The sequence below is a fragment of the Salvelinus namaycush genome, unplaced genomic scaffold (genome assembly GCF_016432855.1).
Source record: "Salvelinus namaycush isolate Seneca unplaced genomic scaffold, SaNama_1.0 Scaffold1069, whole genome shotgun sequence".
Lineage (NCBI taxonomy): Eukaryota > Metazoa > Chordata > Actinopteri > Salmoniformes > Salmonidae > Salvelinus > Salvelinus namaycush.
In genome coordinates this window covers 1164-73252 of record NW_024057752.1, presented here as the reverse complement: position 1 = coordinate 73252, position 72089 = coordinate 1164, and the positions used below count along the sequence as shown (strand labels likewise).

The window sequence follows — 72089 nt, the reverse complement described above, 5'->3', positions numbered from 1 at the left end:
GAATATCAGCATCGATCACGCATCCCTGTTGCTAGGCAGAATATCAGCATCGATCACGCGTCCCTGTTGCTAGGCAGAATATCAGCATCGATCACGCGTCCCTGTTGCCAGGCAGAATATCAGCATCGATCACACGTCCCTGTTGCCAGGCAGAATATCAGCATCGATCACACGTCCCTGTTGCCAGGCAGAATATCAGCATCGATCACACGTCCCTGTTGCCAGGCAGAATATCAGCATCGATCACACGTCCCTGTTGCCAGGCAGAATATCAGCATCGATCACACGTCCCTGTTGCCAGGCAGAATATCAGCATCGATCACACGTCCCTGTTGCCAGGCAGAATATCAGCATCGATCACGCGTCCCTGTTGCCAGGCAGAATATCAGCATCGATCACGCGTCCCTGTTGCCAGGCAGAATATCAGCATCGATCACGCGTCCCTGTTGCCAGGCAGAATATCAGCATCGATCACGCGTCCCTGTTGCCAGGCAGAATATCAGCATCGATCACGCGTCCCTGTTGCCAGGCAGAATATCAGCATCGATCACGCGTCCCTGTTGCCAGGCAGAATATCAGCATCGATCACGCGTCCCTGTTGCCAGGCAGAATATCAGCATCGATCACGCGTCCCTGTTGCCAGGCAGAATATCAGCATCGATCACGCGTCCCTGTTGCCAGGCAGAATATCAGCATCGATCACGCGTCCCTGTTGCTAGGCAGAATATCAGCATCGATCACGCGTCCCTGTTGCTAGGCAGAATATCAGCATCGATCACGCGTCCCTGTTGCTAGGCAGAATATCAGCATCGATCACGCGTCCCTGTTGCTAGGCAGAATATCAGCAGGGAGTAAGGCAAAGGAGATCAGAAGGAAACATTGTTTCCATATGTGAACCATGTGTTTATTGCAAACCATGTGAAGGGATGGCGTGAGTATTGGGGAACCAATCACTTGTCTCCACAGTGTCTGTGCGTCAGTCACCTCCTCCTAGAGGGAGATTTGTATTTGGGGCCCAAGGTCTGGCACAGGATGTGTGGGGTTGGTGTTTGGAACCATTTTACGTCGTCTCTGAGGTTGCACCTATCCTGAGATAGTATATAACCCAGAAGCAAGCCTCCTTGTTAAAACAAGTCTTTTAATAAAAGTAAAACCTTGATTGATTATTCATTTTGCCTCTCCTCATTATTGATTATGGGTAGAATTTCCACCACAGCACGTAGGGCGAACCGATTGGTATCACCTCGTTAGTCAGAATGTGTTACACCTGTGCTGGCTTGTCCATCTCGTTAGGGTTGGATGTTGCATCCAATTAATATTTTAGTCAATGACATTTCCTTAGAATGTTCATTAGTCTTTCAGTTGTTATTCTTCTGTTTTTCATCCTCTTATGTTTGTTGTGTAGTAAATATTTCTGTTTAGTTTCATTGTTTTTTTATAATTTTTTGCCTGTGAAGCCATTGTGTTGCATCCATGTCTGAAATGTGCTGTATAAATAAAGCTTGATTTGATTTGAACATATTGCAAAATAAATTAACCCAAATGACTGACCAATCAACAGACTCTTGCTAAACCAATGAACAAATATGTGCAAAAGCAACACATATTTTAGTCCATCTTAGTATGAAAAACAGTATAAATTCAGTATATCTTCCACTATGACAAAATAGTGCATGGTATGTACGTTAAGTATCATACCAACCCAGTTCATTTGTTGAAAATGAAAAATGTTGAAATCAACAATACGTCAAAGGATTCACCTACTGAAAACTGAAACAAACAATTGGATCAAACAGATCAATCCCACTGGACATTGGGTTTGATTCAGACCCTGCCAGCATGGCCAGAGATGTAACTTATAACCACAGAACCACCACAGACCTTTCATGAATGACTAAAAGCACCTAAGTATTAGATTTACTGCCCTGGTCTGTCACCACCTCAGACACCATTCACAATGCTGGCTGAGGTACGAGTAAAACATGAAATATGAATTCCTAATTGTCAAAAAATCTCCACTCCTTAATCAACTAGTCTCTCACTGTTTAACCAGAATAACATGAGTTGTGTCCTTCAAAACTGTTAGACTGTTATTCCAAAAGAATATTCAGATACTTAGATGTCATGTATTGTAATGTTATGCTCACTATAAGAAATCCTGAATGTATTAAAATGCCTGGAGGGGATGTGTTAGTTCATAACCCATCATTTATACCTGTTAGTTCATAACCCATCATTTATACCTGTTAGTTCATAACCCATCATTTATACCTGTTAGTTCATAACCCATCGTTTATACCTGTTAGTTCATAACCCATCATTTATACCTGTTAGTTCATAACCCATCATTTATACCTGTTAGTTCATAACCCATCATTTATACCTGTTAGTTCATAACCCATCATTTATACCTGTTAGTTCATAACCCATCATTTATACCTGTTAATTCATAACCCATCACTTATACCTGTTAGTTCATAACCCATCATTTATACCTGTTAGTTCATAACCCATCATTTATACCTGTTAATTCATAACCCATCACTTATACCTGTTAGTTCATAACCCATAATTTATACCTGTTAGTTCATAACCCATCCTTTATACCTGTTAGTTCATAACCCATCCTTTATACCTGTTAGTTCATAACCCATCATTTATACCTGTTAGTTCATAACCCATCCTTTATAACTGTTAGTTCATAACCCATCATTTATACCTGTTAATTCATAACCCATCACTTATACCTGTTAGTTCATAACCCATCATTTATACCTGTTAGTTCATAACCCATCATTTATACCTGTTAATTAATAACCCATCACTTATAACTGTTAGTTCATAACCCATCATTTATACCTGTTAGTTCATAAGCCATCCTTTATACCTGTTAGTTCAAGTTATGGATTGTATGAATAATGACCTAAATAATGTATACATTTAACGTAGAGCTATAACTAAAACTACCCTGTCATTGTATGATTGTATGAAATGTATTAGAATCATACCTCTATAAATCTGATGTGTGTAGTTTTAGTCAGAATTAGGACAAGGACTTTCTGTTCCTTTTTAGTATGTAAGCAGGGTGCAAGTGTGAGACAATGTATGAGATAAGAGAAGCTATCGACAGACAAGCTCTACTACTGTGTTCCTTACAGGACATTCTGTCCCCACCCAGGGAGGGGAGAGAGGAGCTATCGACAGACAAGCTCTACTACTGTGTTCCTTACAGGACATTCTGTCCCCACCCAGGGAGGGGGGGAGAGAGGAGCTATCGACAGACAAGCTCTACTACTGTGTTCCTTACAGGACATTCTGTCCCCACCCAGGGAGGGGGGGAGAGAGGAGCTATCGACAGACAAGCTCTACTACTGTGTTCCTTACAGGACATTCTGTCCCCACCCAGGGAGGGGAGAGAGGAGCTATCGACAGACAAGCTCTACTACTGTGTTCCTTACAGGACATTCTGTCCTCACCCAGGGAGGGGAGAGACATTGGGCTTGTAGTAGATTGTATAACAGGTGGCAGACAATGTATGACAGGAAGACTTGTGAACTATATTGTCATTGTTTCTGAGAGGAGGGACATTTATGACGGAATGTGAGGTATATAGACCAATGTACAGGAAATGATAGGCAGAAAGTTCCCGTAAATAAACATTTGACTTTTGTAGACTGGGCCTCTGTCTGTTTCTATCAGTATCCTACAAATCCTGATATAGCAGACTGAGTAATTTAATTTAATTGGTTAAAGAATATGAGAACTTAATTCTCTTAACAGTTCATAACCCATCATTTATACCTGTTAGTTCATAACCCATCATTTATACCTGTTAATTCATAACCCATCATTTATACCTGTTAATTAATAATCCATTATTTATACCTGTTAATTCAGGGGCGGATCAGGCAGTCTGGCACGCTCCCTGACCTTACTTGGCAGGAACTAATGGAGATCCATAATAAACCACAGGAAGAGTAGCTGCTGCCTTGACAGGAACTAATGGGGATCCATAATAAACCCCAGGAAAAGTAGCTGCTGCCTTGACAGGAACTAATGGGGATCCATAATAAATACAAATACTTTATCAATATATTTGTGTCTCTTTACTCTCGGATTCTAAAATGCTAATTAACATCAAAGTTGACGACATGCAAGACTACAAATCCCTGCAAGCTCCTGCATGTCATCTCTAGCCGACACTTTTCACAGAACAGTTCACTGAATTGTCTATTGAAATCAATTTTGACAATTTAATCATTGCTACATTAAGGCCTGATTGGTGGAGTGCTGCAGAGATAGTTGTCCTTCTGGAAGGTTCTCCCATCTTCACAGAGGAAATCTGGAGCTCTGTCAGAGTGAACATCGGGTTCTTGCTCACCTCCCTGACCAAGGCCCATTTCCCCCGATTTCTCAGTTTGGCCGGGCGGCCAGCTCTAGGAAGAGTCTTGGTGGTTCCAAACTTATTCCTTTTAAGAATGATGGAGGCCACTGTGTTCTTGGGGACCTTCAATGCTGAAGACCTTTTTTGGTACCATTCCCCAGATCTGTGCCTTGACACAATCCTGTCTCAGAGCTCTACAGACAATTCCTTTGACCTCATGGCTTGGTTTTTGCTCTGACATACACTGTGAACTGTGGGACCTTATATAGACAGGTGTGTGCCTTTCCAAATAATGTCTAATCAATTGAATTTACCACAGGTGGACTCCAATCAAGTTATAGAAACATCTCAAGGATGATCAATGGAATCAGGATGCATCTGAGCTCAATTTCGAGTTTCAAAGCAAAGGGTCTGAATACTTTTTAAGTAAATATATTTGCAAAAATTTCTAAAAAACTCTTTTTGGTTAGTCATTATGGGGTATTGTGTGTAGATTGATGAGGGGAAACAATTATTCAATTTTCGAATAAGGCTGTAACGTAACCAAACTAAGAAAAGGTGAAGGGGTCTGAATACTTTATGAATACACTGTATACCGCTGGCAGAGTATTCTACCGCTGGCCGAGGTTTCTACCGCTGGCAGTTTTGTACACATGATTCGTGGTGTAGAAAAATCCAATCTTAGGAGAGTACATGGGAGGCACTATACTGTGTGTCTGCAGGTATCTATCTGGTCAAAACCACTGATACAGGTGCACCTCCCCTCTCTGGTGGGATGTCTACAGAGAAACCTAGATTCAAATACTTAGATTTGTGTGTACTGGGTACATGTGAAGAAATTGTTAGATATTACTTGTTAGATATTGCTGCACTGTCGGAGCTAGAACCACAAGCATTTTAAAATTTTAAAATGTGATTTGATTTTGATTTAAAATAAACGTCCTATTAATCAAAGGTGCTTTTGGTTGGGGTCAACATGAATCCAAAGGATTTGAATTTGTTAAAAGTCCATTTTGATACAGAAACACTAAACCATGATTTAGATTTATTAAGAACCAGTTGATTGACAGAGTCATTAAAAATTTGAAGAATTGAATAAACCACATTTTGGCTATGATAAAATACACTGCTCAAAAAAATAAAGGGAACACTTAAACAACACAATGTAACTCCAAGTCAATCACACTTCTGTGAAATCAAACTGTCCACTTAGGAAGCAACACTGATTGACAATAAATTTCACATGCTGTTGTGCAAATGGAATAGACAAAAGGTGGAAATTATAGGCAATTAGCAAGACACCCCCAAAAAAGGAGTGATTCTGCAGGTGGTGACCACAGACCACTTCTCAGTTCCTTGCTTCCTGGCTGATGTTTTGGTCACTTTTGAATGCTGGCGGTGCTCTCACTCTAGTGGTAGCATGAGACGGAGTCTACAACCCACACAAGTGGCTCAGGTAGTGCAGTTCATCCAAGATGGCACATCAATGCGAGCTGTGGCAAAAAGGTTTGCTGTGTCTGTCAGCGTAGTGTCCAGAGCATGGAGGCGCTACCAGGAGACAGGCCAGTACATCAGGAGACGTGGAGGAGGCCGTAGGAGGGCAACAACCCAGCAGCAGGACCGCTACCTCCGCCTTTGTGCAAGGAGGTGCACTACCAGAGCCCTGCAAAATGACCTCCAGCAGGCCACAAATGTGCATGTGTCGGCATATGGTCTCACAAGGGGTCTGAGGATCTCATCTTGGTACCTATTGGCAGTCAGGCTACCTCTGGCGAGCACATGGAGGGCTGTGCGGCCCCACAAAGAAATGCCACCCCACACCATGACTGACCCATCGCCAAACCGGTCATGCTGGAGGATGTTGCAGGCAGCAGAACGTTCTCCACGGCGTCTCCAGACTCTGTCACGTCTGTCACATGTGCTCATGTGCTCAGTGTGAACCTGCTTTCATCTGTGAAGAGCACAGGGCGCCAGTGGCGAATTTGCCAATCTTGGTGTTCTCTGGCAAATGCCAAACGTCCTGCACGGTGTTGGGCTGTAAGCACAACCCCTACCTGTGGACGTCGGGCCCTCATACCACCCTCATGGAGTCTGTTTCTGACCGTTTGAGCAGACACATGCACATTTGTGGCCTGCTGGAGGTCATTTTGCAGGGCTCTGGCAGTGCACCTCCTTGCACAAAGGTGGAGGTAGCGGTCCTGCTGCTGGCTTGTTGCCCTCCTACGGCCTCCTCCACGTCTCCTGATGTACTGGCCTGTCTCCTGGTAGCGCCTCCATGCTCTGGACACTACGCTGACAGACACAGCAAACCTTTTTGCCACAGCTCGCATTGATGTGCCATCCTGGATGAACTGCACTACCTGAGCCACTTGTGTGGGTTGTAGACTCCGTCTCATGCTACCACTAGAGTGAGAGCACCGCCAGCATTCAAAAGTGACCAAAACATCAGCCATGAAGCAAGGAACTGAGAAGTGGTCTGTGGTCACCACCTGCAGAATCACTCCTTTTTTGGGGGTGTCTTGCCTATAATTTCCACCTTTTGTCTATTCCATTTGCACAACAGCATGTGAAATTTATTGTCAATCAGTGTTGCTTCCTAAGTGGACAGTTTGATTTCACAGAAGTGTGATTGACTTGGAGTTACATTGTGTTGTTTAAGTGTTCCCTTTATTTTTTTGAGCAGTGTATATGCCTCTGGGGTCAAAATGATCCATGTCAGAGGTATGGTTCAATGCAAAATGTGTAGTGGGTGTAAAATTTGTTTTAAATTCTAACTTATTAAACACGAATCAATCAACACATGCTTCTCTTTGAACGACTTAATATAATATAACATTTTTATGAAATAAATTAAAAATAAACTTTTGGTTCGTCAACTGCGTTGCCCACTCCAGGCAGCAGATGGCAATGTGCGTCTTTAAAAAAAAATTATAAAAAAAAAATAATAATTAAAATTAACAACAAATCAATACAGAAAGTACATGTACACAAGTATATATAGATTATATATAATGGACAATCGAGCTAGGGGGTACAATATCACATTACAATTACACAAGGACCTTAAGGGACATACATACACTTACAATTCTAACAGCTTTTTTGTTAGTAGAGTATTTAACAGTCTTAAAATACAGTTCAATTTCTTTTTGTAGGGTAAGAAAATTAGATTTTTTGTTAGTAAATTTACATTTGTGTATATGAAATTTGTCCAAAAGAATAATGAAATTAATTACATAATAATGTTTCAGATTATTTTGATCGTATGTAAAGAATCCAAGCAGTACATCTCTCCACAATAGTGTAAAATCTTAATAAATGTGTTCAATTATAAATCTACTGATGTCTTGCCACATTTTTCTTACATGTATACAATGCCAAAAAAGATGCAATACTGTTTGATGTGCGTCTTTTAGGTTCAGGCGATGCTGCCAGTGTGACGTATAATCTAATGGACGGGACGCTCCTTCAACAACAACAGCTAGTCAGACACCTCCGCCGCTTTCTAGCAAACACAGCCACAACATTCACGCTCTTTACACTGTTTTGGTGTATATTGGTCGCTGTGTATTAAACACACTTCTGTCGTATGTACTTGTTGGCCCATTCAATTATATATTTACGTTGTTTGTCAGTTAGTTGGTTTGCTAAGTTAGCTTAGAACTAGGCTAGTCGCTAATGCTAACTAGCTATTATCCCCGACCATGAGTTCACTAAGCTACTCTCCTCCTGCTAAAGAAGATGGGGTCTGCTGGACGGAGAAAGAAGCTCCCGTGAAAGAGGAGGAGGAAGAGAAGGATGTTACAATACAAAAACAAGTAGAGAGTGAGGCTGTTACCGTGAAGGAAGAAGAGAAAGACGTTTCAGTGAAAGAAGAGGAAGACACGTTCAGAGTGAAAGAGGAGGAGGATGTTACAGTAAAAAGAGGAGGCAGAGAAAGAGGAAGATGCAGTTTTTGGAGTGAAAAAGTTGGAGGAAACTGGATATCTGGGCTCGGTTTCCCAAACGCATCTTAAGGCATCCAATGGTTCTAACGATGAACGGGCCCGGATTAACACTCGTAAGTATTGTCTTAAAAACAGAGGCACAAACTCTGCAGTTGTTGAACTGATGTGTGGTGTTAAAGGGGACATCTGCAATTGCTAAATCAATATTTTGACTTTTAATAGCCAGTGATTCTTGAAGAATATAACACATGCCTCGTGAGCTTAGTTCAACTGTTGTACTCCATCAGATCCCCAAATAAGCTTTTTTTTACTCCAATGTCTAGAAACAATGTAAACCAACACTGTATAGCCTCAACATGGTTAAATCTATAATGTTGATATCATGGATGGTCAGTCCTTGCATCCATAGGTATGTCTATGAAATGAATTTGAGAGTAGTTACATTTCTCCAGCCCCATCCATCATCTTATTACCAAAACAGTGGTGGATTTACAGCTTTGTTATTGGTTGAACTGCAGATTGGTTGATTGATTGTTGTGTGGCTTTTTTAAAGGGGCAACCTAGTTTTTAAACAAACAAAATGGCTGCCCAGAGTCCTGAGCTGTGTTAGAATACTCATACTAACTGTACTATTTGTTATGTTAATTGAGTATATAGTCTGCTTATTGGTCATAGTATGATCTAGTTAGTATGCCAAAAGTTCCCGGATGGCGTACTATATTCGCCAAAATATGACATACACGCAGTACTTTAGTGCCCATAATGCAATTCTTCAGGAAATGGTTGTGGCTTCAACGTTTTCAGATTTGAAGAAAATGGAGGAAAATATGCAGCCGAAGTCCAACGAGAGCCGATACAAATTCATTGCTTTAACTAATCATGACAAATGTTAAGAAAATGTTGAGCAATGTAATAAAGTAATGACTTTTCAAATAAGTTACGTTACACGTTATGTTAGCTACACTATCCTTACAAAACGCATAGCATATCTTTACAGCAGTATGTACCAGTATGTGAGCTAGCTACCTAACGTTAGTTGGCTACTTGTTAAGGGTTGCGTCAATCAAATCTGGTATCAGATTATACTTTAAGTATTTTTATTAAACTCAAGCGATAAATGGTAAATGCAATTTTCGTATATACGGGTTCACTGTATCACCACGCAGGGCAGACAGAGAACTGATTCATACAGAGTTCTTCTTATATACTTCTGACAGAGTTAGTTCCCGCTTCTGAGCTGGCCTGTCAGAGTAGAGGCTGAGCGTGGTCTAGACTCACTCAACCTATCGTTGGCGCACAGGCTGGTCCCAGCCCCCAGGCCCTCCCGTTGGCAGGTGTAGTTGTTGCTGGGCAGATTACCTTCTGGGCCCACACCCTGGATACAGTTATCACACATCTGGCTCCTGTTATTGTCTAACAAAAGACAGTGTGTTCTCGCAACACTATGCTCTGTATGTGTCCCCCACAACTCATGGTAACTGCCTACACCCAAGGTTACCCACAGCCTTCCCGCTAGTCACACCATATGTTGCAAAATGTTACTTCCAGCACACACACAGACCCCCCATGATAGGCCAAGCATATTTTCAATCCTCACATACTTATACATCAAACTTGCCAGTATAGTAACTATATTCTAACTAACTACCCAATGTTTATTGACTTGATTAGAGAGCAGAATAAGTGATGAATTTAATAACACTCAACACCTTTTGAATATGGCTGGTGTCAGTAAACATCTGCAAAAAAGCTCAAATTAAATTGTTGCCAGCAGCACAGTTAGTCACCAATGCTCTGGATAACATGAAAACAGCCTAACCAGCTCTGCTAGGGCAAGAAAAATGGTAAAAGTGAGGTTTTCTCTGATTTGTGTCTAGCAAGCTATCCAACGTTAGCCAGTTAGCTTGGGTGCTTTACTGTCATTGTGAGGTTAGAACGCTTGGATCGACCCTACTCCTCAGCCATATAGTATTTGTTTACAAACAGTGGCGTTATACGAGCTTATGTTTTGGTTTCTGGTCAGGGTAATATGGTTGAAACATTTGAGGCATTTATAAGTTATATTCTTCAAGAATCAATGGTTATATAGTAAATTAGTCTTTCTATAACTGCCAGTGTAGATTTCCTGTGGGGGGTCAAATTGTTAGAGCTGTTCAGAAGTCATTGTATAATATTCTGGAAATTATTTTCAAGCCATTACATCAAAGGCGAAATATTGTCTTTTCTTAGCAAGGTCTTGCTCAAATAATGTTAGATGCTAATCGCTAGTTAGCAAGCTAGCTAGCTTGCTAAATGTATTAAGAGTCAGAGCACGTAGCTAGCTAATACTGCCTGGTACCAGTGCTGGTGTAGGCCTAGATAAGCATGTTTGTACAGCGGTATCTTATCAGAGAGGAGTAAGCGAAGTATGAATATGTTGGCTAGCTAGCCGGCTACATGAAGTAAGAAAACAACATGTAATGTAACATCTAATTAGGGTCCACTGGAAACACTGACCAACACTTTGGTTCCTACCATGTCTTCTTCGCTGAGGTTTATTGTCAGACTACACTCATCAGGTGTATTGCTGCCACCTATTGTAAGGGGTTGTAAAAAATAACCAAAATGCTAAAAAAATTGGAATTAACAAATCATACTTATTACGTAAAATAAACACGAACCAAATTCTCTCCACTACCATGAATTTCTAACAAAAATTGTACTATTCAGATCCCTACACAGGTTCAGGAACCTGGGAGGGGTCTTCATTCAGTACTCCCTGTAACATTTTGTCTGTGAAGTCCTGGAGATCCAGACATCTATTTGCCGCCTCACAATGATGTCTAGCTTCTTAGATGTTTTATTAGTTTATTATTAATGCAATTTATCACTGCGGCAGTGAGGGCAATGCAAACGCAATTTTGTTGTAGAAACTCCTCCAAGCTAATGCGGAAACTGCTAGTTTTGGACGAAGGTTACTAATAATTTATTAATGCAATTTATCACTTGCTCTATAAACACAACAAAGTCCACCTTGTTCACTATTAGTGTGTTGGGATCCTTCTCCTGCATGACTTCACTGTGGGACATGAACTACCTTCTCCTCTCTACTCCTTCAGCTATTTTCACTGCCTCCACATAGGACACCTGCTGGATGGGCCTGATCATCCTAGCTACTGTGACATCCTTCATCTGTACAGGGCACTCCGGGAACTCGGGAACCATCACAATTACAACATGCTTCACCTGACTACGAGATATTTATTCCTTTGACAAACACTTGCCACATGTCCAAACTTTTTTACAATTGTAACACTGCAGCAGCTTCTGTATATCTCACTTACCCAGGTTTTACATAAGATGGGAGAACCACTTCACCAAACCACAGTAAAACCTTCCGTCTGTCATTCATTTTAATCAACGTGCGTCTACCTGAAATGTTTAACCTAAACCACACAAAGCTTTCTCGTTTTGCACTTTTGACACACAATCAGTATCATACCGCTCCTGGTCACTCGAACCAATTCCACTTTACCCAATTCATCCTTCACCATCTTTGAGACCGTTAACAGGTCACCCACAAAAACATCCTTGCTGATGATTCCCACTCCGACCCTAAACTGCTGTTCATTACCAACTTTAGCCCTTTTCACTCCACTGTTCTTCAGCATCGTCCACTCAGTCTCAACAACTGTACAGAGTCACTGTTCTTCACCATCGTCCACTCTGTCTCACCAACTGTACTCACGCCAAGAGAATCCCACAATGCTTCCTCCATTGCTCCTCCAGTCATCCCCTGGACTCCCTCGCTATGTTTCCATGATTTCAACAGGTCACCAGTTAACTAAGCCTATAATGTGGACGCCAAGGATGTGGATACCAAGGAACTTGAAGCTCTAAACCTGCTCCACTACAACTTCTTCGATGAGAATGGGGGCGTGCTCAGTGTTTAGTCCCAGGGTCCTTAGCTTAGTGATGAGCTTTGAGGGTACTATGGTGTTGAACGCTGAGCTGTAGTCGATGAATAGCATTCTCACATGGGTGTTCCTTTTGTCCAGGTGGGAAAGTGCAGTGTGGAGTGCAATAGAGCTTGCATCATCTGTGGATCTGTTGGGGCGGTATGCAAATTGGAGTGGGTCTAGGGTTTCTGGGATAATGGTGTTGATGTGAGCCACGACCAGCCTTTCAAAGCACTTCATGGCTACAGATGTGAGTGCTACGGGTCGGTAGTGATTTAGGCAGGTTACCTTAGTGTTCTTGGGCACAGGGACTATGGTGGTCTGCCTGAAACATCTTGATATTAGACTCAGACAGGGGATGAAAATGTCAGTGAAGACCCTTGCCAGTTGGTCAGCGCATGCTTGGAGTACACATCCTGGTAATCCGTTTGGCCCTGTGGACTTGTGAATGTTAACCTGTTTAAAGGTCTTACTCACATCGGCTGCAGAGAGCGTGATCACAAAGTCGCCTAAGTTTGCTAATCTTGTCATTTATCTTTGTTTTATTGTGTCGTTTTTCTTCTTTTTATTCAGTTTAGTCACATGATTTCTCAATTTGCAGGATGTTTGCCAATCGGTTGCACAGCCAGACTTATTTGCCATTCCTTTTGCCTCATCCTTCTCAACCATACCATTTTTCAATTCCTCATCAATCCACTGGGATGGAACAGCTTTTACAGTCATTTTCTTAATGGGTGCATGCTTATTAGTAACTGGAATAAGCAATTTCATAAATGCGTCCAGCGTCTGGTTGCTCCTCATTACACACCACAGAGCAGCAAATATTCTTTACATCATCAACATATGAATCCCCCGTTTTATTAAATAATTGAGGCACACAAATGACTCGAGGGAACCAGAGATCAAGATAGCCTAACCATTAAAAAAAAAACTATTCCTTAGCATTCTCCTCACGCTGCTGCTGGCCTTCGTAAATTCTGACGTTATGCTCCTGAAGTTTCCAGTAATAGGCTACCTTGTCGGCAACCTTTTCCATTTGTAGTGCCAATTTATCTGACCATTTCTACTGATCTGGTGCCAGTTCTGATTTTCATATTCACATTTTACTGGAACAGTTTCATTTAATTTATAATAGTAATAATAATTATAATAGTCTTTATCTCAAAATCATTATCTGTGATTAATCTATATTCTATATAAATCGAAGTGAAAATTATACAAATTTAAATAACTTTTATTGCCATTGCCAACTATGTAAAAATAGCCTACATAAAGCCAACAAATAAAAACAGCTAGAAAATATCTAGATAAAAATAAATCACATTGGCTGCGCATGGCCTGTCTACATAGTTGATACAATGTTTCAAGTTCTATCACCTTGGTCCGAAACTTGATATAAAATATTCTGGGCCCTCAGAGTTTCCCGCGCCAGTGAGTTTGGGACAGACACAGCTCTAGGCTATTTGTGTAAGGGATAAGAAGTAATCAGGTATTTTATGACATTTCCACTGGATCAGAGCATTACATTTTTCCCTTTCATGTTGAGTGGTTATAAAGAGTGAGAGCTGGAAATATTTTACAAATACTTTGAGGAACTATTGTCATTTGCCAATTGATTTTAGTAAGACTTTGTTTACTAGCTGTTTGAGGTGAAGAAAAAAATTATTTGAGAAGCTCCACAAATCATTAGTGGTGGTGCGTAAATACTATCAGACATCCCCAAATAGGTCCAACGCTCTCTGCCCTGTTTGCTAAAACGCAATTTGGTTGCAGAAAGTCCTCCATGCTAGTGCGGAAATCCCTAGTTATACCATAGATCTACTGTAGGACCCATAACTTCACCTAACAACAACATAGACCTACTGTAGGACCAATAACTTCACCTAACAACAACATAGACCTACTGTAGGACCCATAACTTCACCTAACAACAACATAGACCTACTGTAGGACCCATAACTTCACCTAACAACAACATAGACCTACTGTAGGACCAATAACTTCACCTAACAACAACATAGACCTACTGTAGAACCCATAACTTCACCTAACAACAACATAGACCTACTGTAGGACCCATAACTTCACCTAACAACAACATAGACCTACTGTAGGACCCATAACGTCACCTAACAACAACATAGATCTACTGTAGAACCCATAACGTCACCTAACAACTACATAGACCTAGGACTATAAATAATTTAATATTTCAGGTGAAACATGGAAACTAAACATGTCTTTTTCATGACATTTCATAACCTGTTCACCAGATAATTTTGTGAATAATCCCACTAGGCTACTCTGTAATGTGTTGTCATTGTAAATGTCCTGAATAAAGGAAAATAGCTCTGTGTGTTGTACAATAGCCTATCCATCAAGGAACAGTTCTCTACACATCATGAGCTAAGTGTCTCTGTGTGTTGTACAATCATGGAACAGGACCCATAACTTCACCTAACATCAAATATACCCAAGTCATGATGTTTGTTGCATGTCGTGATGTTTGTCATTTGACTGGCATTCAGAAAATGATTTCCTGGATCAGCTGATGATAGTTGAACATGTGACTGTAACTGAACAGCTACAGTATTAAGAATTATGTATAATTATTATTATTATGTCTAATTATTGAAGAACCACGTTAATGACAGTATCCATTTGGGTGTTGTCAATAAAGTTAAGGTGACTCTCAGTTAAAAACCATTGGATTTAGCAAACTCTGAAATTATTTGGGATTTCTGTGCCCATGAAAACTGTTTTCCCAGGGTAACATAAGGAGACACTAAATGTTACGTAGTTAGTGCATTTCAGAATACAAAAAACTGTCCGACAGCAAGATCCAGTATTTAAGTTGAAGTTCATCATATGACAAGCATAACGTTATGAATATAACTACTGTTCCCTGAAGGAGGGAAACTAGGTACAACATACTATTAAATCCACATGTTATGACTATAACTACTGTTCCCTAAAGGAGGGAAACTAGGTACAACATACTATTAAATCCACATGATATGACTATAACTACTGTTCCCTGAAGGAGAGAAACTAGGTACAACATACTATTAAATCCATGCCTCGCTAGAAGCCCCGCCGTCCACAGGTGATGAGCGCGAGGCTTGGATTTATACCTTCAATTTAATACCGCTCTTCACCGAACCAGGAAGGGGCGGGGCCAAACAGGTGTTGTACCTCGGTAGAAATGTCCTTCGCCTAATCCACATGTCTATCGCTTCCCCTATAGCAATCCTGTGATCTCCTCCCGTCCACCCAGCACATTCCACAGCCACTCTGTCTTTCTACAGATCTCACTCCTTTATATACTCTGCGTCTGATCTAGCACGTCTTTAATATCTCAATGTTCAAAGTTTAGCCCGAATCCATCAATAGTCATAAAGTTACACTCCCTTTCAGTCGGTCAACTTCGGTACAACGGACTATGGGAAAATACAATCATTCTCCATGCCGACCCAGACGGATACTAAATGAAACGGCCCCTGGCAGACCACCCAGACCTGACCCCGCAAGATGCGTCAGTTTTGTCAATTTATTCATAGTCTTTTGTTTGAAAAACTCCTGTCAATGTTGAGTAAGGACACACACCTAATTACGCATATAGAAGAAGTAGGACTAGTCTACCTGGCCTGAGCGCAAATGTAGGCCTATAAATGTGCCCATTTGGGGATGTCTGATAGTATTTCTGATTGTCTTAACGCTGCACCACTAATGAGTTGTGGAGCTTCTCAAAGCAAATTTCTCTTCACCTCAAACAGTAAATAAACAAAAGTTTTATTAAAATCAATTGCGAATGACAATAGTTCCTTAAAGTATTTGAAAAATATTTCCAGCTCTCGCCCTTTCAATAACCACTCGGCACGAAAGGGAAAAATTAAATGCGCTGATCCAGTGGAAATGTCAAAATACCTGATTACCACGTTTGTTACTAGGCTATGTGATTTATAGGCTATTTATTTGCAATGTTTTTATTTGCTGGCTTTATGTGGGCTATTTTTACATAGTTGACAATGGCAATAATAGTATGTAGATTAATCACAAACAATGATTTTGAGATACTATTATAAATTCAATGAAACTGTTCCACAAAAATGTGGATATGAAAATCATAACTGGCACGCAGATCAGTAGAAATTGTAAGGTAAATTGGCACTCTAAATGGAAAAAGGTTGCCGACCGCTGAAGTAGTCAATTACTGAAAACTTCAGGAGCATAATAGCAGTCGGGAAGAGTTTTTCTTCTTCAGGTTATATTGATGACTGGCTCCCTCTAGTCATTTGTGCATCTGTAATTCTTTTTAAAAAACAGCGTGCTTAAAGCATCAGACAAGTTAAGTACATATAGTTGATTTTATTAAAACACATTGGGCGATTGGTAGACAGAACAGACGACTCTTGGTTGACAAAGATGTATTTTAGTTGGGGACAGCACTAGAACATGATTTTGGGGCTCCCGAGTGGCACAGCAGACACTGCATCTCAGTGCTTGAGGCGTCACTACAGACACCCTGGTTCAAATCCAGGCTGTATCACAACGGGCCGTGATTGGGAGTCCCATAGGGCGTCGCACAATTGGCCCAGCGTCGTCCGGGGTAGGCAGTCATTGTAAATAAGAATTTGTTCTTAACTGACTTGCCTAGTTAAATAAAGGTTACATTTAAATAAATAAATGTTTCATGACAAACCATTTTTTACAAATCCGTCAAGGCACCAACTTTGAGAAGGGTTTAAAACAAAGGTTTCAAACCAATTCATGAATGTAATTGAATCTAGGTATGTTTAGCCTTTAACGTAATGGCTTGATAATAAATTGGCTGAATATTATACAATGACTTATCAACAGCTCTAATAATTTGACCCCCACAGGAAATCTTCACTGGCCATTATAGAATATACTATATAGCCTAGAAACCTGGTTAAACTATCAATATGACATCATGGATGAATTCTAGAATATACTATATAGCATTGAAACCTGGTTAAACTATCATTATGACATCATGCATGGCCAGTCCTTGTATTCATAGTGTAGTGAATTCAGGGGGTAGCCTTGAGCTGAACTCAAACCTGGGTCCAGCGACTGTCAAGCCAACACCTTATAACTGTTACGCCAAGATGTCTCAACTTCTTGACGAGTTCCCTATGAATTTGAGAGTGGTTACATTTCTCCAGCCCCCATCCCTCAGCTTTTTACCAAACCAAGTCTCTGGGCAGCCATTTTGTTGCTGTTTAAATCCTAGGTTGTCCCTTTAAAAAAGCCACACAACAATCAATCAACCAATAACAACGCTGTAATTCCACCACTGTTTTGGTAATAAGATGATGATGGGGCTGGAGAAATGTAACTAGTCTCAAATTCATAGACAAGGACTGACCATCCATGATATCAACATTATAGTTTTAACCATGTTGAGGCTATACAGTGTTGATTTACATTGTTTCTAAACATTGGAGTAAAAAAAGCTTATTTGGGGTTCTGATGGGGTACAACAGTTGAACTGAGCTCATGAGGCATGTGTTATATTCTTCAAGAATCAATGGCTAGAAATAAATAAATAATTTAAAAGTCCAAATATGGATGTAGCAATTGAATATTTCCCCTTTAACACCACACATCAGATCAACAACTGCAGAGTTGTGCCTCTGTTTATAAGACAGTACTTACTAGTGTTAATCAGGGAACGGTTTCTCAAAACCATCTTATGGCTAAATTCATCATTAGAACCATTGGATGCCTTAACATGCGTTTGGGAAACCGGGCCCAGATATCCAGTTTCCTCCTCTTCTTTCGATGTAACAGTCATCTCCTCCTCCTCTTTCACTCCAAAAACTGCATCCTCCTCTTCTTTTACTGTAACATCCTCCTCCTCTTTCACTCTGAACGCGTCTTCCTCTTCTTTCCCTGAAACATCTTTCTCTTCTTCTTTCACGGTAACAGCCTCACCCTCTACTTGTTTTTGTATTGCAACAGCCTCCTCTTCCTCCTCCTCTTTGACGACCTCTTCTTTAGCAGGAGGTGAGTAGCTTAGTGAACTCATGGTCGGAGATGTTAGCTAGCTAGGCTAATGCTAACTTAACCAGCCCACTAGCTGACTAATAACAACAACACCGTAAATATGAAATGAAATCGGATAACTAACTAGACGACAGAAAAGGATTTAAAAGTGGCTAATATACACGAAAGCGTCTAAAGAGCTTTATTGGTTCGGCTATTTTGTCTAGCAAGCTACCGAGGTGGCTGACTAACTTGCTGCTGTTGAAAGAAGTGTTCCGTCCACTAGATTATACGTCACACTAGCAGCATCCATCTGCTGACTGGAGTGGGTAACGCAGTTGAATAAAATGTATATTTAAATTTTCAGACAAAAAGTTATTGAGTAGGAAGCATGAGTTTTTACTCAGCAATGTGACAACACAGTGTGGTTAAAGACTTGGTAACTGAATTGTAGTCACGATCTGGTTCCCTATAAGGACATACAGTTATGTTTTAATGTTATTACATATTTATTATATAATATACCCTACTGGTCAAAAGTTTTAGAACACCTACTCATTCAAGGGTTTTTCTTTATTTTTTACTATTTTCTACATTGTAGAATAATAGTGAAGACATCAAAACTATGAAATAACACATATGGAATCATGTAGTAACCAAAAAAGTGTTAAACAAATCAAAATCTAATTTATATTTGAGATTCTTCAAATAGCCACGCTTTGAAGTATTGATAGCTTTGCACACTCTTGGCATTCTCTTAACCAGCTTCACCTGGAATTATTTTCCAACAGTCTTGATGGTTCCCACATATGCTGAGGACTTGTTGGCTGCTTTTCCTTCACTCTGCGGTCGGATTCCGGGAGCCGTCAGTTGGACTCATTTCTCAATGTGTCCACCTGACCCGTCAAATAGTCATTCAAGTCGTTCGCAATGTCAGGTGGTTTTGGTAATGAATGTTACAATGGGTAGGAATTTAAACATGTCTGCCACTTGTGTTGAATAAAAGTTGTCCAAAGATGTTTTCCATCAGCCTTGATTTAGTGATGATAATATCCTTTCTTTTGACCTTGGTCACTAGATGTATTCATCTACAATAACTGGTCTAGCTTGGTCACTAGATGTATTCATCTATAATAACTGGTCTAGCTTGGTCACTAGATGTATTAATCTACAATAATTGGTCTAGCTTGGTCACTAGATGTATTCATCTACAATAACTGGTCTAGCTTGGTCACTAGATGTATTAATCTACAATAACTGGTCTAGCTTGGTCACTAGATGTATTCATCTACAATAACTGGTCTAGCTTGGTCACTAGATGTATTCATCTACAATAACTGGTCTAGCTTGGTCACTAGATGTATTCATTTACAATAACTGGTCTAGCTTGGTCACTAGATGTATTCATTTACAATAACTGGTCTAGCTTGGTCACTAGATGTATTCATCTATAATAACTGGTCTAGCTTGGTCACTAGATGTATTCATCTACAATAACTGGTCTAGCTTGGTCACTAGATGTATTCATTTACAATAACTTTGCTCATCAGACAGATCTGTCTCCTACATTTTTTGGTATCATTACATTTCTCAGCTCATCAATCCCTGGGGCATCTTTTGACCTCAGTCTGTTTTCTTAATAGGGCCTTGTTTATCAACAATACTCATAAATAATTTCATAAACCCACTCAATGCCCTTTCAGGATCATCCTCACTACACACTTCCAGCCATCGAACATTCTGAACCTCATCCACAAATGACTGAACCTCTTGTAGTGCCTTGGGTCAGTTACTTTAGGATCTTTGGTATTTGTGGTATTTGTGTTTTTCTCTTGAGTGTCACCAAGTTATGATCACCACTGCTACAGCTTTAGAATAATGTTCAGCCATGTTGGTAAAAATATGATCAATACAGGTTGATGATGTGGTATCAGACTTAGTGAACATTCTGGTTGGTAGTGTCACCTTGGGTTTTGTTACAACTATTGGCCACAGAAAGAAGCTTTTCCCTCAGTGGACAGTTGGTGGTAAACCAGTCAATATTCAAATCACCCCAAAAATAAATGTCCCTGTTTTCATCAGATACTTTATCCAACATTTGACAGATTCCGTCAAGATGTTTCCCATCAGCACAAGGAGGCCTGTAGCAGCAGCCAACTAGTATATGTTTCATATGTGGTAAATGTACCTGGAAAGTCTATTTCATTCAGCACTAAAGGTGCTACATGTAGAATGTCTCCCCCATGTGGAAGTTAGGTGAACTGCAACAACTAGTCTCCAATCCAAACTCCCCCATCACACTTCCCTGTAACACGGTGAACTGCATCAACTAGTCTGCATTCCAAACTCCCCCCATCACACTTCCCTGTAACATGGTGAACTGCATCAACTAGTCTGCATTCCAATCTCCCCCCATCACACTTCCCTGTAACATGGTGGAGAGGTCAGTGGGGTAGGGAAGTCTGAAGGATCCCGGATAGCACAGACCATGGTGGAGACTATTTTACTTTGTTTCATCCACAAACTTCAAACAGCTGTAAAAACAACTTTTTTATTGAAATATATTTCACAGCGATTTAGATGGTACCATGATTCCCTGCACTATTCAGTACTTGTTTTCTCACAAAAACTGAAATTGATTGAAGAGTGTAGATTTGTACATTGGCTGCTTGCCCCAGTCGGCCATTATTGGTTGAGAAGGAGATTGACCACGGCATTTAGTGACACCGATTGCAGAGGGAGGGTGCAGTTTTCCCATCTTGACAACAGAAAGAGATTTCGACACAAAATCAAATAAAAATGTGAGGGAATACTGTGAAACACTATCATTAATGCAGATTAATTCCACTATTAATGCATTCCACTATTAATGCACTATTAATCCATTCCACTATCAATGCAGACTATCATTACACTATTAATGCAGATATTAGATATAGATATTATAGATATTTTATTTAAAAAAAATGTAATTAAATTATAATTGTAGCTCCTTTAATTTTGACCCAAAATGTCTTTGCTATAATGTGTGCCATTGCCCGGCTATTAAAAGGGACAGGCGACTATTTGAGACTCAGCCTTTAATTGAAATTTTATGGAATGTTAACTTTGATTGTCTTCAATGAAAATTATAGACCTTTTAAACATGGAATGCTGTATGCAACATTATTGTCAACTGACTTGATGTCTACAGTGGCAAAGAGATTTATAGTTGGGAGTGTTGGGAGTGTCGAGTGTGTTGATATAACGGTAATAATGTAAAAATTCCACTTTTAACAACCATCAGAATTGGTTAAAAAAAAAGTTATGCCCGAGTGGCGCAGCGGTCTAAGGTACTAGATCACAGTGCTAGAGGCGTCACCCGGGTTCGATCCCGGGCTGTACCACAACCTGCCGTGATCAGGAGTTCCATAGGGCGGCACACAATTGGCCAAGCGTCGCCCGGTGTTTCCTCCTACACATTGGTGCAGCTGGCTTCCGGGTTAAGCGGGCAAGTGTTAAGAAGCGCGGTTTGACGGGTCATGTTTCAGAGGACGCATCACTCGACCTTCGCCTCCCGAGCCCGTTGGGAAGTTACAGCGATGAGACAAGATCGAAATTGGGGAGAAAAAACGTGGGGAAAATTATAAAAAATGTATTAAAAAATGACAACAAACAAAGGTTTTATCCCAACGTGGCAATAAACAGTAGGCAAAGTGACCATGTCAGGACAAAATGAACTCAAACGTTTTACCATTTTACCCACCATTTGCAACAACGTCACTGAGCACCATCACTATCTTTCCTTGGTGGATCTCCTACATGTTTACATATCTGGCATTACTCATCTCATATGTATATACTGTATTCTATCCTATTCTACTGTATCTTAGTCTATGCATTACTCATCTCATATGTATATACTGTATTCTATCCTATTCTACTGTATCTGTCTATGCCCCTCTGACATTGCTTGTCCATATATTTATATATATGAGTCACTGGCTTACTGGTGCTCTTCCATGCCGTCCCTAGGAGGGGTGCGTCACTTGAGTGGGTTGAGTCACTGACATGGTCTTCCAACCTGGCTTGGCACCTTGTCTCAGGATGGTAAGTTGGTGGTTGAAGATATCCCTCTAGTGGTGTGGGGACTGTGCTTTGGCAAAGTGGGTGGGGTTATATCCTGCCTGTTTGGGCCTCTGGGGGTATCATCGGATGGGGCCACAGTGTCTCCTGAACCCTCTTGTCTCAGCCTCTAGTATTTATGCTGCAGTAGTTTGTGTCGGGGGGCTAGGGTCAGTCTGTTATATCTGGACTATTTCTCCTGTTTTATCCGGTGTCCTGTGTGAATTTAAGTATGCTCTCTCTAATTCTCTTTCTCTCGGAGGACCTGAGCCCTAGGACCATGCTTTAGGACGACCTGGCATGATGACTCCTTGCTGTCCCCAGTCCACCTGGCCGTGCTGCTGCTCCAGTTTCAACTGTTCTGCCTGCGGCTATGGAAACCTGACCTGTTCACCGGACGTGCAACCTGTCCCAGACCTGCTGTTTTCAACTCTCTAGATACAGCAGGAAAGGTAGAGATACTCTCAATGATCGGCTATGAAAACCAACTGACATTTACTCCTGAGGTGCTGACCTGTTGCACCCTTGACAACTACTGTGATTATTATTATTTGACCATGCTGGTCATTTATGTATATCTTGGTCATGTTCTGTTATAATCTCCACCCGGCACAGCCAGAAGAGGACTGGCCCACCCCTCATAGCCTGGTTTCTTCCTAGGTTTTGGACTTTCTAAGGAGTTTTTCCTAACCACCGTGCTTCTACACCTGCATTGCTTGCTGTTTGGGGTTTTAGTCTGGGTTTCTGTACAGGACATCAGCTGATGTAAGAAGGGCTATATAAATAAATTTGATATATTCTTATTCCATTACTTAGATTTGTGTGTATTAGGTATTTGTTGTGAAATTGTTAGATATTACTGCACTGTTGGAGCTAGAAACATAAGCATTTAGTTAGATAGTACTGCACTGTTGGAGCTAGAAACACAAGCATTTAGTTAGGTATTACTGCACTGTTGGAGCTAGAAACACAAGCATTTAGTTAGGTATTACTGCACTGTTGGAGCTAGAAACACAAGCATTTAGTTAGGTATTACTGCACTGTTAGAGCTAGAAACACAAGCATTTAGCTACACCCGCAATAACATACGTATGTGACAAATAACATTTAAATTATTATGAAGGTCACTTGTGTAAAATGTACTTTTCCCCACTCATCTTTTGACATTGCTTATGCATATTCAGTGGCCCGACTATGTCAAAAGCCCATCCTGGTAGATCTGAACCTAATGCAGCTTGGAGTGATCAGATGACAGAAGTCACATTTAGGTGCCAGGTGTAACTGAGGCCATAGATGCTCCATATCCATTACTTTGAGTGTTATATATGACTAAATGTGTTTCTGTGTTACAGGGGCAGTCAAGAAATGGAGACCACAGAACATGACATAAGCAGAGCTGTGGGAGACCACCTCAAGCCCCTGGTAGAGCCGGGGGTGGTGTTTACCACTCCACCACGCCTTCAGCAGGCTGGAAAAGTGGGATTGATGCTGTTTTTCATACTAAGAGGGACCAAGAGTCTGTTGATTGGTCAGTCACTGGGTTAATTTGTTTTGCAATATTTTCAAATCAAATCAAGCTTTATTTATACAGCACATTTCAGATTTGGATGCAACACAATGGCTTCACAGGAAAAAACTATGAAAATAAAGAGAAATATTTAGTACAAACTTGAGAAAAAAACAACTGAAAGACTAATGAGCATTGTAAAGAAATGCCATTGATTAAAATATTAACAATATGATGCTATATCCAACCCAAAATATAAGCTGTTTTTTAGGAGTGGTTCTGAAAGACACTATGGGGGTGTCCACTGAAAGTTGACTAGTAACATCAACTGGGACCTAAAAGACACCCACTAAATCTGCCCAAGAAGAGGCAAACAAAAGAAAAACTCACAACAAACTTACAGACAGGAAGCAAACCAAAAAGGTGGAGCAACTAAAGGTGTTGACTCTCCACATCTATCAAGACAATTGTGGCACTGGGCCAGACACTCTTAAATAGAACCTGGACCAGCTCAGGTGAAACACCTTCCCACTAACGAGATGGACAAGCCAGCACAGGTGTAACACATACTGACTAACGAGGTGACACCAATCAGTTCACCCTACGTGCTAACGAGCTATACGTGCTAAAGTCCAACCTCAAAACATAAATGGAAAAACCAAAGCCTGTAAAACCTTCCCCTTTAAGACAATAAATATATCCTATATTTTTGATGGACAAGTTTGCTCACCACCAACAGAAAACGTCCATTTCACATTACAATCAACTACAATGCTTCACCAATATAAACATGGTTGTCAACAACTGGCTGTCAACAATTAAAAACAATATTTCTAAATAATAATATACAACAGTATTATTTTCTTCAAATGTTTCTTTATAGAATCCAAAAACTCACTAGCTTCAAGAACTCTAGTCCACTTTTTATTTAACCTTTATTTAACTAAGCAAGTCAGTTAACAACAAATTCTTATTTTCAATGATGACCTAGGAACAGTGGGTTAACTGCCTTGTTAAGGGTCAGAACAACATATTTTTACCTTGTCCGCTCGGGGATTCGATCCAGCAACCTTTCGGTTACTGGCCCAACGCTCTAACCACCAGGCTACCCGAAAGTACGTTGAAATTAAGTTGTTTTCAAGTAATTTAACTACAACTAAAACGAATATTGGACATCGGGCATAAACTTCTTTTCAAAGACATTTTGCTAGGTGGGATAGCCCCAATGTCAAAACACAGTTTTAACGTGTCCAAATCAATAACAAATATGCAGAAACAGTTTGATATATTGAAAAACAAAACATAAAATGTGTTATATACACAAACATCTGCCACAATAATCGTATTTATTTAAACAAGCTCCTTATAAACTGCACAAGCACCAGAAACGCTGTTGTTTTGACAAGTAGCAATAAATCACTGATATCGATTAGGGGGGAAATGAGGTTGTACGTGATGTTGAATCTAACACAACTAAAAAAAACACATGGAAATGGCTGATATCTTTTACCTCACTGGTTAGAGGACAACCTGCAGAAGACAGTCAGCTACATTTTGGAGTGATGCATTTAAATTTAGGGGTCGCTAAATAAAGGAACGCAATCACTCATCGATATCACGTTGAAATCAATTGTGCGAGAGGAGGGGTATGAGGTTGCACGTCCTGTTAAAACGAACAGCTCAAAAACCACACGGAATCTGGGAGTAATGTGTACATCACTGGTTAGAAGACAACTTGTAGAAAACAGATCACTACATTTTGAAGTGTTGCATTTTGATTCCAGTGGGTCACCAACGTGTTAAAGTGTAACACAACTCAACACAACGCTCAATTCAGAGCCTGGATTTTCCCCTGAGGCTAATATCCATATCATGTTGAAATCAATAGAACAAGGGGCAAACGTTTAGGGTTCTACATTGTGACATTATTGAAATTCTCCTAGTACAATGTTAAAACATTCTACATTGTGACATCATGTGTGATGTGTGTGTATTCTCTGGTGTTGTACCAGGCTGTTTGACTGAGTAAAACTCTTCCCACATTGATTACAGCTATAAGGTTTCTCTCCTGTGTGTGTTTTCTGGTGTGATATTAGGTTGCTTAGCTGAGTAAAACTCTTCCCACATTCATCACAGCTATATGGTTTCTCTCCTGTGTGTGTTCTCTGGTGTGATATTAGGTTGCTTAGCTGAGTAAAACTCTTCCCACATTGAGTACAGCTAAAAGGTTTCTCTCCTGTGTGAATTCTCTGGTGTCTAGTCAGATTTCTAGAAGTAGTAAAAATCTTCCCACATTCATCACAGCTATACGGTTTCTCTCCTGTGTGTGTTTTCTGGTGTGATATCAGGTTGCTTAGCTGAGTAAAACTCTTCCCACATTGAGTACAGCTATAAGGTTTCTCACCTGTGTGTGTTCTCTGGTGTGATATCAGGATGCTTAGCTGAGTAAAACTCTTCCCACATTGATCACAGCTATACGGTTTCTCTCCTGTGTGTGTTCTCTGGTGTGATATCAGGCTGGTTGAATGACTAAAACTCTTACCACATTGAGTACAGCTAAAAGGTTTCTCTCCTGTGTGTGTTCTCTGGTGTATCTTCAGATGGCTATATTGAACAAAACTCTTCCCACATTGATCACAGCCGTAAGGTTTCTCTCCTGTGTGGATTCTCTGATGAATTTTAATGCCTGATGAGGAGGTGAATCTCTTCCCAGAGTCAGAGCAGCAGTGAATTCTCTTCCCTGTGGATCTCTGCGGATGTTTCTTGAGGTGTTCTAATGTGGAGAGACTCTTCTCTGCCTCGTCAGCATCATGTTGTTGAGGCTTCCCAGAGGACCCACGGTAGTCCCGTCTCTCTCCTGTGTGAACAATAAGTCAGACAGATGGTTTAAGGCCCACAACAGTGGAAATCCACTGTAAAAAGTGATGCCAACAGCGTAGCCTCGATGTTGTACAACAATTGACGTCTGTAATGAATGTAATGATTATTTGACATTTGTCTTAAAATGAGCAAGAACAGTCATATTTTGTCTTGTTTTCACATTAGTAGTAACATCTAAGCTTGTAAGCGGTGTGCCAGACAACTTTTGGTCTCCAATATAGGCCCCTTTCTGTGTTTAATAAAATTACGGCACGAGGGCGATGCAAATGCAATTTGGTTGTAGAAACTCCTCCCTGCTAATGAGGAAACCACTAGTTATGGATGTAGTATATCTGGTAATGAGGAAACCACTAGTTATGGATGTAGTATATCTGCTAATGAGGAAACCGATAGTTATGGATGTAGTATATCTGGTAATGAGGAAACCACTAGTTATGGATGTAGTATATCTGGTAATGAGGAAACCACTAGTTATGGATGTAGTATATCTGGTATTGAGGAAACCACTAGTTATGGATGTAGTATATCTGCTAATGAGGAAACCACTAGTTATGGGTGTAGTATATCTGGTAATGAGGAAACCACTAGTTATGGATGTAGTATATCTGCTAATGAGTATACCACTAGTTATGGATGTAGTATATCTGGTAATGAGGAAACCACTAGTTATGGATGTAGTATATCTGGTAATAAGGAAACCACTAGTTATGGATGTAGTATATCTGGTAATGAGGAAACCGCTAGTTATGGATGTAGTATATCTGCTAATGAGGAAACCATTAGTTATGGATGTAGTATATCTGGTAATGAGGAAACCACTAGTTATGGATGTAGTATATCTGGTAATGAGGAAACCACTAGTTATGGATATAGTATATCTGCTAATGAGGAAACCACTAGTTATGGGTGTAGTATATCTGGTAATGAGGAAACCATTAGTTATGGATGTAGTATATCTGGTATTGAGGAAACCTCTAGTTATGGATGTAGTATATCTGCTAATGAGGATAGCGCTAGTTATGGATGTAGTATATCTGGTAATGAGGAAACCACTAGTTATGGATGTAGTATATCTGGTAATGAGGAAACCACTAGTTATGGATGTAGTATATCTGCTAATGAGGAAACTACTAGTTATGGATGTAGTATATCTGCTAATGAGGAAACCACTAGTTATGGATGTAGTATATCTGCTAATGAGGAAACCACTAGTTATGGATGTAGTATATTTGCTAATGAGGAAACCACTAGTTATGGATGTAGTATATCTGCTAATGAGGATAGCGCTAGTTATGGATGTAGTATATCTGGTAATGAGGAAACCACTAGTTATGGATGTAATATATCTGGTAATGAGGAAACCACTAGTTATGGATGTAGTATATCTGCTAATGAGGATAGCGCTAGTTATGGATGTAGTATATCTGGTAATGAGGAAACCACTAGTTATGGATGTAGTATATCTGGTAATGAGGAAACCACTAGTTATGGATGTAGTATATCTGCTAATGAGGAAACCACTAGTTATGGATGTAGTATATCTGGTAATGAGGAAACCACTAGTTATGGATGTAGTATATCTGCTAATGAGGAAACCACTACTTATGGATGTAGTATATCTGCTAATGAGGAAACCACTAGTTATGGATGTGGTATATCTGGTTGTAGAAACTCCTCCCTGCTAATTAGGAAACCAGACACATCAGAACAAACTTCCTTTAAATGTTTTGAGGGAAACAATGTTACTATGGTTACTGTTGTTCTATGTTGTGAATGTTATCCAATGTGTTACTACGGGTTATAGCAGTATGGCCTAATAATTTGACATAAATTAACTTATGAATATTTTTGGTTGATACTTCAAGGGGTCTTACAATTCAAAATCAGAAAGCCTAATGATCCTTGGTATAACCTTAAAACAGTACTATACTGGGGAAGCCCATCATGTTGGAGGGTGTTTCTACAGTACTATACTGGGGAAGCCCTTCATGTTGGAGGGTGTTTCTACAGTACTATACTGGGGAAGCCCTTCATGTTGGAGGGTGTTTCTACAGTACTATACTGGGGAAGCCCATCATGTTGGAGGGTGTTTCTACAGTACTATACTGGGCAAGCCATTCATGTTGGAGGGTGTTTCTACAGTACTATACTGGGGAAGCCCTTCATGTTGGAGGGTTTTTCTACAGTACTATACTGGGGAAGCCCTTCATGTTATTTAAACCTTCTTAAAACAATTCCATATAGCTTAGAAGGACCTCCCCCTCAGACAAGGCTTAGACTATAATGGGTTAAACTATCTGAAACTTACATTACTCTGAGACTAGTTATCCTGGGATCGTACATTACTCTGAGACTAGTTATCCTGGGATCTTACATTACTCTGAGACTAGTTATCCTGGGATCTTACATTACTCAAACTAGTTATCCTGGGGAATAGTCTTAATACATCTAAAAAAATCTAAACCTGTTTTTGCTTTGGCATTATGGGGTATTGTGATGGCATTATGGGGTATTGTGTGTAGATTGAGGATTTAAAAAATAATAAATTTTAGAATAAAGGGATGCACCGATATTACATTTTTGGCCAATATTTTCCTTGTCCCAAAAAACAATACCGATAACTGATATTTAAAATTTTAGCGGCCTTTTAAGCATTCTAGTACAGTTAAAAAGTTAAACACACACACGGACGCAGTGGTCTAAGTCACTGCATCTCAGTGCAAGAGGCGTCACTACAGTCCCTGGTTCCAATCCAGGCCGTATCACATCCGGCCGTGATTGGGAGTCCCACAGTAGTTGTCTGTTATTGGTGTAGAGGGGAAGACAAAGGAGAGGGATCCCACAGTAGCTGTCTGTTATTGGTGTAGAGAGGAAGACAAAGGAGAGGGATCCCACAGTAGCTGTCTGTTATTGGTGTAGAGAGGAAGACAAGGGAGAGGGATCCCACATGTGGATAGGAAGATACAAATTATCATTATTACAAGAAAATATTCATTTAAAATCCAGGAATTTTACAACTTTAGCTCTCTAGGTCAAGCCAGTAGGTTACAGTAGGTTGTATCCAAGTGGTTGTATCTCTCTAGGTCAAGCCAGTAGGCTACAGTAGGTTGTATCTCTCTAGGTCATGCCAGTAGATTACAGTAGGATGTATCTCTCTAGGTCATGCCAGTAGGTTACAATAGGTTGTATCTCTCTAGGTCATGCCAGTAGGCTACAGTAGGTTATATCTCTCTAGGTCATGCCAGTAGGTTGCAGTAGGTTATATCGCTCTAGGTCATGCCAGTAGGTTACAGTAGGATGTATCTCTCTAGGTCATGCCAGTAGGTTACAATAGGTTGTATCTCTCTAGGTCATACCAGTAGGCTACAGTAGGTTATATCTCTCTAGGTCATGCCAGTAGGTTGCAGTAGGTTATATCGCTCTAGGTCATGCTTGTAGGTTACAGTAGGTTGTATCTCTCTAGGTCATGCCAGTAGGCTACAGTAGGTTGTATCTCTCTAGGTCATGCCAGTAGGTTACAGTAGGTTGTATCCAGGTGGTTGTATTGCTCTAGGTCATGCCAGTGGGTTACAGTAGGTTATATCTCTCTAGGTCCTGCCAGTAGGTTACAGTAGGTTGTATTGCTCTAGGTCATGCCAGTAGGTTACAGTAGGTTATATCTCTCTAGGTCCTGCCAGTAGGTTACAGTAGGTTGCATCCAAGTGGTTGTATTGCTCTAGGTCATGCCAGTAGGTTACAGTAGGTTGTAACTCTCTAGGGCATGCCAGTAGGCTACAGTAGGTTGTAACTCTCTAGGTCATGCCAGTAGGTTACAGTAGGTTGTATCTCTCTAGGTCATGCCAGTAGGTTACAGTAGGTTATATCTCTCTAGGTCATGCCAGTAGGCTACAGTAGGTTGTAACTCTAGGTCATGCCAGTAGACCACAGTAGGTTATATCTCTCTAGGTCATGCCAGTAGGATACAGTACGTTGTATCCAAGTGGTTGTATTGATCTAGGTCATGCCAGTAGGCTACAGTAGGTTGTATCTCTCTAGGTCATGCCAGTAGGTTACAGTAGGTTGTAACTCTAGGTCATGCCAGTAGGTTACAGTAGGTTGTATCCAGGTGGTTGTATTGCTCTAGGTCATGCCAGTGGGTTACAGTAGGTTATATCTCTCTAGGTCCTGCCAGTAGGTTACAGTAGGTTGTATTGCTCTAGGTCATGCCAGTAGGTTACAGTAGGTTATATCGCTCTAGGTCCTGCCAGTAGGTTACAGTAGGTTATATCCAAGTGGTTGTATTGCTCTAGGTCATGCCAGTAGGTTACAGTAGGTTGTAACTCTCTAGGGCATGCCAGTAGGCTACAGTAGGTTGTAACTCTCTAGGTCATGCCAGTAGGTTACAGTAGGTTGTATCTCTCTAGGTCATGCCAGTAGGTTACAGTAGGTTATATCTCTCTAGGTCATGCCAGTAGGCTACAGTAGGTTGTAACTCTAGGTCATGCCAGTAGGTTACAGTAGGTTGTATCTCTCTAGGTCATGCCAGTAGGTTACAGTAGGTTATATCTCTCTAGGTCATGCCAGTAGGCTACAGTAGGTTGTAACTCTAGGTCATGCCAGTAGACCACAGTAGGTTATATCTCTCTAGGTCATGCCAGTAGGTTACAGTACGTTGTATCCAAGTGGTTGTATTGATCTAGGTCATGCCAGTAGGCTACAGTAGGTTGTATCTCTCTAGGTCATGCCAGTAGGTTACAGTAGGTTGTAACTCTCTAGGTCATACCAGTAGGTTACAGTAGGTTGTATCCAAATGGTTGTATTGCTCTAGGTCATGCCAGTAGCCTACAGTAGGTTGTATCTCTCTAGGTCACGCCAGTAGGCTACAGTAGGTTTTATCTCTCTAGGTCATGCCAGTAGGTTACAGTAGGTTGTATCTCTCTAGGTCATGCCAGTAGGTTACAGCAGGTTGTATCTCTCTAGGTCATGCCAGTAGGTTACAGCAGGTTGTACCTCTCTAGGTCATGCCAGTAGGCTACAATAGGTTGTATCCAAGTGGTTTTATCTCTCTAGGACATGCCAGTAGGTTACAGTAGGTTGTATCCAAGTGGAAACAATTATCAACCCAATGTGGAAAGTGTCGAATTTGGTCAACAACATGAAAGGCTTATTTGCTACGTGAGGTTTACTTGAACCAACAGAAGTTTCGTAATGCTTAAGTTGTTATGTGGACACGTGACATACCGACAACTTTGATTAAAACACTATAGGAGTTGTCTCCAGATCGCTATGCATATTCATACTAGTAGCTTAGCATCTCTCTCCATCGAATACAGGCGTTTGACGAGAACAATCCTCATAGAATATAAACAATATATTACAATAAAAAGATGAATCCACCAATCCAAAGAAAGGATAGGCGGGAGGTAGACAACCCGCAGTGAAGCTTTGTGGACAACGAACTCCCTTTGTTAGGGCAGAGAGACATCTTGTCAGTATATCCATATTCTTTGGTGTAGCCAACCGAACTCTCACATGGCACTATTTGGGGGCACGGAGTGCATGTACATGCAGTGCCCCCCAGTCTGCGGTCAGCAGATAGACCCTTCTCAAATATATATGTTAAGTCACTTTTTGGGAACGGAGAAAACAAGGGGTAGCTTGTTCTCTACGTCGTCTGATTCTAGACATATCAGTCATCATCCTAGGCCCTCTGTTGAAGAGGTATTGACGAGCCAACTCCGAATATCCAAAGTTAAAAACACATTTAAGGCGGTACTTACTGGTGTTAATCCGATCTCCTATCTCCTCCTCTTCATCTTTCAAAGTGACAGTAATCTCCCCTTCCTCTTTCACTCCAAAAACTGCATCCTCCTCTCTCTCTTCCTCTTCTTTTACTGTAACATCCTCCTCTTTCACTCTGAACGCGTCTTCCTCTTCTTTCACTGGAACGTCTTTCTCTTCTTCTTTCACTGTAACAGCCTCAATCTCTACTTCTTGTTTTACTGTGACATCCTCTTCTTCCTTCTCCTCTTTCACAACAATGTTCTGCCACAGACCCTCTTTCTCCGTCCAGCAGACTTCCTCTTCTTTAACAGGAGGGGAGAAGTTTAGGGAGCTCATGTTCGGGGATGTTAGCTAGCTAGCTATCATTAGCGACTAGGCTTGTGCTAATTTAACCAGCCAGCTACTATAGCTGACTAATACAAAATAACGTAATATTAAATTAAATAGGTTAACAAGTAGATACGACAGAAGTGTGTCTAATACACAGTAGCTAATATACATCGAAAGCGTATAAATAGCTTGAATCTTTCGGCTATGTTGGCTAGCAAGCTACCGAGGTGGTTGACGAGCTGTTTATGAAGACCCGTCCACTAGATTATACGTCACGTCAGCAGCATCGCCTGAAAGACGCACATCGCCGTCTGCTGACTGGAGTGGGAAACGCAGTTGAGGATCACAATTTATTTTCAGACAAAGATTATTTTAAATGAATTTAATTAAATAATACTATTATATTGAGACATACAAAGACAGGAATGTGTTGATCGATTAGTGCGAATAAAAAATGTTTACTACAGCACATTTAAGGCAGTTTCATTAAGTCAAACTAAATCTAAATAAGTAGCTAGCTACTGTAGGTCTATACTGCCCCTACATGGTGTAACAATACATCATGTAGATGTATATAATGAACAGACTAGGTCTATACTGCTCCTACATGGTGTAACAATACATCATGTAGATGTATATAATGAACAGACTAGGTCTATACTGCTCCTACATGGTGTAACAATACATCATCTAGATGTATATAATGAACAGACTAGGTCTATACTGCTCCTACATTGTGTAACAATACATCATGTAGATGTATATAATGAACAGACTAGGTCTATACTGCTCCTACATGGTGTAACAATACAGCATGTAGATGTATATAATGAACAGACTAGGTCTGTACTGCTCCTACATGGTGTAACAATACATAATGTACACTACCGTTCAAAAGTTTGGGGTCACTTAGAAATGTCCTTGTTTTTTAAAGAAAATCGATTTTTTTAATGTATCATTTATAAAAACCTGTTTTTGCTTTGTCATTATGGGGTATTGTGATGTCATTATGGGGTATTTTCATGTCATTATTGGATAATGTGTGTAGATTGATGAGGGGGAAAAAATGATTTAATCCATTTTAGAATAAGGCTGTAACGTAACAAAATGTAGAAAAAGTGAAGGAGTCTGAAAACTTCCGAATGCACTGTGTATATAGGGGCAGTACTTTGTGACATCACTTCATGAAACAGGAGGTACAAATATATAACATATAACACAATATCAACATTCAATGTATCAAAATATATGACCAAACTGGGAGTGTAAACGCCAGCCCAGCCACAATCTTAGAGGTTCACTGATGATCAACCTCCTCCTTCACATCTGACTCTGATGATCAACCTCCTCCTTCACATCTGACTCCTGATGATCAACCTCCTCCTTCACATCTGACTCCTGATGATCAACCTCCTCCTTCACATCTGACTCCTGATGATCAACCTCCTCCTTCACATCTGACTCCTGATGATCAACCTCCTCCTTCACATCTGACTCCTGATGATCAACCTCTTTCACATCTGACTCCTGATGATCAACCTCCTCCTTCACATCTGACTCCTGATGATCAACCTCCTCCTTCACATCTGACTCCTGATAATCAACCTCCCCCTCCACATCTGACTCCAGAGCGTCTTCATTTTTGGGGAATCCCGATGGACGATGTCATCCAATAGGACGTCATCACCACCACCGCCCACAAGTTAATTGTCTTTCAGGTTATCAATGGGAAGAACATTAGCAATATGTCCTGTCTTGTAACTTGTCTCGTTCAATAGATTAACATTGGCAGGTGCACAGGGAGAAACCCCATAAAAAAACTCTGTTTATCTTAAACTGCAGAAAAACTTTTGGAAATCTTTAACTGCATCAAAGTCTGTGGCCTGTGATGTTGGGACAAATGATAGTCCCTTATTATACAAGAGACAAAATTCACAAATTCTACAGCACAACGGCAGAGTCATGTCTTAAGTGTAAAACTAACAATGACTCAATAATCCTTCTGGGAATGTTATGACGTTAAAAAGTTGTGGGAGGAGTTAGAAAGTTGGCTGTCAGAAGTACAGTTATACAATGTAAAATTACTTTTAATCTGGCTGTCTGTATATTTCAAGACATGGCATTTGAGGGTGCAGTGAGATACCCGATGGTTGGATGATACTTTTCTCGTCAATCATCTTAAATATTATACTTAATTAAAACCTGGAAATCAACCAATCCTCTGTTGTTAATTCAAAAGAAAGGTCAAATGCTTTATTATCTAAAAGTTTAAAGTGACGGAGAGAAATAAAATGGTGCTGATGCGGGAGCTTGAGATGGGGGTGTGTTCTAGTGGGTCTGGGCAGGTGTGATGTAGTTAATGGAGATGGAGATGTGTTCTAGTGGGTCTGGGCAGGTGTGATGTTGTTAATGGAGATGGAGGTGTGTTCTAATGGGTCTGGGCAGGTGTGATGTAGTTAATGGAGATGGAGATGTGTTGTAGTGGGTCTGGGCAGGTGTGATGTAGTTAATGGAGATGGAGGTGTGTTCTAGTGGGTCTGGGCAGGTGTGATGTAGTTAATGGAGATGGAGGTGTGTGCTAGTGGGTCTGGGCAGGTGTGATGCAGTTAATGTTTGTATGATGTTGTTTGTATGTGTATGTTTTGTATTTTTATAAAATATTGAATAAAATATTTTTAAAGTCCCAATGCAAAGTTACTGTTCACTGTTCTATTTTTGGAGTTATTACATTTAACCAATCAGAATTCAGAAGAATGCCAAAGTCAGGTGTGATGTAATATGGAGGAACAGCCTGTTCCCTGTGATGTAAACTACAACAGAAATAACTTTAAATTAAACCAATCGTTTTTGCTCATGACTTGAGTGATTAAGTAAACCACAGTTTTGGAAATACATAACACCATCTAACCAAATATCAAAGAATGTTATTAGCCAGCCAGCTAACATTAGCTATATTCAGTTATCTTAGCCAGCCAGCTAGCATTAGCTATATGCAGTTATCTTAGCCAGCCAGCTAACATTAGCTATATGCAGTTATCTTAGCCAGCCAGCTAACATTAGCTATATGCAGTTATCTTAGCCAGCCAGCTAACGTTAGCTATATGCAGTTATCTTAGCCAGCCAGCTAACGTTAGCTATTTGGCCAACTAGCTATTAGCCTAACCAGCGTAGCCAACCAGCACGGTTATGGTCAGCGAGACCAACTACCGGAGACCAGTCAGAACCCAACTAAGAGTAAGCCAAGGTGGAAAAAGTTACAAAACTCCCCTATTCTAATTCACAGAAAACATGCTGAAAAGTAGTGTAATGACCCGGCTGGGTCATTAAAGAGAAAAGAGACGGACTCTAGGTGTACAGGTTAGAACACAGGTTTATTCCTAAACTGGGCTATTGTTCAGGCCACAGCCCACGCCGCTAAATGCCGAACGTACACAATTATACATGTCGAGTTAAGGTCACTCTCATAGGAACAGATCAAGGCCCGAACAGAAGAGAGAGATATGAGACACTCATCCCTCTTTATGCATTTCCAAATCCCGCGGGATTACCCATCATACCCCCCCAACCTTTCCATCTGTCCTGACATATTTAACCCCTGCTAGTAGCCATGAGAACCATAACACACCCACAAACACAGAACACAATACCGGGTCGTTACATATCCCCCCCCTTTCTAAACCCTAGCCCCTAGGGTTACACAACAAAATCCTTAAAACGACCCGGAGGTCGCATCAGTCTCTTGGGCCTCCCCGTGACTCTCACCGGTGAACCCCCAGAACACTCCTCTGCCCCAATGTCATTTCCAGCGCCCTCCGAAGAAGCAGCCCCCTCCCCAGGCTCAGGTTGCGCTAGAGTCTCCTCGTTAGACTGTTCCCGTGGGCTCACATCAGAGACCTCACTCCCATTCCCTACCGTTTTCCTCCCTCTGTAGGGTGCCAATCGATCCCGGTGGACCACCACCTTCCTGCTCCGTGGAGGGACCTCCACCCGGTACGTCACCTCCCCCACTCTCTCTATCACCAGACACGGCCCCACCCATGCACTGTCCAGCTTTGGGCACCGCCCCTTCTTGCGCGTGGGGTTGTGAAGCCACACACATTCTCCCGCTCCAAAGTGCCTCCCCCTAGCGCGCGAGTCGTAGTGGCGCTTTTGGCGCACCCCTGCGTTCTCGAGTTGCTCTCTTGCGAAGGTGTGAGCCGCTTCTAACCGGTTCTGCAGACGACACACATAGTTCGGGCCAGGCAAAACCCGGTCGTCATTATCAGGAGGGTGGCCAAACGTCAGTTCGGCTGCGGTGCGCAACTCACGACCTAACATTAGTAGTGCTGGGGAGCACGCAGTCGATTCTTGAACAGCCGACCTACACGCCATAAGAATAAACGGTAAGTGGGTGTCCCAATCTCTCTGGTGTTTTGAGGTAACGATGGCCAGCTGCTGTGCTAATGTTCTGTTGAATCTTTCCACCAGCCCATCACTCTGGGGGTGAAGCGGAGTAGTGCGCGTCTTCTCCGCGCCTAACCGTCTACACAACTCTGTGAACACCCGTGACTCGAAGTTTCTCCCCTGGTCGCTGTGAATAGACTGTGGCACCCCAAACCGACTGATTATTCCCCCCACCAACGCATCAGCTACTGTCCCCGCCTCCTGGTCTGGGAGAGCGTAAGCCTCCGGCCACTTGGTGAAGTAGTCCATAGCGGTTAGAATCCACCTGTTACCGCTGTCTGTGGTTGGAAACGGCCCTACTATGTCTACCCCCAGTCTCTCCATGGGCTCCCCTACTGGGAATTGTTGTAGGAGGGCGTGTGACTGACCTGGAGGTCCTTTTTTAGCAGCACACTCGTCGCACTGCCTACAAAAGTCCTCAACATCCCTCCTGTGCCTGGCCCAATAGAAGCCTTTACGCATGCGCTTTAACGTTTTGGAGACCCCAAAATGCCCTGCGCCTACTCCCCCATGAAGCTGCTGTAACACGCTCCCCTGCAGCCTTTTGGGCACCACTACCTGCCACGTAATTTCTCCAGTCGCTGGCTTTTTCCACCCCCTCTGGAGCACTCCCTCAGCCACTCTAAGGACTGTGAATTTAGCCCACAGTCCTTTGGTGACTGGTGATAGAGGGGCTACGTCCCCCCACGGCGGTCGTCTTCTCTCTTCCACCCACCGCAGCACAGGACGCAGCTCTGCGTCCTCCTCCTGGCGACGCCTCCACTCCCCAACGTCCACAGCCTCAAGCTCCCGGCACTCTGTCACACTCAGCTGACTCACCGTGGCGGTGACTCCCTCCTCCCTGCACAGTTCTCTCTCTCGCTCCACCCGTTTGGCGCAGTACCCACAGCCATCCTCAGCACACGGGCGGCGGGACAAGGCGTCTGCATTGCTGTGGCGAAGGCCGGCTCTGTGCTCCACCTGGAAGTCGTAGGGTTGTAGCTCCTCCAGCCAGCGGGCAATCTGACCCTCTGGCTCCTTGAAGGAGAGAAGCCACTGCAGGGCGGAGTGATCCGTCCGGACCACAAACGGCAGGCCCCCCAGGTAGTACTTGAAATGGCGTACTGCTGCCACGACAGCCAAAAGCTCTCTCCTTGTCACGCAGTAGCGTTTTTCAGCCTTATCAAAAGTTCTGCTGTAATAAGCTACTACGTGTTCCCCATCAGGACCACGCTGAGCCAGCACAGCCCCCAAACCCTCATTGCTTGCGTCGGTGTCCAGGATGAACGGACGGTTCGGGTCTGGTGAGGCCAGGACAGGGGCCTCCATCAGGGCCCGTTTGAGGGCCTCAAACGCCCGCTGGTGCTCTTCGGTCCACTGAAAAACAGTGTCCTCCTTGAGTAGCTGGTTCAAAGGAGCCGCTACCCCCGCAAACCCCTTCACAAACCTACGATAGTAGGATGCCAGCCCCAGGAAGCTCTTAACCTCTTTTTTCCCCCCTGGAACTGGCCACCCCCTCACAGCCTCTACTTTGTCTGGCATCGTGCTGATGCCCTCACCACCCAGCTGATGCCCCAGGAACGCCACCTCCCTTTGCATGAAATGGCACTTTCCCGGATGTAATTTTAGCCCCGCCCCCGAGATTCTCTCCAACACTCGCCTAATTGCCCCCAGTGCCCCCTCAAACGATGTGCCGTGCACCAATATGTCGTCTAGGTACACAACACACTCGTCTCTCGGAACCCCCGCCAGCACTCTGTCCATGAGCCTCTCAAAGGTGGCAGGAGCATTACAGAGCCCGAAGCACAGCACCTTGAACTGCCAATGGCCCCTATCTGTGGAGAAGGCCGTTTTTTCACGTGCCCCTGGCGAGAGGGGCACCTGCCAGTAGCCACTGCGCAGATCAAGGGAGGAGAACCACGAGGACCCTCTCACGTGGTCTAGCGACTCATCAATCCTCGGTAGGGGATAAGAGTCTTTAGTGGTGACAGAATTTAGGCCCCTGTAGTCAACACAAAACCTAAGTTTACCCCCTTTCTTAGGCACCATGACGACCGGCGCGGACCATGGGCTATCTGATGGCTCAATGAAATCAGCCCGCAACATGTCAACAATAGCTGTGTCTGCTGCTTCCCTCCTGGCAAGGGGAATACGACGGGGCCGAATTTTAATGGGTCGGGCGTCCCCAGTGTCTATTTCGTGCTGAACTAGGTGCGTTTGTCCTACCTCATCTTCCCCCCAAGCGAAGCTATCTTTAAAGTCCAACAGCAGCTGCTTTAACTGTCTCTGTTGTCCCTCATCCAGACCCTGACAGTTCTTCAGCCACACAGCCTCGACGGCGTCGATAGCTTCCTCCTTCCCCCCGTCGGGCTGATGGGTTGAAGGAGCCAGTGTGTTTTGGGCTACTGGGCTGCCTGTGCTTGCACCATGATGGGGAGTGAAGGCCGTCGCCGCCGGAGACAGCTGCTGGGATGGCACAACGACCAAGGGAGCAGCCGGGATGACCGGTGGAGTTTCTGCAAGCTTGGAGGAAGACGGAGGGACAGCCCTGCCCCCTGCTGGCCCTCCCGAAGGCGACATTCCCACTGTGGGCCCCCCCGACAGCCTCAAAGTACCTGACGCTAAGTCCAACTGAGCCCCACAGTTTTTCAAAAAGTCCATTCCCAGTATACAGGGGTCCTGCACCGCTGCTACCCACACCGGACACCCCACAGTTCTCCCCCCCACAGTCACAGATAGCTGACACTTCCCTAACATGGGGGCTAGCTCCCCCGTGACAGTCCGTAGCTGGACAAGGGTCGGCTCCACCCGCACCCCAACAGGTAGTATGTCTGGTCTCACCAGGGTTACTGTAGAGCCCGTGTCGACCAGGGCCAAACATTCCACCCCCTCTACCTTGACGATGACATTGCAGAAGTCCCCAACGGTGGTACGTCCCACCACAACTACCGGACTAGGAAACACGGCGGCAGCTACACCCTGGGGGAGCAGGTCCCCACCCTCTTGTCTGCGCTGCTGGGTACCTCCTTTGCTTACAGTGGGTTCGGGGGCGGGGGGGTGGGCCCGCGCTGCCCCCTGCGCGAGAACCCGTTGTCGTTTCCCTGGTGACGGGGGAATCTGCCACACTCCCGCTGAATGTGGCCAGGTTGGCCACAACCCCAGCAGACAATAGGAGTTGAGCTGACACTGCGACGTTGCCTGGAGCCCCTCTCCATGACAAGCGAAGCAGTCTTGACTAGCCCGCCCAACTCGTCAACCCACTCTGGTTTTGTGACCCCTGGCACCCCAGCCACCGCTGCTCTCACCTCTGGTTGACTGGTGACTTCCACTCTCACTCCCTCACCCCAGATCAGCTCCCTCTTCCTGGCTATCTCCACTGCAGCCCGCAGAGATGGTGGGTCCGCCATCTGAACATGCTTACCCAGTTCGGTGGAAGAGAGCGCTCTAATAAAACTGTCCCGTGCCAGCTCGTCTTGCACCCCAATCGGCATAGTTGCATAAGCCCGCCTGGTCAGGCTCAGAATACCACTTGCCAACGCCTTTAATGATTCCCCCTGAAGTCTCTTTTTGTTACACAGTTCAATCCGCAGCATGTTGGGCTGCGCGTCGCTGCCGAAACGGCCCCCCAATGCCTCCACTAGCGCACCGTAGTCGCCCCTATCGTCCGGGGCTAGCGTTAGCAGGCATTCCGACGCCTCCTCCGCCAGGCTCAGGGCAAGCTGTAACGCTTTCGTCTCGTCAGACCACCTCCCGGCTCTAGCCAACAACTCGAATTGAGTGAAAAAAACTTCCCATTTACCTTGTCCATTGAACTTTGGTAGTTTAGCCGCTACCGTGGCTAATGGCAATAGGTCGCTGCCATCTCTGTTTACATAAGCAGGCCCAGCCATTTCCGCACCCGGTGACGTCGATATCCCCGTCGCCGTGACGTCTGCTCTCGAGCGATGTGAAGGAAAACCCGCCAGTTCTGCCATCTTGCTGACTGACAATTTAACTCCCGCCAAGTGGCTCTCAAGCCCCTCTACGGCAGTCGCCGCCTGACCCTCCCGACCGGGTACCCCCGAGCCCACAACGGACACTTTGTCCGACTCTTCCTTAATTTTCCGCCTCGCCCCAGGCATCATGACCGTAGATGCGAGTCACGCTAAAGCCAACCCGGCCTATACTGAACAGCTAACTCGCCTAGTCTCGATCCCTTAGTTCGAAAGCACTTCTGACACCAATGTAATGACCCGGCTGGGTCATTAAAGAGAAAAGAGACGGACTCTAGGTGTACAGGTTAGAACACAGGTTTATTCCTAAACTGGGCTATTGTTCAGGCCACAGCCCACGCCGCTAAATGCCGAACGTACACAATTATACATGTCGAGTTAAGGTCACTCTCATAGGAACAGATCAAGGCCCGAACAGAAGAGAGAGATATGAGACACTCATCCCTCTTTATGCATTTCCAAATCCCGCGGGATTACCCATCATACCCCCCCAACCTTTCCATCTGTCCTGACATATTTAACCCCTGCTAGTAGCCATGAGAACCATAACACACCCACAAACACAGAACACAATACCGGGTCGTTACAGTAGTGATGGGGAAATAAAGCTTCCTGAAGCATTGATGCTTTCGAGCAAATTGTTTCAAAAATAGGTTCATTACTCAACAATTTGAGCGACACAGAATTTAGAACAGCCACATTTTAAAGATTAAGTCACACGCCGTAGCAGCGTAGCCATTATGTCATATTAAATCACTGGCCGTGTTCGAGAGCATCAAATCCATGCTGCGTTGTGGGTAAACGGTGACTGGCTGACTGATTTATAAATAATAATGAGTAGTTATTTATGATGCAAGGTGATTTGTAAATTAGTCAATCAGCAGTCAGCAGCCACCTGCACTGTCGGCTGCAATGTCGAACAAGCCCAATACCAAACCAATCAGGTGTTCGACGAAATTATTCTTCAGATGTCATTGTTCACATGCTGCTGATAAAGTGACACTGCTTTGAATTATACCGACTTCAGTACATGCCTCATAGCTCCAGTCTCAAACTTAACCCCGTTCCTGCTGAAGAAGAGGAAGTCTGCTGGATGGAGAAAGAAGCTCTCGTGAAAGAGGGGGAGGAAGAGGAGGCTGTTACAATACAAAAACAAGTAGAGGGTGAGGCTGTTACAGTGAAAGAAGAGAAGGACGTTTCAGTTAAAGAAGAGGAAGACGCATTCAGAGTTAAAGAGGAGGACGATGACGTTTCAGTGAAAGAATAGGGGGAGATGACTGTCACATCGAAAAATGAAGAAGAGGAGGAAACTGGATATCTGGTCCCGGTTTCCCAAACGCATCTTAAGGCAACCAATGGTTCAAACGGTGAACTTAGCAATAAGATGGTTTTGAGAAACCGTTCCCTGATTAACACTCGTAAGTACTGATTAACAGTCGTAAGAACTGATGTGTGGTGTTAAAGCGGAAATGTGCAATTGCTACATCCATATTTTGACTTTTAAATTATTTATTTATAACAATTGATTGAACTACAGATTGGTTGATTGATTGTTATGTGGCTTTTTTAAAGGGCAAACCTAGTTTTTAAACAAACAAAATGGCTGCCCAGAGTCCTGAGCTGTGTTAGAATACTCATACTAACCGTACGAATTGTGAAGTAAATTGAGTATATAGTCTGCTTATTGGTCATAGTATGATATAGTTAGTATGCCAAAAGTTCCCGGATGTCGTACAAAATTTGCCAAAATACGAAGTATACACGCAGTAATGTAGGGCCCATAATGCAATTCTTCAGGAAATGGTTGTGGCTTCAACGTTTTCAGATTTGAAGAAAATGGGGGAAAATATGCAGCCGAAGTCCAACGAGAGAGCGGATACAAATGAACTGCTTTAAATAATTATGACAAATGTTGAGCAATGCAATAAAGTAATGACTTTTCAAATAAATTACCTTACACGTTATGTTAGCTACACTGTCCTTACAAAACGCATAGCATATATTTACAGCAGTATGTGAGCTAGCTACCTAACGTTAGTTGGCTACTTATACATCAAACTTGCCAGTATATTAACTATATTCTAACTAACTACCCAATGTTTATTGACTTGATTATTCACGTCATTCTTAGCCAAGGGGTCGTGTGTGTTATGGGTGTAAGATGGCACAGTGATGCCATCTGTTGGTAAATGTTTATTACTGCAACTCATGTATTTATACCGGGGTGCTGGAGATACCCGGAAGTGTCATGATGTACAGAACAAGGCTGGTTACTCGCATGAATGTCTCTGTCTCGTCATTTACCATTGGAACAAACATGGCGTCAGAAGAGGGATTAATAACCATGCTTTCCGCAAATTAGAGTAACCTGGGGCCTGTTGCACAAAAGTAGAATTAAGACATCCGGGATAAATGACTCAGCTGAGCTCAATGAAGCCAAAACATGTGCGTCCAGGCTTAATTGGTTGCACAAAGACCAAGCCAGGATGAGCAGACACGGATTCATTAAGCCAGGTGAAACCAATCCTGGATAGGTGCGCGCTCACGGCTCACTCAAATAGACCCCGCCACAGATCACAGATTAACTGATTTACCATGGCAACTAGAGCCGCGTACTTTTCCCCGTCGGAAGCACAAATCCTCATGGAGGCATACGAGGAGGTAAAAGATATAATTAAGAAGAAAGGCAACACCGCCACAGTGATAAAGCAAAGAGAAAAAGCGTGGCAAAGTATTGCAGACCGCCTGAATGCGTAAGTAGTGCACAATTACACACTCACCGCTCCGCTGAAACATCACAATTACAATTCAAATATTTAATTCACATCTCCAAAAATGCAGTTGTACTGTAATTATGAAACGGTTAAATTTTTAATTGAAATGCACTGCAGATATGAGTGAAATTGTGTAAAGTAACTCCATCACACTGTATAAAGCTATGATAAATTTTTTGATATTTTTACTGAAAACAAGACAAAAATACCAAGTAATTTTTTGCAGTGTGACTCCATTAAATGTGTGTGTGTGTGTGTGTGTGTGTGTGTGTGTGTGTGTGTGTGTGTGTGTGTGTGTGTGTGTGTGTGTGTGTGTGTGTGTGTGTGTGTGTGTGTGTGTGTGTGTGTGTGTGTGTGTGTGTGTGTGTGTGTGTGTGTGTAGATTAAACATGAACGGGCCAAAACGGACATGGCAGCAGGTCAAAATCAAATACAAGAACATTCTGCAGAATGGTATGGTCCCTGACTAATATTTAACAAAGCACAAGCATATATTGTACCCAGAAGGTGCCTGCTCACACATTGTCTGTACTGTTTTAGCAGTGAAAAAGAATACCCACAGACAAGGCACGGGTGGTGGGTCACCAAAGGCTGACCTTAACCCAGCGGAGGACATGGCCTTGGAGCTAAATAAAGGCAGGCCCGTCTTAGAGGGGATCCCTGGGGGGAAAGAGACGAGCATAGGTTCCTCCCAAGATGCCACCCGCTTCATTCAAGGTATGTCCTTCCATCTCTACATGGGATACAACCACATTCATATTGAATCAATTTGGACTGTCTGACTTTGGTTTACCTATTGCCTTGCAGTGTCTGGCAGCACTGTGTTCCTGTTAGAGCCACCAGCACAAGCACCAGACGATGCTGATCCAGTGAGTACTCCATCAAAGGCATACTGTAGGCCTGGCATGTCTTGTCTACTAGCTTCAATATGAATCCGATTAAATGTGATAGGGTGAAGGCCCCAGTGCAGCAGCAACAGCACATGATGGAGACGATGATGAGGAGGAGACCATCTCTCTGGATTCCAGAAGGCATGAGGTATCATGTTAAGACTGTGAAAGTACTATTTACTCTACAATGGTGAGGAGTCCTCATCAAAATCAAAAAATCTAATTTCTTTTACAGGACCCAGATGCTATACAGTGGGAAAACCAGCCTGGCAACATAGTGCGTATTAATAAAAGGACACCACATCCTGCCAAATTCCAGCTGCGCTAATTGTATTGTGTTCACAGAGCTCACAAGCTATCAGAAAGTTGTATGGCAACCACCTCCGGCGCCAAATAGAACTGGCAGACATAGACATTCAGTACAAGAAGAAAAAGATGGAAAATGTTGCACTGGAGTCCGAAATAAAAAAGAGGACAATTAGGAAACTGGACCTTGAAATAAAAAAACTTGAGAGGGAGGTGAGATATGCCTTCAATGTACACTGTATGCTAACTGTAACACAAATGTATTAATCATTATTTTTCTTTCCTCCCCCAGCTCCAAGAAGATGACACAGCTCAAAATAAAAATTAGGTATATTCTCGTAAAGTCAAGTGAGCCATGACATATGAGCTCTTATTGTGAGCACACAGGACGGTGGCATCTTTCTAAGGTTTTTTTTATTTTCCCAGCAATCAGTACAACCAAGTCATCGTTATAAGGCATCGCCCTCTTTTGCCCACCCCCCCAGCACCAGGTGTGGCCACTAGCCTATATGAAGGCCCAAAATTGTGTGTTCCTTTCTGCTCTGACAATGGCATGCCCATTCGTGCGAGATGTGGTGGATGAAGAAGCACTTGTGCTGAGGAGAGCCTTCAGGCGAGAAAGGGTCTTCAGGGACCGGTTGGACCCACTGGCCTTCCCTGATGACCATCTATATGAAAGATACAGGTTTTCTGCAGATGGCATCAGGTATCTATGCAGACTACTGGGTCCCAGGATTATGCACCGCACTGCACGGAGCCATGCACTGAGTGTGGAGCAAATGGTTTGTGTGGCCTTGCGCTTTTTTGCTAGTGGAGCCTTCCTGTACTCAGTGGGGGATGCAGAACAGCTGAACAAGGCCACAATTTGCCGCACAATAAGGAGTGTGTGTCTGGCTATCAAAGCATTAGCAGATGTCTTCATCTCCTTCCCTGGCCACAGAAGACTCTGTGACATCAAAGAGGAGTTCTATAGGATTGCAGGTAAGAGGATCTACAAATTACAGGACAACTGTTAACACATAGTAGGATACTCATTACTTTGTGTGACAGGTTTCCCCAATGTCATTGGTGCAGTGGACTGCACACACATAAGGATAAAAGCCCCCTCAGGTGCCCATGAGGCCGATTTTGTGAATAGGAAATCCTTTCACAGCATTAATGTTCAGGTGAACATAACTTTTTGATATTGTCCATTGACGAACACTCTGCATTGCCAGTGATGTGCATTGATTGGTGTAATATTCCTCATCTTATGATTTCAGATGGTCTGCAATGCTGACTGTGTGATCAGCAATGTTGTGGCAAAATGGCCTGGCTCAGTCCATGACTCCAGAATCTTTCGGGCCTCTGAAATCTATCAGTGCCTATCACAAGGTAAGCCACACAACCCCTATTTATAACCATCATGGCTGTGTCAAGAATATCACTGTGTTTATGAGGTAGTAATGATGAGATTTTGTGTTGACAGGTGAATTCTCTGGTGTGTTGCTGGGAGACAGGGGGTATGGCTGCCAGCCTTTTCTCCTGACACCTTTCACAGACCCCCAGGAAGCACAGCAGGCCTACAACCATGCCCATGCCAGGACCAGGGCCAGAGTTGAAATGACCTTTGGCCTCCTGAAGGCACGCTTTCACTGCCTTCACAAATTAAGGGTCAGCCCTGTTAGGGCATGTGATATTACTGTGGCTTGTGCTGTCCTCCACAATGTGGCCTGCCTGAGGAAGGAGAGGGCCCCCAGAGTGCCACCAGCCATGGACTGGGACAATCCGGCAATTTTCCCTGATGACGACAGTGGTCGGCTGCTGAGGGACCAATATGTGTTGAATTATTTTAGTTAGTATGTGTGCTTTCAATTTTGGTTAAATATGTCCTGCGGTGGCAGAGGAATTTGGGTTTTTTTGGGTTCGTTTTTTTTACGAATTTGGCCTCTTATAATGTTTGTGCGGTATACTGTGTGTAATACAAGGCTGCAGGGAGGCTACTGCATCCATTCATTTGTCTGTTCAGTTGATGTGTATGGATTTGTCCTGCATTTATTTTAGTGTGCAGACATGCAGGGTGTGTTATATACAGACCTTTGAATGTGTATGTATCATTTTGTATAATATGCTTGGATTCTGTGCTTTCCATCTTGTAGAGTCACTGTGACTTCAGTTTCGAAAGGAGCTGATGGTTTACCTGCTTTGTTTTGTCCTTATTCAATAAAGGAACATAATGTTACACATTGTGTTTTTATATTCATATGGAATGTGTATTTGTTTATATGACAGAGTACTAGGGCCACACTGAAGAAAAAGGATAAAGTCATAAATTTATGAGGCTGGTTCTTTCTGCAGAAAAGCTACATATTGTTTTTACAGTTTTGATACTTATGACAATGTGATACTTAATATTCTGGCACATCAGCATGTCTTTGTTTATGAAACCATACTGAAGTACAATTTCACAAAATGCCCCACATCTGTCATTTTAACAACTGTCCTCCTTTAAAACAACTGGTTACAATATTATGACTTGTGTTTTTTTTCCCCTCTGTGGCCCTAATATTCTATCATTTTATATATAGCCTTATAGTCTATGGGAAACTGTAAATTATCTAATGATAGCAACATCATCTAAAAATCATTTTTTATCCAAAATCATTGAAATTAATGATCACAAACGTTTAAATAATGACAGTGGGTCTAGTTATATGTGATAACAATGTATAGTGAGCAGTGAAATAACTATTGGTTTCCATTTGTGGTGACTGCTGACTGACATTAGGGATGAGATTAAATAGATCCTGGAATTTAGCCTGGTCTGGAGCAGGCTAGCTCCACAGAATAAATCTCCATGGTAATTTATACCATAACATATCCTCCTGCCCCCTATCCATCTTTAGTGCAACCGGATTACGGATCAATTGAGCCAGGATCACCAAGATATCCTGGCTTAATCCCTTATCCTAGTTTTGTGCAACAGGCCCCTGTTCTGGTTTACCAAACAATTGTTTATTTGAGTAAAATTTCGCCGGAATTGGCTTTAGCTAGAGTGAGTTTGCTAGTTAGCTTCAGTGTTGTTAGCACCGGTTAGACATGGCAGCGAACATTCCCCCTCCCGCCGTTATGAGGCTCAGCGGGGATTGGAGCACGAACTGGGATACGTTTAGAGGTGAATGGGAAGACTATGCGCTAGCAACGGGACTTCTGGAAAAGGACGAAGAGGTAGTGGCTGCCACTTTGAGGACTATAATGGGAACTGAATGCCGACACGTATACAAACACAACCTGAACCTAACAGCAGCTCAGCAAGGTAACGCTATAACTATTCTTGATGCTCTTGAACATTACTTTAAGCCAGCAAAGAACGTCATCTACGAGCGTTATGTTTTCGGTTGTTGCAAACAGGAGAACGGGGAGTCCATTGACAGCTTTGTCATTAGGTTAAGGGAAAAGGCAGCTACATGTGACTATGGTGCTTTAAGAGATGAACTGATCAGAGATAAGATTGTGCTTGGCATAACTGATGAGGGCACCCGCAGACGTTTGCTGAGAGAACGTGACCTGACGCTGGTCTTGGCAGTGGAGACATGCCGTGCAGCAGAGCTTACTGATATACGGATAAGGTCCATGGAGCTAGAAAGGCAACATATGGACAATGTCAATGCTACATTCAGGCAGCCAGTAAAGAAATTCCCCTTTGCTACACCTAATGCTAATACTACAGCCAACTCTGCAGTAGACAACCCCAATACATGCCGATATTGTGGCATTTCTCATGGACGAGGAAAAGAACACTGCCCAGCCTATGGAAAAATATGCAAATCCTGTGGTACAGCTAATCACTTTGCAAGGGTCTGCATGAAAAGCAAGAGAAAGGAGGGTAAGGTGCACTCCATTGAAACAAACACAGATGAAGGGAACAACAGCACAGAGGATGTATATGCTAGCGAGTGCATAGGGGCAGTGAAGGCAAAAGGAAAAAAGTGGTTTGTCACTCTGCTACTTAATAATAAACCACAGCAATGCCAGATAGATTCAGGGGCCACATGCAACGTTATGAGCCTTAAAGATAAAAGGAGGCTCGCGCCCAGAGACAATCTCACACAGAGTAGCACCAAGCTGAAACTGTATTCAGGCCAGTTCATGACCTCTTTAGGCCTGTTTGTGACAGAGTGTGTTTTACGTGGCCAGAAACACACCCTTGAGTTTGAAATAGTTGAGGCTAGTCAACAGCCATTACTGTCAGGTTCTACATGCGAGCGCCTTGGGCTTATTAACTTTACCATCCCAGCTGATCTTAACATTATAGATAAAGTCAAGGCTGGGCCCCTGAGCAAGGAGACACTCCTAAGCAAGTACCATGATGTCTTCAACGCCCCGGTCGAGTCAGTTCCCGGGGAAGTCCACTTTGAGTTGGACGCAGCAATCCAGCCTGTCCAGTGTGCACCCCGCAATGTACCAGTGGCCATGAAAGCAGCTACGAAGGCTCAGCTTGACAAATACGAAGCAGATGGCCACATGATATCCGTCACTGAGCCTACAGACTGGATAAGTAATATGGTTATCATCAAGAAACCAGACAAGCTACGGATATGCATTGATCCTAAACACCTCAACCGGGCTCTGCGACGTTCACATTACATTATGCCCACGTTGGAGGATGTTCTTTACAAGCTCCCAAAGGCCAGAGTTCACGCTCGTGGACGCCAGAGATGCCTTCCTGCAGTGCAAGCTCGACGAGCCCAGCAGCTACATGACCACCTTTTGGACACCCTGGGGCAGGAAGAGGTGGTTGAAGCTTCCGTTTGGTGTCTCCGTGGCTCCAGAGGTGTATCAGCGGAAGCAGCACGAGCTGTTGATGGGACTCAGTGGCGTGGAACCTATAGCAGATGACATCCTCGTAGTGGGCTGTGGGGACAGTGATGAGGAGGCAGAATGTGACCATGACGCCAAGCTGCTGGCCCTGATGGTCAGATGCAGACAGGTCAAGCTAAGGCTAAGCATAAAAAAGCTTCAGTTTAAAGTGCCAGAGGTCCGCTTTCATGGGCACATCTTGTCCTCCATCGGATTGAAGGCGGATCCTGAAAAAGTGAAGGCTGTCTTGGAAATGCCCCACCCATCTGACGTGAAGGGAGTGCAGCGCTTCGTCGGATTCGTCACTTACCTGGCCAAATTCCTACCGCGGCTCTCTGAAGTGTGTGAGCCACTAAGGAGGCTCATGGACAAGGACGCCATCTGGCATTGGCTCCCAAAACATGACGCAGCGGTGAGGGAAATAAAAAAACTGGTCACCCAGACACCTGTACTGCGTTACTACAATGTGTCAAAACCTGTCACGATTCAGAGTGACTCAAGCCAGTATGGACTGGGCTGTTGCCTCATGCAGGAGAGCCAGCCTGTGGCATTCGCCTCTAGGGCACTCACCCTAACAGAGCAGAACTATGCCCAGATAGAGAAGGAGTGCCTCAGCATTGTGTTTGCATGCCAACGCTTCCACCACTACCTGTACGGGCGCGACAATATTACCACAGAGACAGATCACAAGCCCCTTATTGCTATATTCAGCAAGCCTCTTCTGAATGCCCCAAAACGACTGCAGAGCATGCTACTGGCCCTACAAAACTACAACCTCAAGGTGGTGTATAAGCCAGGGCCAGAGATGTATGTGAGTGACACGCTCAGCAGGGCTACTGCATCAGGCATTCACACACGCTCCATGCATGAACAACACGCAGTGTGCAGCTTACAAAGAGAGCAAGTGGATGTTGAACACATCAACCAGGCTGACTACCTCAATGTTACGGACCAGCGCCTTATACAAATCAGACAGCACACAGACAGGGACGGACAACTCCAGGCATTGAGGTCTGTGATTATGATGGGCTGGCCCGACTGCAAGGAACTGCTTTAGCCGTCAGAGAATATTGGCCAGTCAAAGAGGAGCTCAGTGTTCAAAACGGAGTAATATTCATGTGTCAGAGAGTCGTTATTCCCGGTCTCTGCGCCATGAGATGTTGGCGCGTGTGCACTCAAGAGGTGAGGCCTGTTACAGACAAGCACGTGACACACTGTATTGGCCAGGAATGCAGAGTGAAATCAAAGACTATGTCAGTAAATGCACAATCTGCAATGAATACGCCATTGAACAACAGAGAGAGACGATGATGTCCCACGAGCTACCGATGCGCCCCTGGCAGATAGTAAGTTTAGATCTCTTCCAGCACAGTGGCAAAGACTTTCTGCTGGTAGTCGATCATTATTCAGACTTTTGGGAGATTGACCTCCTCCCCGACCTCTCAGCAGAGACAACGATCAAACGCTGCAAGGCTCAGTTTGCCCGCTATGGCCAGCCAGATAGGGTAATTTCAGACAATGGACCCCAATTCTCCGGTGTTGAGTTCCGAAAATTTGCTGCAGGATGGGAATTTGAGCATGTCACTTCATCACCACGATACCCAAAAGCAAATGGGAAGGCGGAGTCCGCAGTAAAAATCGCAAAGAACATCTGCAAAAAGGCTCTGCGAGAGGGCAAAGATGCCTGGAAAGCAATACTGCAGTGGCGCAATACCCCGACAGAAGGCATGGATAGCAGCCCGGCCCAGCGCCTCATGGCACGGCGCTTAAAAGCAGCTCTGCCAGTAGCCAACACTCTCCTGGAGCCCTGTGTGGTGACTGACGTGCTGGTGAAGCTACGTCACAGAAGACAGGTCTCCAAGTTCATCTACGACAAATCAGCAAAAGACTTACCTGAGCTCAGGGTGGGTGAAACGGTGCGAATGAAGCCACTACCAGGGGACCGGACGGGCCTCTGGAGACTCGGATCCTGTGTACAGAAAGTGGCACCACGCTCCTACTTGGTCGAAGTGAATGGATCACTGTACCGTCGCAACAGGGTTGACCTTTGGATTGCTGAGCCAGCACCTACTCAGAACCCTGATGGTCAAAGGGGTCGCATGACAAAAGACGGAACTCCAGCAATGGGGCCTGAGGCACTGGGCGAAGAGCCAGGTGATCACAGGTCAAGTCACATGGGGCCTGAGGCACTGGGCGAAGAGCCAGGTGATCACAGGTCGGCTGCTCCCTCGCCCATCAATACTCCTCTTAGACAGTCAGGTGACACGCCTGTGCGGGAACCCGCAGTCCTCGCAGACAAGCCCCCTGTCTTTTCACGCTACGGGCGTTTGTCTCAGCCACCAAAAAGACTTAATCTGTAGGTTTCCCATCAGGGTTGACAGAGATTAAAAGAAAAAAAAAGTGAAGAGACTATCAAAATGTGTTAAGTTGTTAACTGAGAAAAAAAAAAAAAAAAAAAACTAAACTGTTCATGTTGGAAATTATTACTAGGTTTGTTTTGTTAATGAATTGACACCTCCTGTCCTATTTTATTAAAGGGAAGATGTTATGGGTGTAAGATGGCACAGTGATGCCATCTGTTGGTAAATGTTTATTACTGCAACTCATGTATTTATACCGGGGTGCTGGAGATACCCGGAAGTGTCATGATGTACAGAACAAGGCTGGTTACTCGCATGAATGTCTCTGTCTCGTCATTTACCATTGGAACAAACAGTGTGCGTTCTCAATGGACATTGTTAATTCGGGTGCGTTCGTAAATTCGCTCTGACTCTACTCCGATTGCAGAGCACCCTCGTCTGAGTACCAGAGCGCAGAATAACTGGTGAATTTAAAAACGCTCAACACCCGTTGAATATGGCCGGTGTCAGTAAACATTTCTGCAAAAAAGCTTAAATTAAATTGTTGCCAGCAGCACAGTTAGTCACCAACACTATGGATAACATGAAAACAGCCTAACCAGCTCTGCTAGGGCAAGTAAAATGGTAAGAGTGAGGTTTTCTCTCATGTGTGTCTAGTAAGCTATCCAACGTTAGCCAGTTAGCTTGGATCGACTCTACTCCTCAGCCATATAGTATTTGTTTACAAACAGTGGCCTTATACAAGCTTATGTTTTGGTTTCTGGTAAGGGTAATACAGTTGAAACATTTGAGGCATTTATAAGTTATATTCTTCAAGAATCAATGGTTATATAGTAAATGGGTCTTTCTATAACTGTCCGTGTAGATTTCCTGTGGGGGTCAAATTGTTACAGCTGTTGATTAGTCATTGTATAATATTCTGGCAATTATTTTCATGCCATTACATGAAATGCAAAATATTGTCTTGTCTTAGCAAGGTGTTGCTTAAATAATGTTAGCCGCTAATTGCTAATTAGTGGGCTAGCTAGCTTGCTAAATGTATTAAGAGTCAGAGCAAACGTAGCTAGCTATTACTGCCTGGTACCAGTGCTGGTGTAGGCCTAGATAAGCATGTTTGTGCAGCGGTATCTTATCAGAGAGGAGTAAGCGAAGTATGAATATGTTGGCTAGCTAGCCGGCTACATGAAGTAAGAAAACAACATGTAATGTAACATCTAATTAGGGTCAACTGGAAACACTGACCAACACTTTGCTTCCTACCATGTCTTCTTTTCTGAGGTTTATTGTCAGACTACACTCATCAGGTGTATTGCTGCCACCTACTGTACGGGGTTGTAAAAAATAACCAAAACGCAAACAAAATTGGGATTAACAAATCATACTAATTATGTAAAATAAACACAAACCAAATTCACTCCACTACCCTGAATTTCAAACAAAAATGGTACTATTCAGATCCTACACAGGTTCAGGAACCTGGGAGGGGTGGGACGTCTTCATTCAGTACTCCCTGTATCATTTAGTCTGAAGTCCTGGAGATCCAGAAATCTATTTGCCGCCTTCACAATCATGTCTAGCTTCTTAGATGTTTTATTAGTTTATTATTAATGAAATTTATCACTGCTGCAGTGAGGGCAATGCAAACGCAATTTTGTTGTAGAAACTCCTCCAAGTTAATGCGGAAACTGCTAGTTTTGGACGAAGGTTACTAATAATTTATTAATGCAATTTGTCACTTGCTCTATAAACACAACAAAGTCCACCTTGTTCACTATTAGTGTGTTGGGATCCTTCTCCTGCATGACTTCACTGTGGGACAAGAACTACCTTCTCCTCTCTACTCCTTCAGCTATTTTCACTGCCTCCACATAGGACACCTGCTGGATGGGCCTGATCATCCTAGCTACTGTGACATCCTTCATCCGTACAGGGCACTCCGGGAACGTGATTCCCATCACAATTACAACATGCTTCATCTGACTACGACATATTTATTCCTTTGACAAAGACTTGCCACATGTCCAAACTTTTTTACAATTGTAACACTGCAGCGTCTTCTGTATATCTCACTTACCCAGGTTTTACATAAGATGGGAGAACCACTTCCACTCCTGGTCACTCAAACTGATTCCACTTTACCCAATTCATCCTTCACCATCTTTGAGACCGTTAATGGGTCACCCACAAAAACATCCTTGCTGATGATACCCACTTCGACCCTAAACTGCTGTTCATTACCAACTTTAGCCCTTTTCACTCCACTGTTCTTCAGCATCGTCCACTCAGTCTCAACAACTGTACAGAGTCACTGTTCTTCACCATCGTCCACTCTGTCTCACCAACTGTACTCACGCCAAGAGAATCCCACAATGCTTCCTCCATTGCTCCTCCAGTCATCCCCTGGACTCCCTCGCTCTGTGCTGTGAAAGATGTGAGAGTTTGTGTTCTCAAAGTAGCATCTATATTGTTCTCATTCCATCTATATTGTTCTCATTCCAGCACATCTGTTGCTTCACCAACTTGTTATCCCTTTTGTCTACACTACTTGCTGCCATTTCCCTTCCTGATTTCCCTCTTGGATGTCTCCACCACGCTCCTACTCTGTCAGTAATTCCTCCCTGGTTTATTAATAGGTAGTCAAACAACAATATATTCAAGGTGCTGCACATTCCATTCCAAATCTAGAATTAGAGTCGTCATTATGTTTCCATGATTTCAAAAGTTCACCAGTTAACTAAGCCTATAATGTGGACACACTGGATGTCGATACCAAGGAACTTGAAGCTTTTAACTGCTCCACTACAACCCCTTTCGGTGAGAATGGGGGGGTGCTCAGTGTTTACTCCCAGGGTCCTTAGCTTAGTGATGAGCTTTGAGGGTCCTTAGCTTAGTGATGAGCTTTGAGGGTACTATGGTGTTGAACGCTGAGCGCTAGTCGATGAATAGCATTCTCACGTGGGTGTTCCTTTTGTCCAGGTGGGAAAGTGCAGTGTGGCGTGCAATAGAGATTGCATCATCGGTGGATCTGTTGGGGCGGTATGCAAATTGGAGTGGGTCTAGGGTTTCTGGGATAATGGTGTTGATGTGAGCCACGACCAGCCTTTCAAAGCACTTCATGGCTACAGACGTGAGTGCTACGGGTCGGTAGTCATTTAGGCAGATTACCTTAGTGTTCTTGGGCACAGGGACTATGGTGGTCTGCCTGAAACATCTTGATATTAGACTCAGACAGGGGATGAAAATGTCAGTGAAGACCCTTGCCAGTTGGTCAGCGCATGCTTGGAGTACACGTCCTGGTAATCCGTCACATCGGCTGCGGAGAGCGTCATCACAAAGTCATCCGGAACAGCTGATGCTGTCATGCATGTTTCAGTGTTACTTTCCTCGAAGTGAGCATAGAAGTAATTTAGCTCGTCTGGTAGGCTCGTGTCACTGGGCAGCTATCGGCTGTGCTTCCCTTTGTAGTCTGTAATAGTTTGCAAGCCCTGCCACATCCGACGAGGGTCGGAGCCGATGTTCAAGGGGTATATCAATCTCCCAGGGTAGCAGTAATACGTTGAGAGATTTGTCCAGAAAAGGGTTACGCCTCCCATAGGTGGCTCATTATTGGGATTCATTGCTGATTCCTACCTGTAGCTCACTATGAAGTGTGTAGTGATACAGGTTAAGGGCCCTGTTGGAGATTGGTGGTTGGTAGTGGAGTCCAGGGAACAAGCAGGGTTGGACACGGCCATGTTATTATCCCACACAGTCTCTGTGGTTCATTTGAACCCCGTTCCTGGGAATTAGATTTGATTACGCATTTTTTGATTACAAATCGTCCCAGTCTGTTACCACAGAAGGGGTCCGTTTGTCCCATTTCCAGCAAGGTTACGAGGCGCTTTGTAATTTCCAGAGTCAGTTTATTTTGGTACTGTCCATATGTAGCTTGTTTTTGGTCACAGAATGGCTGAATAAGTGCAACATTTTACCTGGAGCTAACTATGCAGAGCATAGCAAATGTGGAATGACTTTAGCTTCCCTCCAGGCCTGAGGGCACACGCTCTGTAGTAGGCTTAAATTAAAGATACGGAAAATAGGAGTGCCAATGTAGTCCGCTATTATCCTCAGTAATTTTCCATCTAGATTGTCAGACCCCGGTGGCTTGTCGTTGTTGATAGACAACATTAATTTTTTCACCTCTTCCACACTGACTTTACGGAATTCGAAATTACAATGCTTGTCTTTCATCATTTGGTCAGATATACTGGGATGTGTAGTGTCAGTGTTTGTTGCTGTCATGCCTAAGTTTGCTAATCTTGTCAATGAAAAAATCATAAAAGTAGTGGGCGTTGTGATGAATGAGCCATCTGATTCAGTTAATGATGGAGCAGAGTTTCCCTTTTTTCCCAAAATTGTATGCAAGGTTCTCCAAAGCTTTTTACTATCAGTCTTTATGTCATTAATCTTTGTTTCATTGTCGTTTTTTCTTTTTATTCAGTTTAGTCACATGATTTCTCAATTTGCAGGACGTTTGCCAATCGGTTGTACAGCCAGACTTATTTGCCATTCCTTTTCCCCCATCCCTCTCAACTATACCATTTTTCAATTCCTCATCAATCCACTGGGATTGAACAGCTTTTACAGTCATTTTCTTAATGGGTGCATGCTTATTAGTAACTGGAATAAGCAATTTCATAAATCGTGCAGCGTCTGGTTGCTCCTCATTACATACCACAGAGCAGCAAATATTCTTTACAGCATCAACATAGGGGTCACCTGTTTTATTAAATAATTGAGACACACAAATGACTCGAGGGAACCAGAGATCAAGATAGCCTAACCATAAGGAAAAAAAACTCTTCCTTAGCATTCTCCTCACGCTGCTGCTGGCCTTCGTAAATTCTGAAGTTATGCTCCTGAAGTTTCCAGTAATAGGCTACAACAGCAGTCGGCAACCTTTTCCATTTGTAGTGCCAATTTATCTGACCATTTCTACTGATCTGGTGCCAGTTATGATTTTCATATTCACATTTTACTGGAACATTTCATTTAGTTTATAATAGTAATAATAATTCTAATAGTCTTTATCTCAATCATTATCTGTGATTAATCTATATTCTATATAAATCGAAATGAAAATTATACAAATCTAAATAACTTTTATTGCCATTGCCAACTATGTAAAAATAGCCTACATAAAGCCAACAAATAAAACAGCTAGAAAATATCCAGATATCCAATCACATTGGCTGCGCATGGCCTGTACATAGAACTTGAAACATTGTATCAACTATCACCTAGGTCAGTCCGAAACTTGATATAAAATAGTCTGGGCCCTCAGTTGCCCGCGCCAGTGAGTTTGGGACAGACACAGCTGTAGGCTATTTGTGTAAGGGATAAGAAGTAATCAGGTATTTTATGACATTTCCACTGGATCAGAGCATTACATTTTTCCCTTTCATGTCGAGTGGTTATCAAGAGTGGGAGCTGGAAATATTTTACAAATACTTTGAGGAACTATTGTCATTCGCCAATTGATTTTAGTAAGACTTTGATTACTTGTTGTTTTGAGGTGACGAGAAAATTACTTTGAGAAGCTCTACAAATCATTAGTGGTGGTGCGTAAATACTATCAGGCATCCCCAAATAGGTGCATCGCTCTCTGCATCGCTCTCTGCCCTTTGTTTGCTAAAACGCAATTTGGTTGCAGAAACTCCTCCATGCTATTGCGGAAACCGCGAGTTATACCAATACCATAGACCTACTGTAGGACCCGTAACTTCATCTAACAACAACATAGACCTACTGTAGGACCCATAACTTCACCTAACAACAACATAGACCTACAGAAAGGTGCCTATATTGGAGAACAAAAGTTGTCTGGCACACTGCTTAGGATTTCAACAACTTTAAAAACGTATTTCTAGCATACAATCGTCGATGTTACTACTAATGGGAAAACAAGACAAAATATGACTGTTGTTCACTTGACTGTCTTAAGACAAATGTCAAATAATTAACATTCATTACAGACGTCATTGTTTGTACAACATCATGACTACGCTGTTGGCATCACCTTTTTACAGTGTATTTTTGCTGTTGTGGGACTTAAACCATCTGTCTGACTTTTTGTTCACACAGGAGAGACGTGACTATCGTGGATCCTCTGGGGGGACTCAACAACCTCATGATACTGCCGAGGCAGAGAAGAGTCTCTCCACATCAAAACACCTCAAACACCAGCAGAGACCCACAGGGAAGAAATCTCATTGCTGCTCTGACTCGGAAAGGTTGCAAATCTTCATCAGAACTTAAAATACACCAGAGAACACACACAGGAGAGAAACCCTACTGCTGCTCTGACTGCAGGAAGAATTTCTTAAGATCAGATTCACAAAAAATACACATGAGAATTCACACTGGAGAGAAACCTTATAGCTGTGATCAATGTGGGAAGAGTTTTACTCCATCTAGCCAGCTGATTGTACACCAGAGAACACACACAGGAGATAAACCTCATAGCTGTGATCAATGTGACAAGAGATACTCTGATAAAAGATCTCTGATTAAACATCAGAGAATACATACATGAAGGAGTTGTTTCATGATATCAATGAAATAATGTCACAATGTAGAATGTTTTAACATTGTAGAATGAGTATTTTAATGATGTTCTACCTTATCATTTGCCCTGTTCAATTGATTGCAGCATGATATGGATATTAGCCTTAGGGGAAAATCCAGACTCTGAATTGAAAGAGTATTATTTAACAAAAAGTGACTAACAAAAAAAGAGCTGTGTTACACTTACTGCGTTGGTGACCCACTTGAATTAAAATGCAACACTTAAAAATGTAGCTAGCTGTTTTCTACAAGTTGAAAAAAAAAAATACATGTAATATGATAATTGTTGCAGATGTATGTGTATATACACATGGACGCAGTATAATAAATTGGTCTATAATCAATTTTATTAACAATCTAACATCACTCCAGTATTTCTTGACAACATTCAAGTGCTAATTGTCTTTATTCCACTAATGAAGAAGCATGACTCAAATCACCTCATATTTCAAACATTCAGCCTGAGAAAAGATACATGTTTTATTATTCCATGCATCACCCTTAAGTTAATTATTGTCAATACATATTAACAAAGGGGTGAACATTTGGTTTTGATTTTCATATTTACAATTTATGTAACATTTAGTAATCATAATTATTTATGCAACCAGCTGACCAATTTTGGGTACAATTATATTGACAATGTTGCCCCGCTTTTAGATATAATTATATTGAAGTTGTTACCCTTCTTTTAGAATATCAGGATTCATTCTCAGATGTGCCAACCCAAATGCATGACATTAGGGACTGGGCCCCGATCCAACAACATGCCTATCGATTGAACCCTGACAAGAGAGAGAAGCTCCGCAGTGAGGTGGAAAGTTACTTCGGATATTGCAGGTGTTGGTTGCTGATTGTCTCAAGGGTGGGCAGTCAGCAAGTTGCCATGGATTACAACTTATTTTGACTGCATGTTTTTCTGTATTGGAGATTAGAATTACAATTTATTTTGTTCCAAGGGGAAGAGAGTTGTAGAACTTGAGTTTTAGGAAGACGAGAGTTCTAGAAGCTAGTGGGGGGAAATATAGGATATATTTGTTATCATAAGGGGGAAGGTGTTACAGGCTTTGGTTTTTCCATTCAAGTTTTGAGGTTGGACTTTCGCACATAGGACGCACTGATTGGCGTCACCTCGTTAGTCAGTATGTGTTACACCTGTGCTGGCTTGTCCATCTCGTTAGTGGGAAGGTGTTTCAAGTCAAGAAATGGAACGGCAAGGCTGCAGAGCTGTGGGAGACCACCTCAAGCCCCTGGTAGAGCCGGGGGGTGGTGTTTACCACTCCACCATGCCTTCAGCAGGCTGGAAAAGTGGGATTGATCCATTTGTTTCAGTTTTCAGTTGTTGATTTCAACATTTTTCAGGTTCAACAAATAAACTGGGTTGGTTGAAAAGTGATACTAAAATGACCATAGTGGAAGATAGATTGAATTTACACTAAGATGGATCAAAATATGTGTTGCTTTTCCACATATTTGTTGATTGGTTTTGCAAGAGTCTGTTGATTGGTCAGTCATTGGGTTCATTTGTTTTGCAATATGTTCAAATCAAGCTTTATTTATACAGCACATTAAAGACATGGATGCAACACTGACTTCACAGGAAAAAACAATGAAAATAAACAAACAGAATAACTGAAACTAAACTGGGAGACTAATGAGCATTCTAAGTAAATGCCATCGATTAAAATATTAACAATTCACTGCAATATCCAACCCAAAATATCTTGTCTTACTCCATTGTTTGATGTTACGTTCTCCAGCAAGAAAACCAAAAATGTCCCTCAAACAGAAGAGGGAACTAACAACCAAAACTAAACAGGTTTTAGGAGGGGTTCTGAAAGTCACTATGGGGGTGTCCACTGAAAGTTGACTAGTAGCAACAACTGGGACCTCAAAGACACCCACCATGAGACCCACTAAATCTGCCCAAGAAGAGGCAAACAAAATAAAAACCCACAACAAACTTAAAGACAGGAAGCAAACCAAAAAAGGTGGAGCAACTAAAGGTGTTGACTGTCCACATCTATCAGACAACTGGAGCACTGGGCCAGACAATGGTTTGTCCTCTGACAAATCAACTGTGCATTTCGGTGTTCCTCAAGGTTCCGTTTTAGGACCACTATTGTTTTCACTATATATTTTACCTCTTGGGGATGTTATTCGAAAACATAATGTTAACTTTCACTGCTATGCGGATGACACACAGCTGTACATTTCAATGAAACATGGTGAAGCCCCAAAATTGCCCTCGCTAGAAGCCTGTGTTTCAGACATAAGGAAGTGGATGGCTGAAAACTTTCTACTTTTAAACTCGGACAAAACAGAGATGCTTGTTCTAGGTCCCAAGAAACAAAGAGATATTCTGTTAAATCTGACAATTAATCTTGATGGTTGTAAAGTCGTCTCAAATAAAACTGTGAAGGACCTCGGCGTTACTCTGGACCCTGATCTCTCTTTTGACGAACATATCAAGACTGTTTCAAGGACAGCTTTTTTCCATCTACGTAACATTGCAAAAATCAGAAATTTTCTGTCCAAAAACTATGCAGAAAAATTAATCCATGCATTTGTTACTTCTAGGTTAGACTACTGCAATGCTCTACTTTCCGGCTACCCGGATAAAGCACTAAATAAACTTCAGTTAGTGCTAAATACGGCTGCTAGAATCCTGACTAGAACCAAGAAATTTGATCATATTACTCCAGTGCTAGCTTCCCTACACTGGCTTCCTGTTAAGGCAAGGGCTGATTTCAAGGTTTTACTGTTAACCTATAAAGCGTTACATGGGCTTGCTCCTACCTATCTTTCCGAGTTGGTCCTGCCGTACATACCTACACGTACGCTACGGTCACAAGACGCAGGCCTCCTAATTGTCCCTAGAATTTCTAAGCAAACAGCTGGAGGCAGGGCTTTCTCCTATAGATCTCCATTTTTATGGAACGGTCTGCCTACCCATGTGAGAGACGCAGACTCGGTCTCAACCTTTAAGTCTTTACTGAAGACTTATCTCTTCAGTAGGTCATATGATTGAGTGTAGTCTGGCCCAGGAGTGTGAAGGTGAACGGAAAGGCTCTGGAGCAACGAATCGCCCTTGCTGTCTCTGCCTGGCCGGTTCCCCTCTCTCCACTGGGATTCTCTGCCTCTAACCCTATTACAGGGGCTGAGTCACTGGCTTACTGGTGCTCTTTCATGCCGTCCCTAGGAGGGGTGCGTCACTTGAGTGGGTTGAGTTACTGGTATCATCGGATGGGGCCACAGTGTCTCCTGACCCCTCCTGTCTCAGCCTCCAGTATTTATGCTGCAGTAGTTTATGTGTCGGGGGGCTAGGGTCAGTTGGTTATATCTGGAGTACTTCTCCTGTCTTATCCAGTGTCCTGTGTGAATTTAAGTATGCTCTCTCTAATTCTCTCCTTCTCTCTTTCTTTCTCTCTCTCGGACAACCTGAGCCCTGGGACCATACGTCAGGACTACCGGGCATGATGACTCCTTGCTGTCCACCTGGCCTTGCTGCTATTCCAGTTTCAACTGTTCTGCCTGCGGTTATGGAACCCCTACCTGTCCCAGACCTGCTGTTTTCAACTCTTAATGATCGGCTATGAAAAGCCAACTGACATTTATTCCTGATTATTATTTGACCATGCTTGTCACTTATGAACATTTTGAACATCTTGGCCATGTTCTGTGATAATCTCCACCCGGCACAGCCAGAAGAGGACTGGCCACCCCTCATAGCCTGGTTCCTCTCTAGGTTTCTTCCTAGGTTTTGGCCTTTCTAGGGAGTTTTTCCTAGCCACCGTGCTTCTACACCTGCATTGCTTGCTGTTTGGGGTTTTAGGCTAGGTTTCTGTACAGCACTTCAAGATATTAGCTGATGTACGAAGGGTTATATAAAATAAACTTGATTTGATTTGACATTCTTAAATAGAACCTGGACCAGCTCAGGTGAAACACCTTCTAAAGAGATGGACAAGCCAGCACAGGTGTAACACATACTGACTAACGAGGTGACACCAATCAGTGCGTCCTACGTGCTAATGAGCTATACATGCTAAAGTCCAACCTCAAAACATAAATGGAAAAACCAAAGCCTGTAACACATTCCCCCTTAAGACAACAAATATATCCTATATTTTTGTTGGACAAGTTTGCTCACCACCAACAGAAAACAATTTCCATTTCACATTATAATCAACTACAATGCTTCACCAATATAAACACGGTGTCTACTGTCAACAATTTAAATAAGGAGAAAAAAACTCTTATTTTTTCCCACTAGCTTCTATAACTCTCGTCTTCCTAAAACTCACTAGCTTCTAGAACTCTCGTCTTCCTAAAACTCACTAGCTTCTAGAACTCTCTCCCCTTGGAACGAGCGCAAACAAAACTAATCTCAATACAAAAAAACGTGCAGTCAAAATAAATTGTGATCCATGGCAACGCACTGGCTAAACGCAAAACACAAATATTTTTGACTGCCCACCCTTGAGACAATCAGCAACCAAGTTGTCCTTACCACAGTCATGTCTGATTTCAAGAGGACTCCTGCAATATCCGTAGTAACTTTCAGTTTTAACGTGTCCAAATCAATAACCAATATGCAGAAACAGTTTGGGATAAATTGAAAACCTAAACATAAAAAGTGCTATAAACATAAACATCTGCCACAATAATCATATTACTTGTAAAACAAGCACCTTATAAAATGCACAAGCACCAAAAATGTTGTTGTTTTGACAAGTAGCAATAAATCACTGATATCGATTAGGGGGAAATCAGGCTGTATGTGCTGTTGAAACTAACAACTAAAAGAACACATGGAAATGTCATTTCAAAATCATTTGTGCGAGAGAAGGGAGATGAAGTTGCACGTCCTGTTAAAACTAACAACTCAAAAACCACACGGAATATGGGAATAATGTGTACATCCCTGTTTAGAGGACAACTTGTAGAAAGCAGATCGCTACATTTTGAAGTGTTGCATTTTGATTCAAGTGGGTCACCAACGTGACTAGGTCTTTACTGCTATATGTGTAACACATAGGACTAGTCTACCTGGTTACACATATAGAAGTGGGACCAGTCTACCTGGTTACACATATAGAAGTAGGACTAGTCTACCTGATTACACATATAGAAGTAGGACTGGTCTACCTGGTTACACATAAAGAAGTAGGACTAGACTACCTGGTTACACATATCGAAGTAAGACTAGTCTACCTGACAACACATATAGAAGTAGGTCTAGTCTACCTGACAACACATATAGAAGTAGGACTAGTCTACCTGACAACACATATAGAAGTAGGACTAGTCTACCTAGTTACACATATAGAAGTAGAACTAGTCTACCTAGTTACACATATAGAAGTTGGACTATTCTACCTGGTTACACATATAGAAGTAGGACTAGTCTACCTGGTTACACATATAGAAGTAGGACTGGTCTACCTGGTTACACATATAGAAGTAGGACTAGTCTACCTAGTTACACATATAGAAGTAGAACTAGTCTACCTAGTTACACATATAGAAGTAGGACTAGTCTACCTGGTTACACATATAGAAGTAGGACTAGTCTACCTAGTTACACATATAGACGTAGGACTAGTCTACCTGATTACACATATAGAAGTAGGACTAGTCTACCTGATTACACATTCAGAAGTAGGACTAGCCTACCTGACAACACATATAGAAGTAGGACTAGACTACCTGACTACACATATAGAAGTAGGAATAGTCTATCTGGTTACACATATAGAAGTAGGACTAGTCTACCTAGTTACACATATAGAAGTAGAACTAGTCTACCTGGTTACACATATAGAAGTAGGACTAGTCTACCTGGCAACACATATAGAAGTAGGACTAGTCTACCTGACAACACATATAGAAGTAGGACTAGTCTACCTGTTTACACATATAGAAGTAGGACTAGTCTACCTGGTTACACATATAGAAGTAGGACTAGTCTACCTGGTTACACATATAGAAGTAGGACTAGTCTACCTGGTTACACATATAGAAGTAGGACTAGTCTACCTGACAACACATATAGAAGTAGGACTAGTCTACCTGCTTAGACACATAGAAGTAGGACTAGTCTACCTAGTTACACATATAGAAGTAGGACTAGTCTACCTGGTTACACATATAGAAGTAGGACTAATCTACCTGGTTACACATATAGAAGTAGGACTAGTCTACCTAGTTACACATATAGAAGTAGGTATAGTCTACCTGGTTACACATATAGAGTAGGATTAGTCAACCTGACAACACATATAGAAGTACACATATAGAAGTAGGACTAGTCTACCTGATTACACATATAGAAGTAGGATTAGTCTACCTGACAACACATGTAGAAGTAGGACTGGTCTACCTGACAACACATATAGAAGTAGGACTAGTCTACCTGACAACAAATATAGAAGTAGGACTAGTCTACCTGGTTACACATATAGAAGTTGGACTAGTCTACCTGGTTACACATATAGAAGTAGGACTAGTCTACCTGGTTACACATATAGAAGTAGGACTGGTCTACCTGGTTACACATATAGAAGTAGGACTAGTCTACCTAGTTACACATACAGACGTAGGACTAGTCTGTCTGGTTACACATCTAGAAGTATGACTAGTCTACCTGGTTACACATATAGAAGTAGGACTAGACTACCTGACTACACATATAGAAGTAGGACTAGTCTACCTGGTTACACATATAGAAGTAGGACTAGTCTACCTGATTACACATATAGAGGTAGGACTAGTCTATCTGATTACACATATAGAAGTAGGACTTGTCTACCTGGTTACACATATAGAAATAGGACTAGTCTACCTGGTTACACATATAAAAGTAGGACTAGTCTACCTGGTTACACATATAGAAGTAGGACTAGTCTACCTGACAACACATATAGAAGAACGACTAGTCTACCTGGTTACACATATAGAAATAGGACTAGTCTACCTGATTACACATATAGAAGTGACTATTCTACCTGGTTACACATATAGAGGTGGGACTAGTCTACCTGGTTACACATATAGAAGTAGGACTTGTCTACCTGATTACACATATAGAAGTAGGACTAGTCTACCTGGTTACACATATAGAAGTAGGACTAGTCTACCTTACAACGCATATAGAAGTAGGACTGGTCTACCTGGTTACACATATAGAAGTAGGACTAGTCTACGTGGTTACACATATAGAAGTAGGACTAGTCTACCTGGTTACACATATAGAAGTAGGACTAGTCTACCTGATTACACATATAGAAGTAGGACTAGTCTACCTTTTTACACATATAGAAGTGGGACTGGTCTACCTGGTTACACATATAGAAGTAGGACTAGTCTACCTGATTACACATATAGAAGTAGGACTAGTCTACCTAGTTACACATATAGAAGTAGAACTAGTCTACCTGGTTACACATATAGAAGTAGGACTAGTCTACCTGGCAACACATATAGAAGTAGGACTAGTCTACCTGACAACACATATAGAAGTAGGACTAGTCTACCTGTTTACACATATAGAAGTAGGACTAGTCTACCTGGTTACACATATAGAAGTAGGACTAGTCTACCTGGTTACACATATAGAAGTAGGACTAGTCTACCTGGTTACACATATAGAAGTAGGACTAGTCTACCTGACAACACATATAGAAGTAGGACTAGTCTACCTGCTTAGACACATAGAAGTAGGACTAGTCTACCTAGTTACACATATAGAAGTAGGACTAGTCTACCTGGTTACACATATAGAAGTAGGACTAATCTACCTGGTTACACATATAGAAGTAGGACTAGTCTACCTAGTTACACATATAGAAGTAGGTATAGTCTACCTGGTTACACATATAGAGTAGGATTAGTCAACCTGACAACACATATAGAAGTACACATATAGAAGTAGGACTAGTCTACCTGATTACACATATAGAAGTAGGATTAGTCTACCTGACAACACATATAGAAGTAGGACTGGTCTACCTGACAACACATATAGAAGTAGGACTAGTCTACCTGACAACAAATATAGAAGTAGGACTAGTCTACCTGGTTACACATATAGAAGTTGGACTAGTCTACCTGGTTACACATATAGAAGTAGGACTAGTCTACCTGGTTACACATATAGAAGTAGGACTGGTCTACCTGGTTACACATATAGAAGTAGGACTAGTCTACCTAGTTACACATACAGACGTAGGACTAGTCTGTCTGGTTACACATCTAGAAGTATGACTAGTCTACCTGGTTACACATATAGAAGTAGGACTAGACTACCTGACTACACATATAGAAGTAGGACTAGTCTACCTGGTTACACATATAGAAGTAGGACTAGTCTACCTGATTACACATATAGAGGTAGGACTAGTCTATCTGATTACACATATAGAAGTAGGACTTGTCTACCTGGTTACACATATAGAAATAGGACTAGTCTACCTGGTTACACATATAGAAGTAGGACTAGTCTACCTTTTTACACATATAGAAGTGGGACTGGTCTACCTGGTTACACATATAGAAGTAGGACTAGTCTACCTGATTACACATATAGAAGTAGGACTAGTCTACCTAGTTACACATATAGAAGTAGAACTAGTCTACCTGGTTACACATATAGAAGTAGGACTAGTCTACCTGGCAACACATATAGAAGTAGGACTAGTCTACCTGACAACACATATAGAAGTAGGACTAGTCTACCTGTTTACACATATAGAAGTAGGACTAGTCTACCTGGTTACACATATAGAAGTAGGACTAGTCTACCTGGTTACACATATAGAAGTAGGACTAGTCTACCTGGTTACACATATAGAAGTAGGACTAGTCTACCTGACAACACATATAGAAGTAGGACTAGTCTACCTGCTTAGACACATAGAAGTAGGACTAGTCTACCTAGTTACACATATAGAAGTAGGACTAGTCTACCTGGTTACACATATAGAAGTAGGACTAATCTACCTGGTTACACATATAGAAGTAGGACTAGTCTACCTAGTTACACATATAGAAGTAGGTATAGTCTACCTGGTTACACATATAGAGTAGGATTAGTCAACCTGACAACACATATAGAAGTACACATATAGAAGTAGGACTAGTCTACCTGATTACACATATAGAAGTAGGATTAGTCTACCTGACAACACATATAGAAGTAGGACTGGTCTACCTGACAACACATATAGAAGTAGGACTAGTCTACCTGACAACAAATATAGAAGTAGGACTAGTCTACCTGGTTACACATATAGAAGTTGGACTAGTCTACCTGGTTACACATATAGAAGTAGGACTAGTCTACCTGGTTACACATATAGAAGTAGGACTGGTCTACCTGGTTACACATATAGAAGTAGGACTAGTCTACCTAGTTACACATACAGACGTAGGACTAGTCTGTCTGGTTACACATCTAGAAGTATGACTAGTCTACCTGGTTACACATATAGAAGTAGGACTAGACTACCTGACTACACATATAGAAGTAGGACTAGTCTACCTGGTTACACATATAGAAGTAGGACTAGTCTACCTGATTACACATATAGAGGTAGGACTAGTCTATCTGATTACACATATAGAAGTAGGACTTGTCTACCTGGTTACACATATAGAAATAGGACTAGTCTACCTGGTTACACATATAAAAGTAGGACTAGTCTACCTGGTTACACATATAGAAGTAGGACTAGTCTACCTGACAACACATATAGAAGAACGACTAGTCTACCTGGTTACACATATAGAAATAGGACTAGTCTACCTGATTACACATATAGAAGTGACTATTCTACCTGGTTACACATATAGAGGTGGGACTAGTCTACCTGGTTACACATATAGAAGTAGGACTTGTCTACCTGATTACACATATAGAAGTAGGACTAGTCTACCTGGTTACACATATAGAAGTAGGACTAGTCTACCTTACAACGCATATAGAAGTAGGACTGGTCTACCTGGTTACACATATAGAAGTAGGACTAGTCTACGTGGTTACACATATAGAAGTAGGACTAGTCTACCTGGTTACACATATAGAAGTAGGACTAGTCTACCTGATTACACATATAGAAGTAGGACTAGTCTACCTGGTTACACATATAGAAGTAGGACTAGTCTACCTGACAACACATATAGAAGTAGGACTGGTCTACCTGGTTACACATATAGAGGTAGGACTAGTCTACCTGGTTACACATATAGAAGTAGGAGTAATCTATCTAGTTACACATATAGAAGTAGGACTAGTCTACCTGGTTACACATATAGAAGTAGGACTAGTCTACCTGGTTACACATATAGAAGTAGGATTAGTCAACCTGACAACACATATAGAAGTATGACGGGTCTACCTGGTTACCCATATAGAAGTAGGACTAGTCTACCTGGTTACACATATAGAAGTAGGACTAGTCTACCTGACAACACATATAGACGTAGGACTGGTCTACCTGGTTACACATATAGAAGTAGGACTAGTCTACCTGGTTACACATATAGAGGTAGGATTAGTCAACCTGACAACACATATAGAGGTAGGACCACTCTACCTGGTTACACATATAGAAGTAGGACTAGTCTACCTGGTTACACATATAGAAGTAGGACTAGTCTACCTGGTTACACATATAGAAGTAGGACTAGTCTACCTAGTTACACATATAGAAGTATGACTAGTCTACCTGACAACACATTTAGAAGTAGGACTAGTCTACCTAGTTACACATATAGAAGTAGGACTAGTCTACCTAGTTACACATACAGACGTAGAACTAGTCTACCTGAGTACACATATAGAAGTAGGACTAGTCTACCTGATTACACATATAGAAGTAGGACAAGTCTACCTGACAACACATATAGAAGTAGGACTGGTCTAATTGACTACACATATAGAAGTAGGACTTGTCTATCTGGTTACACATATAGAAGTATGACTAGTCTACCTGGTTACACATATAGAAGTAGGACTAGACTACCTGACTACACATATAGAAGTAGGACTAGTCTACATGGTTACACATATAGAAGTAGGACTAGTCTACCTGGTTACACATATAGAAGTAGGACTAGTCTACCTGACAACACATATAGAAGTACGACTAGTCTACCTGGTTACACATATAGAAATAGGACTGTTCTACCTGATTACACATATAGAAGTAGGACTATTCTACCTGGTTACACAGATAGAGGTGGGACTAGTCTACCTGGTTACACATATAGAAGTAGGACTAGTCTACCTGATTACACATATAGAGGTAGGACTAGTCTATCTGATTACACATATAGAAGTAGGACTTGTCTACCTGGTTACACATATAGAAATAGGACTAGTCTACCTGGTTACACATATAAAAGTAGGACTAGTCTACCTGGTTACACATATAGAAGTAGGACTAGTCTACCTGACAACACATATAGAAGAACGACTAGTCTACCTGGTTACACATATAGAAATAGGACTAGTCTACCTGATTACACATATAGAAGTGACTATTCTACCTGGTTACACATATAGAGGTGGGACTAGTCTACCTGGTTACACATATAGAAGTAGGACTTGTCTACCTGATTACACATATAGAAGTAGGACTAGTCTACCTGGTTACACATATAGAAGTAGGACTAGTCTACCTTACAACACATATAGAAGTAGGACTGGTCTACCTGGTTACACATATAGAAGTAGAACTATTCTACCTTTTTACACATATAGAAGTAGGACTAGTCTACCTGGTTACACATATAGAAGTAGGATTAGTCAACCTGACAACACATATAGAAGTACGACTGGTCTACCTGGTTACACATATAGAAGTGGGACTGGTCTACCTGGTTACACATATAGAAGTAGGACTAGTCTACCTGATTACACATATAGAAGTAGGACTAGTCTACCTGGTTACACATATAGAAGTAGGACTAGTCTACCTGACAACACATATAGAAGTAGGACTGGTCTACGTGGTTACACATATAGAAGTAGGACTAGTCTACCTGGTTACACATATAGAAGTAGGACTAGTCTACCTGATTACACATATAGAAGTAGGACTAGTCTACCTGGTTACACATATAGAAGTAGGACTAGTCTACCTGATTACACATATAGAAGTAGGACTAGTCTACCTTTTTACACATATAGAAGTAGGACTAGTCTACCTGGTTACACATATAGAAGTAGGACTAGTCTACCTGGTTACACATATAGAAGTAGGACTAGTCTACCTGGTTACACATATAGAAGTAGGATTAGTCAACCTGACAACACATATAGAAGTATGACTGGTCTACCTGGTTACCCATATAGAAGTAGGACTAGTCTACCTGGTTACACATATAGAAGTAGGACTAGTCTACCTGACAACACATATAGACGTAGGACTGGTCTACCTGGTTACACATATAGAAGTAGGACTAGTCTACCTGGTTACACATATAGAGGTAGGATTAGTCAACCTGACAACACATATAGAGGTAGGACCACTCTACCTGGTTACACATATAGAAGTAGGACTAGTCTACCTGGTTACACATATAGAAGTAGGACTAGTCTACCTGGTTACACATATAGAAGTAGGACTAGTCTACCTAGTTACACATATAGAAGTATGACTAGTCTACCTGACAACACATTTAGAAGTAGGACTAGTCTACCTAGTTACACATATAGAAGTAGGACTAGTCTACCTAGTTACACATACAGACGTAGAACTAGTCTACCTGATTACACATATAGAAGTAGGACTAGTCTACCTGACAACACATATAGAAGTAGGACTGGTCTACTTGACTACACATATAGAAGTAGGACTTGTCTATCTGGTTACACATATAGAAGTATGACTAGTCTACCTGGTTACACATATAGAAGTAGGACTAGACTACCTGACTACACATATAGAAGTAGGACTAGTCTACATGGTTACACATATAGAAGTAGGACTAGTCTACCTGATTACACATATAGAAGTAGGACTAGTC

General features: G+C 42.3%; 1 protein-coding gene across 1 annotated transcript; it reads left to right on the top strand.

Moving 5' to 3' along the window:
* Positions 1–45699: 45699 nt before the first annotated feature.
* Positions 45700–47088, top strand: LOC120035606 (putative nuclease HARBI1). Its single transcript, XM_038982204.1, has 4 exons — positions 45700–46230; positions 46300–46415; positions 46512–46623; positions 46718–47088. Exons 1-4 carry the CDS (start codon positions 45759–45761, stop codon positions 47086–47088), a joined length of 1071 nt encoding a protein of 356 aa, XP_038838132.1. The 5' UTR covers positions 45700–45758.
* Positions 47089–72089: the final 25001 nt, after the last annotated feature.

Coding starts and splice junctions, on each gene's coding strand:
- LOC120035606 (XM_038982204.1), top strand. CDS start 45,759: ATGAAGGCCCAAAATTGTGTGTTCCTTTCTGCTCTGACAATGGCATGC. Junction 46,231..46,299: donor GGAGTTCTATAGGATTGCAG/GTAAGAGGATCT, acceptor TTTGTGTGACAG/GTTTCCCCAATGTCATTGGT. Junction 46,624..46,717: donor CTATCAGTGCCTATCACAAG/GTAAGCCACACA, acceptor TTGTGTTGACAG/GTGAATTCTCTGGTGTGTTG.